A 60,948-nucleotide genomic window follows, 5' to 3' on the forward strand; every position below is an offset into this window, starting at 1 on the left:
GAGATCTCCAGTACACACACTCAAGAGTGTCTGTAAGAGAAAGCTGCCCCCACTCACAGACCATAGTTCTTATACTATTTTGCTACATGATTACATCATACTTCCATGACATGAGTTAAGCATGTTAGGTCTGACTGGTGGCCCACATGAGGTGAGGTGATGGGGTGAGGTATCAAACTACATGATTTGCTACATAATTACATCATACTTCCATGACACGAGTTAAGCATGTTAGGTCTCATTGGTGGCCCACGTGAGGTGAGGTGATGGGGTGAGGTATCACCCCCATCACTCCTTCCCTGCCACGGTACGTCAGATGCACCATTCAGATGCAGCTCATGCTTATCTACAAACCAGAGACCTTCAGGGCTGTCTGCCTTCATCTCACAAGGAGTGCCTTCACACAATTTACTACTTTATTACTAGAGAGTGCCTACAAGCATGTAAGGCATACAATGATCAACGTGTACTAGGCCTAACATATGTTCAATATATACCTTAATAACGTGATTTCCATTCTACTCACTACTAAGTACATATGTGTATATTGATGAATTTTACAGTAAGACAATATATCAAACACACGCACACACAAATGTTTTTAGATTTAGCTTTTTAGGCAATAAAAATGGAAAATTTTATATTTGTTTCTATTTACAGCAACAACACATTTTGTACAAATTTACTATTATTATTTATATGAACGGCTTAAAAATCTATGACATGGTACATCGTTCAACGTATTGCCATTATTGCATAATGCCCACATATGTGGACACTTGGTTTATGAGGTAAAAATCCTTAGATGTTAATGTGAAAACTAACAATACCTTGCAGCAAAACTTTTCTTTGTGTATGTTAAAATAAGTCTGACATTAGCATTGTATCCATAGTTAGTTAGCTAACTAGTCGGACTTATAAATATCTAGCTAGCTAGCTGGTTATTTGTTTTACCATAGTTCATGGAGCTTCCAACTGTCTAAATGCGTTGATATCGTGAAAAAATAAACATGAAACAGACCCTACTGACAGCCAATCACAATTCACATCCAGAAGCCAATCCTGTCTGGGTCCCTCCCACGACTGTCAAAAATCAAACAATCTGGTACGCGAGCAGGAGCTTAATCGCAAGCAGAAAGGGTGTGACAAATTTTCCTCGCGCAAGCAACACTCTCCTCGCGCGCGAGAGTAGTTTTGCTCGCGCGAAAGTCGTTTTGCTCGCGCGAGAGCAGGTTTGCTCGCGCGAGAGTAGTTTTGCTCGCGCGAGGAAGCTCTCTCCGCGCGCGCGAGAGCATTTTTGCTCGCGCGAATAAGCACTTTTCCTCGCGCGAAATGATTTTCCGCGCTCGCGATTATTGACTTGGATTTGACGCCATAGAGGTGCACGACCTCGCGCCGCGACAGCGCGCGAGGCCCTCGCGCACGGGCGGAGCCACCGCGATTACGTCATTTTCGCCGCGCGGACCCTCGCGCCGCTCGCGGCGCGTCGAGTATAAACCAGGCTTAACCGTTGCGCGCGACTCCGCACACGCAAACTTGGCGCTGCGCGCGCCGCAAAACATCGCGATCACGGCGGCGCTGGTGAGGACGCTCGCTTCTGTTCCACCATTCATAATACGTTTTGGGTACAAAACAAGTACAAGTAGCAAATAGAAGAGAAGCAAACTGCAGCGTGTGTGGCATAAAAATACAGGACGCTGGTTCCACCACATCTAATTTTATTCGCCACCTGAAAACCCAGCCGGAAAGGTTAGTCACTGCCTGAAAGGTTATTAGCAATATTGCAATATTAGTATTGACTTGCCACCAGTGCATCAGTAGAGAGGGTGTTCAGTCATGGAGGCCTCATAATGCGCCCTCACCGAGCCAGGCTAAGTGCAAGTACCCTGTCAATCCTGATCTTTTAAAAATGTAATGCGTTAGTTGCATAAACATTGTATAAACATTGTTTCCTTGTATTGGACACTGAAAGACACCTTGAAGTTCAAATAGATCGTGTTTGATCCAGTTAATAAGGAGAAAAATAGTTGTTGCTGCAGGGCTTTTTATGTCAGAATCATTATTATTGTAAAATTTGAATTCTGTTTTTAATTTTTATTTTATAATCACTAATTTGGTTGCTATTTTCTTTATATGCAGACCTTTCATATATATATATAGTTAAAAATTATTTTTTTAATTTCACAGCCCTCCTTTATCTTTTAGAACAAAATATAGCAGATGTTCTACTGAAAGAAGAGAATATTGTATCCAGAAAAATTTCAGTTTTGTAAGAAAAATACGGATACAAAATTTATCTGGAAAACATTTGTGTGTGCGTGCGCACTTTTAAAAATTGTATTTCTTCATTTACCAGTTTAAGCTATTATACATCAGAAGTGTCATAACATACCATTACAACTATACAGTGATTTGCGACTACAGTGTCACTCAAATATTTGGGACTTGACTTGGACTTGAGGTCAGAGACTTGAGACTTGACTTGGACTTGAGGTCAGAGACTTGAGACTTGACTTGGACTTGAGATCAAAGACTTGAGACTTGACTTGGACTTGCAAAAAATGACTTGTGAGCATCTCTGCCACATACAAAGGTACAAAAAAATATATCATCAAACACAGCCAGAGCAGTCTTATCCAGTCTTATTCAGCTCCTAGCTGTGGTTCCTTCTGGACTGTCAGTAAACAAACAAAGGCCATATGAACAACACGCTGAAACGCTGCAGTCGTGCATCCTGAGACGCACAAACACACAGACACATTCGCTGACGTGACTCCAGTTCACAAGAGTTACCATAAGAGGGCAGTGTTGTTCAATGTTTGGTGTTCAAAATACAGTACCAGCAATATAATATCGTAGTATTCTTAAAATCAAATAACTTCAAGATGTCTTATGGCTCATTCATTAACCTCTTTGTGCTGTTTGGTCATCTAGGTATAGTATTAAACCTGTACAGACCGAGAGACGATAACAGACGACACGCACACACTGGCTTCACTCTAGAACTGTCTTCCTTTATTAATTGCCCCCGCCCCAGGTCAACAGGTAATTCAACAATGGTTCCTACCTATATATTAACCTAATACTACATCCCTCTTTCTGAGATAGAAGAGTCCCATTCTTCCTTCCAGGATTATTCTACTAAACAGACTGTTCCACAATGTAAAGAATCTTTTCTTTTCTTTCACTATTAACAGTATTGATATTATTTCAAACCGAACAATTAAACAGAAAACCAATTAAACAGAAAACCACATTGTTCTTTCTTCTTTCTATTTTAAAGAAGGGTGGAGTAGACTGTCCATCCCTTCTGCCGAGTGTGGGGATTATTCTGCCCCGTGCCCACTCAGCCTTTTGTCTATCTTCCTCTAAGTACAAACAAAGTCCTTCAAGTAACCAGGGACCTTTTTCTCTCTGACTGGGTACCGCTCTGGTGTTTGGATCAGCTGTTGCTGGCCGTCTCTGCCATTCGGTGAGATAAGCGCTGGTGCTGTCTCTGATGGGGTGTGTTCATCAGATGATGTGTCAGGTAGGCTGGTTGTGTTTTCAGGCGCCACTGGTGTTGGAGATAGATGGAACCTGTTTCTGCGTAGAATGCCTTCTGGTGTCTCCACTAGGTAAGATCTGGGTGTGGCAGCAGTAGACAGCACTGTGCCTCGCTGTGCAGTGTCTTTTATCCACACATGTTTACCTGGGTAGAGATGTTTCATGTGATGTGTCTTATGTCTGCGATCGTAGTTATGTTTTTGCTTTTGTCTGTACCTGTTTTCTATTGTCTTCAGCTTTTCCATGTCGACACACCTTGGCTTGAGTTGAGATGGGATGACAGGAACAGGTGTTCTTATCTTCCTTCCCATGAGCAGCTCGGTGGGACTGTATCCATTGGCCAGCGGGGCAGCACGGTAGGCCATGAGAGCGAGATAAGGATCTGTTGACTTTTTCAGTAGATTTTTGATTGTTCTTACTGCTCTCTCTGCCTCTCCGTTGCTCTGTGGAAAGCGAGGACTAGATGTCACATGGTCAAAACCCCAGTCTTTTGCAAAGTGTCAAAAGCACTCAGATGAAAACTGTGGCCTGTTGTCTGAGCGAACCATCTCTGGGATTCCGTGACGTGCGAAGATTGATTTGAAGTGCTGAATTGTTGCTTCTGAAGTTGTTGATGACATCTTTGCGACTTCAAAGAATCTAGAAAAATAGTCCACGACAATTAAGTAGTGCTGGTTGTCATATTGGAACATATCTGCTCCTACTGTGGACCATGGTCTCGTTGGAAACACTTGTTCTTTCAAGTTTGTTCTCTCACGTGCACAAGTATCACAGTTCTCTATCAGCTGTTGCAATTCTTTACTAAGGCCCGGCCACCACACTGATTGCTTGGCTCTCTCTTTGCATTTTGTCAGGCCTAAATGTCCCTCGTGCAGCTTGTTCAGTATATCCACACGGAGCGATACTGGAATGACTATTCTTTCTCCTTTGAGCAGCACTCCATTTTGCACCGTGAATTCACCTGAGAAGGGAAGGTAGGGTTGAATCTCCCTTTTGACAGAGAATCTATCAGGCCATCCATCCACGCAGTGTTTCTTCAGCTGGCAAAGTGTAGGGTCACTGTGTGTTCTAATTTCCTGTAGCCTATGCTTTGTAGCTGGAAGGCTTGCCATGACTTTGTCAGCATACAGATCTATTTCTTCCTGCTGTAGATCATCTTCAGTGTAGCTTACAGGGGCTCTAGAAAGTACATCTGCAGTAGCAATATTCTTGCCAGCCACGTGTGATATTGTATATGAGAACCTCAGCAGTCTCATTCGGAGACGTTGTATTCGTGGTGGAAGAGCATCCAGCGTCTTTGATCCCAAAAGAGGGACCAGTGGTTTGTGGTCTGTCTCTATGTGGAAGTTTTTCCCTAGGAGAAATTCTGCAAACTTCTCACAGGCCCATGTGGACGCCAATGCCTCCTTCTCTATCTGGGCATACCTTTGCTCAGTGGTGGTGAGAGCCCGTGATGCATAAGCTACTGGTTTCCATGCTGTGTATGGTTGTTTCTGGAGAAGAACTGCGCCTAGCCCATATGATGATGCATCAGCAGAGACCATTGTTTCAGCATCGGTGTCATATAATGCCAGCCCAGGAGGCGTTGTTAGCTCCTCTTTGATCTTATCAAAAGCTTCCTGCTGTTGGAACCCCCATGCCCACCCGTTTGACTTTTTCAACAGGTCTCTGAGTGGACGGGTCTTCTCAGCTAGATGAGGTAGAAATTTCCCCAGATGATTTATCATCCCCAGCAGTCCTCTTACCTCACTAATATTTCTTGGTTCTCTCATGGCTTTCACTGCCTTCACCTTTTCCGGGTCTGCACTCACCCCAGATGCCTCAATAATTTGCCCCAGGAACGTGATTCGGCTCTTTGAGAACTCACATTTTTCATTGAGAGTAACTCCGGCCTCCTGAAGTCGTGACAGTGTTGCACGTAGTCTCTCATCATGCTGCTGTTGTGTAGCTCCCCAAATGAGCACATCATCCATCTGGCACAGAACACCCTCCAAACCCTCAAGCAGTTGTGTCATACGCTTCTGAAAGTGCTCAGGAGCAGAGGAAATTCCGAAGCATAAACGGTTATAGCAATATCGTCCGAATGGGGTTATGAACGTGGTTAATAGGGAAGACTTTTTGGAAAGTGGAATCTGCCAGAACCCTGAATTTGCATCCAGCTTTGAGAACACTCTGGCTCCAGCTAGCTGTCCTAGTGTGTGTTCTACTGAGGGAAGTGGATGTCTCTCCCTCAAGATGGATTTGTTCAGTTCTGTGAGATCTGTACAAATTCTCACCTTGCCAGTTTGCTTAGGTACAACCACCATAGGTGCACACCATTCAGTAGGCTGTTCCACTTTAGAGATGACTCCTTGTTGCTCCATGCGATTAAGTTCTTCTTTAACTCTAGGCATGAGAGGGAGTGAAATGCGTCTAGGGGTGGACAGAGAGAAGGGTTTAGCACCGGGCTTCAGTACGATTTTGTACTCTCCCTGCATCTTTCCTAGACCACTAAATAGCTTTGGGAATTCTAACTAACTAACTGCAGTGCTGTAACAGCTGGGCGGCCTAAAAGTGGTGCAGCGCGACTGTGTTAATGAGCTCAGCTGGTTTATTCCAACGTGGTCAGAACAGAGAGTAATGGAGCTGGCTTAATAACTAAAAATTAATGTGGTGTGTCTGAGAATGGGGAAGACTACAAGTTGTCCATTAATCAGATAAATAAAAGATGGTGGCATGCACAGCAAAGAGAGCTTTGTATATACAAATCTTGATGAAGATTATGAAAATAAAGTTATGTATTGAATGTATTAACAGAAAGCTTGGTTAACTTTACAGTTCAAATAACTTTGCCCTTTTATAAACTATGCCCAGCGTTAAGAGTCTCACGTGTTGAGGATTTGAGGTAGTGTCGTCGTCCTCCCTGAATTAGGAGGGAATTTCCACCGCAGGCTCCTCGTTGATAAAGCGATGTCGTCCAGGTGTGCTGGGAAACGTCCTTCTGGATATGAAGTCCAGGAATGAGAGTCTCGTTCACGGTTTAACTACAGGGAATTGATCGCCTTTGTTTCAGTCCGTGTGGCCGCGTTAACAAGCTTGATTGAAGTCGTTCGGTGAATCTGTTGTCGCGGTAACGTTGATCGGTTGCTGGTTAGATTACACCGTAACTTGGGCTCGTTAATTAAGTAATACGACTTTCAGCTGTTTGCTGTTAGTCGTTGCAAAGTTCGCGTGTTCTCAAAGAAAAACTGGAGAGAGAGGAGTGACGGAGCCTCTCTTTAATAGGTCTAACCTGTGTGTCGGTCAAACCAGAGAGAGAGGGAGATATTACGGAGCCTCTCTTTAATAGGTCTAACCTATGTGTCGGTCAAACCAGAGAGAGTTAGATGGATGGCTGTTCAGGGTATTTAAACACCTGGACTGTAGACACACCCTTACTTCCGTCAAAGCAAGCTTGTTCCATGTGTTGCCAGTGGTACTGCCACCTGCTGGTTTAGCATGGTACCTACATTCCCCCCTTGGTCTTCAGACTGGGGCTGATGTCACAGTCCTGAAGAGCACAAAAGGTTATCCATGCAGTCCATGTTCCCTGTAGCATCCACTGGAAGGTGATCAATTCCATGAGTCAAGTTGTCTATCCCGCTCATAGCATAATCCATGAGATGGCTGGGAGACGCTGTAGACACACATCTGGGCAACAAGTTCATTACTGGGCAGTTCTTGAACAGTAACTAAGGTTAACCAAATCAAGAAAAACAATGAAAGGATACTAATGCATGGCTTAGATTTCTCTTGGCTTTACAATAAGAAAACAAGGTCACATGCAGGGTTAAATGCCTTTGATGGAAAAGAGGAAATACATCAGGCATGGAGAAAGGTGTGGAGTTAGCACATGTTGGTGTTAGTCTGTTGGCTGAAACAAACCTAACAATGCTTTAAAGGAAAGATCTTGCTGGACTAAAACATTTGGGTTAATGTCCAGTTAGAATGTGGCTTCTTGTGAGATCTAGTAAAATGTAAATGGGGGTTTAACTGAGGTGTAATGCCTCATCCTATCCTGTGATAGACAAGTATTTAAGTATCTCACACTTGCTATACTGGTAGAGGAGAGAATAAGATCTGTGTGAGGGGTAAAATGTAGAAGTTAGGAGGTAACGCCGGGTACACCCCCCTTAGTAAAGAACCTATTGCATTGAGAATGCAGAACTGTGAGCGGAGATGATGCCAGGGACATCTCCCTTTAAAGGGCTAGAGATCTGGAAACATAGCTACATGTTTACAGGCTGAAGGTTTACATGTAACTTCGTATAAAGTCAGTTCTACCTCCTCCTGGCTCAGGCTGGAGGTCCACTAACTGATCCTTATCTAGGGCTGTCCCCCCCTTCCACTGGTTCTGCCTCTCTTTCCACCTCTTGGCTCTGTCCCTGTGACGAGAGTAGTGAGAGGGGCCTGCAGAAAGAACAGTGTCTGAATTTACAGGGAAATCATAGGGAGGATCTTGGAGCTCTTTGGAGTCTCCTTCAGGCAGACTGGGCTGTACAACAGTCTCCCAAACTGTCTGCGTGGTCTTTCTGATCTCACGCATCGACAGGTCACCCTGGCGTGCTAAAAGTGAGACATGGGTTCTCACACAAGGGTGGAGATTGTGCAAAAATAGGGATTTGAAGGTTCGGTCTTCTTTGAGACCGGGTCCGTTTCTTCCCTGGAAAAATGTTTGTTTCAAGCGATTAAAGTAATCTCTGGGATGCTCTGAACGCTTGTGCTTAATTTTAATGGCCGACATGAATGCTGACGCTTCGTCAAAGAAAGAGGAATACTCCTCAGCGAGGGCTTTACAAAGCTGAGTGTAACTGTCCCTAATGGAAAACGGCTGTGACTCTATGAACGTGTGAACTGATCTAGAGGTGGTTTTCCAAATTAGCTTCACTTTCTCTCGTTCTGTTGCATAGGGCAAGTCCGAGAGGCTACACTCAATTTCTTGGAGGTAGTCTTCAACATGGTAGTTTGACCTTGCTGGGTCGAATGGCTCCATGTCCTTGGCTAGTGAATCTAGTAACTTTAACCGAGGGAAATGTTCAAGGACATGTCTATTAGAATAGGAAGGTGGACCTTCACTATCCAAGTGGTGTAACTCTTGGTCAATAGGATGCCTACTGCCTCCTGTCTCTCTGTGCCTAGGTGGCAGTAATGAGCCTTTATGCATCTCAAGTTGGGAAATATTTGTATTTCTCCTTGAGGAAAAAGCTGTAGCATGTACGTCACTGTGCCAGCCTGTGCGTGGGTCAGTGGAATGATGCTCAGCGTTTAAGTAAGGCCTGTTATCTGCTCTACCTGGTGAGACGTCCCTTGTCTGTACGTTCTGCCAGTGGTGTACATCAGCATGCCTTCTGCCGTCCTGCTCTGTGTCTATAGGGGGCAACAGTGAGCCTTTGTGCATCTCAAGTTGGGAAATTTCTGCATTTCCTCTTGAGGAAATAGCTGGAGCATGTACGTCACTGTGCCAGCCTGTGCGTGGGTCAGTGGAATGATGCTCAGCATTCATACAAGGCTTCTTAACTGTGGTACCTAATGAGATGTCCCTGGTCTGAACATCATGCAGAGGATAATGGTCACCAGCATGCTTTCTACCTTCCTGGTCTCTGTCCATAGGGGGGCAACAGTGAGCCTTTGCGCATCTCAAGTTGAGAAATACCTGCATTTCTCCTTGAGGAAGAAGCTGGAACATGTACGTCACTGTGCCAGCCTGTGCGTGGGTCAGTGGAATGATGCTCAGCTTTTAAGTAAGGCTTCCTAGCTGTTGTACCTGATGGGATGTCCCTGGTCTGGACATCATGCAGAGAATAAGGAGGGTCAAAAAACATAGCAGGATTAGTTTTACTCTTTTTGTTACTCAAGAGTAAGGGGGCAGAAGCTAGGGACGAGTAAGAGGGCTCTGCTGACTCGTAGCAAGAGGATGCAGACAGGGCATCTGCTCTAGGAGGGTGATTCTCCACAGAGGCTTCACTTTGAGCTTCAGAAGCTGAACCGTCAGTAGTATCATATGGATACTCTGAGGAAGAACTAGTTGCATCTAATCGAAGACTCGTGGGGACTGGAGCTGGGGCCTTAGGATGTATGACAGGTGCATCATCACCTGTGGAGTGCTGACTATATGGGCTTTCTACTGTAACTAATAAAGAAGGTCTAGAGGTGCCGGATCTAGTTGCAAGGAAATCTTGCGCTCTCGCACGAGCAAGCTCACTCTCCCTTTGGAGGCGGGCAGTTTCTGTTAAGCCCGTGTGACGTTCACTTACGGTGAGCACGTCATTCAGCGCATGAGTGGTCAGTTGGAGGTTGTGGCGAAGGCTCTCAACCTCAGAACTGAGCTTAGCAGTGTCCTGTTTGAGGAGTCTATTTTCCTTGCGTAGTGCCTCTACTTCTAAGAGAGCCTGCTGCTGACATAGAAGGAACATTTTAAAAACTACATCTGGAACGGTAGGGGTCTCCTCAAAGTAGTCCTTTAGAGGTTTGTCAACATCCTTCCTACCTGGTTCAAGCATCTGAAGGAGCTGAAACAAAGATTGACAAGTATTCTGTTTTAGAAAAGTCATGGTTAGTCTAAATGTACTTATAGACTAGCTCAAAAAAAAGGGACAAAATCAAGTAAGCTTCAGTACAATCTGGCTTAGCTATTGTGCCAGGACCTTGTGTCTGGGCAGGTAAAAAGGGTAATTACCTAGGTGGACAAGCCAAATTGAAACTGGGGTAAAAAGAATTGTGCCAAAGGTGATTATGGTCTCTGAAACTAAACACTAGCACACTGGACCAAAGACTGCAACAGTGAAGTTATACAAAGACAGTGAAGTCTGATAACTGTGCTAAATAATTATCCTAATACTTCTGCAGTACTGGGGAAATCAGTGGGATGCCACACAAATTAAAACAACTGAATTACTATTGAAGTAATCAGAAATTAAATGAGTAAAATAAATATACTGATCTTCAGTTGATTGCTCAATGAATGTGAATAGTAACCAAATGGTAATCAAATTAGAACACTATCACCAAACTGTAGTTACCAAGTACTAGCTTTCCTCTATAGGAAGACTTGGGAAGCGCTCTGGCGCCCTCTTCTGGCGAATTTGGAGATGGTCCTATTCTAATGGCTTGAAAGCCTGTGATATGAAAAATATGGTTGATATCAAACAAATATGGTTGAGCCAGAAATCTCCCTCACGCAGGGGCACCAATTATGTAGGGGTTTCACCTACTAATCCTTTAAAGTAGATATAATTTGTCTTACCTTAATTATTAAATCAGTCTCATTAATTTAGAATCAGTCTCATATTCTAATTATACCAGAACCATAACATTTAGTTATCAACTATGGGTAATTAATGGTTTGGCATCTGAAGGATTTCACTATGAATTCTTTGGAGGTTTTGGCAACAACCACGTTTGAATGACATCAACACAGACAATTTGGTGAAAATAAATGATACATTTATTTAAAACCAACTATTCTAAAACAAACGGCATCAACTAGGATCAGTACATTTACAGTGAAGACTGGGTACTTAGTGTGTGTGTGTGTGTGTGTGTGTATAAAAAGGGGAGGAGTGTAATGTGTGCACGTGCTTGTGCGCGTGTGAGGAGGCGGAGCTGTAATCTCAGTTCTCCTATAGAGAACAAAGCAACTAAAATGGCGCCGACTTTAAACCGTAGAGCAGCGCGACTGTGTTAATGAGCTCAGCTGGTTTATTCCAACGTGGTCAGAACAGAGAGTAATGGAGCTGGCTTAATAACTAAAAATTAATGTGGTGTGTCTGAGAATGGGGAAGACTACAAGTTGTCCATTAATCAGATAAATAAAAGATGGTGGCATGCACAGTAAAGAGAGCTTTGTATATACAAATCTTGATGAAGATTATGAAAATAAAGTTAAACACATTAAGAATGTATTAACAGAAAGCTTGGTTAACTTTACAGTTCAAATAACTTTGCCCTTTTATAAACTATGCCCAGCGTTAAGAGTCTCACGTGTTGAGGATTTGAGGTAGTGTCGTCGTCCTCCCTGAATTAGGAGGGAATTTCCACCGCAGGCTCCTCGTTGATAAAGCGATGTCGTCCAGGTGTGCTGGGAAACGTCCTTCTGGATATGAAGTCCAGGAATGAGAGTCTTGTTCACGGTTTAACTACAGGGAATTGATCGCCTTTGTTTCAGTCCGTGTGGCCGCGTTAACAAGCTTGATTGAAGTCGTTCGGTGAATCTGTTGTCGCGGTAACGTTGATCGGTTGCTGGTTAGATTACACCGTAACTTGGGCTCGTTAATTAAGTAATACGACTTTCAGCTGTTTGCTGTTAGTCGTTGCAAAGTTCGCGTGTTCTCAAAGAAAAACTGGAGAGAGAGGAGTGACAGAGCCTCTCTTTAATAGGTCTAACCTGTGTGTCGGTCAAACCAGAGAGAGAGGGAGATATTACGGAGCCTCTCTTTAATAGGTCTAACCTATGTGTCGGTCAAACCAGAGAGAGAGGGAGATATTACGGAGCCTCTCTTTAATAGGTCTAACCTATGTGTCGGTCAAACCAGAGAGAGTTAGATGGATGGCTGTTCAGGGTATTTAAACACCTGGACTGTAGACACACCCTTACTTCCGTCAAAGCAAGCTTGTTCCATGTGTTGCCAGTGGTACTGCCACCTGCTGGTTTAGCATGGTACCTACAATGTTCACCTGACTGGACTTTCTGGAACGACAAGCTCTGGCATAATGTCCCTTCTTTTTGCAGTTGTTACACACTGCTTCTCTAGCTGGACATTGCTGCAGGCTGTGTCCTTTTGTATCACCACATCTTTTACATTGTGGAGGTTTGGTATACTTTTTCTGTGCCACCCTCATAGCCGACTGGGATGTCTGTAGCTTGACTGGTGTGTGTATACCCCCTCGCTGCTTGAAGTGCATGCTGTCGAGCTGTGTGTTCATTGCGTCACCTTTTTTTCTTAAAAAGCTTTTTCTTAAGCATTTCTTGTTGCTTTTTCACTTGCTCGCTCTGTCAAGCTCTGGTAACAGCTTTGACGAGTGTTAATTCAGGGTCCATTTGTAGTTGTTCTGACAGTTTTGTGTCTCTTAGTCCAACTACTAGCCTGTCTCTCACCATTTCATCATGTAGCTCTCCATATCCACAATGCTCGGCCAAACAGTGCAATGCAGTAATAAAACAATCGACTGACTCACCCAGCTCCTGTTGCCGCTGGTTAAACTTGGCCCTTTCAAAAATGACATTCCTTCGTGTTATAAAGTGAGCATCCAACCTGCTTTTGACCTCGTTGAAATCGCTCGCTTCGATGGGACTCAGGTGTAGAGAGATCAGTATATCCTCCGCCTCTTCTCCCATCGCGTAAATCAGCGCGTTCGCCTGGTTTTCGTCCGCTTGCGTTTCCAGACCTGACGCTATCCGAAACCTCTCGAAGCGTTTAGTGTTGTCACGATACTAAGAATTACAACTTCGATACGATACTTTAAAAAGTATTGAAATTCGATACGATTTTCGATACCAAAGTCAAATACTGTGCTCATTTCCGTTTTAAAGGCTTTTTATTTATTTTTTACAAACAAACAAATAAATATTGTATTTTGTTTCACAAATGTCAAATAAATAAAAGGTGTAGTCCCTACCACATTAAAACAGAAAAATAAATAATTGCACATTAATATAAATTAACACAAATAATAGTAGTGCACTCTGGAATTCACATTTAGAAGTTAAAAAAGGCTAGTGCAAAAAGTGTATTTTAAGTATACTTTAAACAACTTTAACTCTTTATGTAACTAAAACTTCAGTATTAGAGTTCAGTATTCATAGATGATTGATCCATTGTAGTACGATCACTCTTTTTTTCTCCCTGTATGCTGTCGCACTTACGGCTCTTAAACCAAGAATATGACATTTGCTAGGATACCATAATCGGACACATAATTTTGTATGCTATAATACTAGAATTGGGAATAATCACCAACCTCTTGAAATGTTTTGTACAAATATGCGTGCCTTCAGTTGTTTGGCCAGATTCGTTGTGTTAAGCTAGGTTTAAACTTTCGCGAGTGACCGTAGCGCGCGAGTCCGCACACCTTGTCCGCGTGCTTGAAAATGCTTGAAACAAATATCTGTCTGACTGAACCGTTCTCTTGTATTACGTTAACAAATACGAGCCTCTTGTAATTCCAGGACGAAACATGAGAGAACGTGAAGACGTTAAGATTGGGCGTTTTGAAAATAAACAACCATTAAATAATGTGATGAAAATGCGAATTATTTCGAGTATATGTATAAATATTTAACTAAAGTTTAACGTGCTGGGAAATATTGAAATGGACCTTGAAAGTGACGTACAAGTGTTTTAATTCCACCTTGTTGGTGTATGAACCCTACAAACATGACTGTTCATTGCGCTGCGGCGCGCGCTAAGTTACAAAATTCTAGAGGTGCACGACCTCGCGAATTGACAGCGCGCGAGGCTACCGCGATTACATAATTTTCACCGCGCGGACCCTCGCGCTGCTCGCGGCGCGTCAGGTATAAACCAGGCTTTAGCGCCCTTCGTTGAAATGTTCCGAAAGCACCAGCACCGCCTGCAAACTGACTTGTTCATGTCCTTCGGTTTTCCATCTGTATCTGCTTCGAAACCAAAGTATTTCCACACAGCACTTCTGCTGCTTTCCTTGTTTAATTAAGACGAGCTGCGAACACACTGCGTTTGTTTTAGCTGCCATTTCAGCATTACCAACTGTTCTGTGCATTACGGCACCTTGGGTGGGTCAAACGAAAGCGCATTTTATGTAAAAAGAATCGATTGGCTCCTTTGGTTGGTACAGCTTTAAAGCACCGTTTGCAGACCGGTTTTGATGTGTCCACGGGGTTGCCATGACTGTCTGAAATGTATGCAAATAATTCCATATTTCGCTTCGTGCGTGTAGTTTTTCAACAAGCTGAGGACGGTCCGCAATATTGCTTGTATTATCAGCCATCGTACACGGGTTCTTCTTATTCTGCAGAGAGGAGGCAAGCGCTGCACTGATGTATGCGCACACTGCCCCCGTGTGGCACTCTTTGGAAATACTGCTCTTAAAAAAAAAAAAAAAAAAAAAAAAAAATACGCACTTAGTCCTATAGCACCGATACTAAGCAAACTGGGTATAGTACCGTTTTTAATGACGAAGTATCGCGATACTACTCTAGTATCGGTATACCGTGCAACACTAGAAGCGTTTAATCCACTTGGGCCAGTCTTCAGCCTTGAATATGAATTTATCCGGCGGTGGAACTTGGAACAGACTCATACTGCTGCGCTGTGACGCTGAATCGTTTTACTCCACTCTCAAAAAAGACCGGTTACACCTCGCAGTTATAGGGGTCGAAGCACGTGCGGTAGCCCAGTTTTTTTTCCGTTTTTTTTTTTTACTTCGCCAGTGGTATATGGACAATAAACGTTGGTAAACTTACTCGAATCCAACTTCTGACACCATGTTTAGTCATCTAGGTATAGTATTAAACCTGTACAGACCGAGAGACGATAACAGACGACACGCACACACTGGCTTCACTCTAGAACTGTCTTCCTTTATTAGTTGCCCCCGCCCCAGGTCAACAGGTAATTCAACAATGGTTCCTACCTATATATTAACCTAATACTACATGTGCAGTAGCGCCCTCTAGCGATCCCGTCGCTAGATTTATTACTTTTCCTGTCATTACAACACCGTTAATGTTACTGGTCACTAAAAGCGGTGCATTACTACATATCGATATACTAACAGTAATCCGAGTAATCCTTGTAGGGAAGGGCCTCACTCCTCCTGCGATCCGCCTTCTGTTTAGACAGAAAAAAATTCCTAGTCCTGGAAGGGTTAAGGCTTTCACACCGAGTCTGGGTTGAACATATGAAAAACAGTCACGTCAGAATTTGAAAATGAATGCATGTAAATTGATGGCGTCTTTCACATCCAGTGAAAGCGAGTGACCGTAGCGCGCGACTCCGCCCGCACACCTCGCGTGAACCTCTGCGAATGGCGGAAGCGTTTATACGTCCGAAACGGTATGTGGTAGTATAAAGAAACACCCCTCAAAAACAGGGAAGGAACATTTACCTGACAAATTTTAAAACAGAAATCTCTATTGTGAGGATGTCTCTTTCTACAGTGGCTGGTTATATTCCAACTTGGCAGTAAGACGTTTACAAAAGTTGTTGATCAGACACTGACCCAGGCTCAGTTTATCAGATATTAAATAATTTAAACGTAATTAATTGTACATGATTTTGGTTTCTCTAATTTTGTAGTATTTATATAAACACGTGTACAGCTTATTTTTTTTAAAGGAGACATTTTGTATACAATAGTTCCAGGTTTCTACAATAAATAGTTCATTGAACAAAAAAAACTTTTGTTGTAATTTCTTTATGGGTCAGTGTATCTTTTAATAATATATGTAACAAAATGTGATACCGTGATAACCGTGATACCGCGGTATTTTCTGAGACGGTTATCATACCGTGAAAATCTCATACCGTTGCAACCCTACCTAACCGTTAGCTTGCGGGTGATGACCTGAGGTGAGTCTTAATGTAATGTTTAATTTCGACATGAACTTCCACCATTCCCGTGAGGTGAACTGCTAAAAACTTCAGCCAGATTTTTATAATGGCTAGGGATGGCCTGGGGTTGACTACATTGGGACTCTCTATATCAGGGGTAATCAATTAAATCTTTCCGCGGTCCATTTTTGGCAGATAGCTCAGACCTTAGGTCCGGGTCCGCGGTGGCGAACGAAAGGGGTGGTGAATGTAACACTCGTCTAAAAATAAATTCTCCGGTTTAAAATATAGTCTCCCGTTAAAAAATTTTTGGCATTTGGATCCGTATCCAGTTAATCAGGAATGTGATTGGGTCCGGACAGGACGGCGTTCGGGTCCGGATCCGGACCGCGGTCTGCCATTTGGTGATACCTGCTCTATATGGAGGTGGATTGGACAGTGAATTTGTGTCTGCCTCGAACGGGTGTGAGGGGCTTAGAACATCTAATAATCTGGGCTGTGGTCCACCTAATGACAGAGTTGTAAAGCTTAAGCCAGTGGAGTCCTAGTGTAATGGGGTTATGGAGGTGTGGGAGGATATAGAATGATATGTGCTCAACGTGACCCTGAACTGTGAGATGAAAGTAAGCAGTGCGGTATTGAATAATGCCACCACTCACAGGCCTGCCGTCCAGTGCTTGCACACGCCTCGGGTGTCCAAGGCCTTCAGGGGCACGCCCAGTCTCTCTGCCATGCTCTGCACCATCAGGTTTCCCAATGCTCCTGAGTCCACTAAGGCAAAGACCCCAACAGAGAAGCTCTTATATGTCACCATAGCCTTAATTGTCAGCAGATGACCCATCAAGGAGTTACTCACACAAGCTCTGCCATTGCTCCTTGGGGGCTGTCATCTCACCGATTTGCATGGGCTCGGCCTGGGTTGAATCCTTAGCGAGTGTGGGTGTGGGCTGTGGAGAATGAAGCCGAGCTTGACTGCCTCTCTCATGCAACAGTCTGTCATTCACTCACCCAGCACTTAAGCCCACAGTTTTTGCAGTCCAGTGCTGCACATTGATGAGCCTTCACCTGGCATCTCAAATGAGCCTGTTCATACAAGTCGCCACGCCACTGGACTGCCTGCCTGGACTGTGCTAAGTGTCACCTGCCTCTTTACAGTTACTGTTTGGCCTGAGTCTTTATGTTGTTTTCACCATGGACAATAAAGCTTTTAGTTTACAGCCTCTGCCTCAACTGGGGATGTCATTAGGTGGTGGAAGGAATATTCAAGGATCTTCTCAATCCACCATTGCGCCTTCCACAGAGGAAGCAGAGCTGGAGGACTCGGACGGGAATTTGCCCATCACTCGGGCTGAGGTGACCATGTCAGTTGTGAAACTCCTTGGCAGCAAGTCTCTGGGGGTGGACAAGATCCGCCCTGAGTTCCTGTACAAACAGAGCAGGAGCTTGGTGTGCATGGCCAGCAGTAATTCAGACTGGTTCCCAGTGGGAGCTGCACTCCACCAGGGCTGCCCTTTGTCACCTATTCTGTTCATAACTTTTTAATGGACAAAATTTCTGAGACATAGCCAAGTGGCGGAGGGGGTTTGAGTCTCTGGCAGAGTCTCTGGAAATGATTAATTGTGCTGGAATACAGACAATACATGATTCACTACAACATGAAAAAAGACAAAAATGAAAAAAAGAATAACACTGTAAATAAACACAGAATAAATGTCCTAAAGTCCTTATGATGAATGTTACAAATGCAACTTCATTACTGATGACTAACTTATATTTACATTTACATTTACATTTATGTCATTTAGCAGACGCTCTTATCCAGAGCGACTTACAAAAGTGCTACGTAGTTGCTTGGAATCTCCAAGGTAGAATAGATAGTCCTGAACACAAGGTACTCTAAGCTGGAAAAACCCACTAGACGAAAGTCAAATGATACCTAACAATGATACCTGAATATACACATCACCTGAGGAAAAAGACAGTAAACAATTCCTATAACCCAATTATGCACAATACCTGAGAAAAAGACAGTAAGCAATACCTGTAACAAACACCTGAGGAAAGAGACGATAAAGCACAATAGACGAAGCATAATTATGCAAAGTGCACTTGAAAGAGGTGGGTCTTCAGTCGGCGTCTGAAGACAGCAAGTGACTCCGATGTTCGGACACACAAAGGAAGTTCATTCCACCACCTTGGAGCCAGGACAGAGAAAAGTCTGGATGCTTGTCTCCCATGTGTCCTGGATGATGGAGGTTCAAGACGAGACATACTTGAGGCGCGGAGGGCTCTAGGTATGCATCTGGGTTTTACCATGGCCATCAAGTAAGGAGGAGCTGGATCATTCTTTGCTTTGTAGGCCAGCACCAGGGTTTTATATTTGATGCGGGCAGCTACCGGAAGCCAGTGGAGGGAGCACAGCAAGGGAGTGACATGGCTGAACTTGGGAAGGTTGAAGACCAGCCGAGTTGCAGCGTTCTGGATCAGTTGCAGGGGTTTGATGGCATGCATAGGAAGACCAGCCAGGAGGGAGTTGCAGTAGTCCAGTCTTGAGATGAAAAGGGACTGGACAAGGACCTGAGTGGCCTCCCTAGAGAGAAATGGCCGAATCCTCTGAATGTTGTGAAGGGTGAATCTGCATGATCGTGTTGTGTTAGCAACGTGGGCCGCGAAGGAGAGTTGATTGTCGACAACTACACCAAGGCTACGCGCTTCCATGGATGGAGTGATCACGGTGTTCTCGAATGAGATAGAAAGATCACGATGAGGACTGGCTCTTGCAGGGATGTACAGCATCTCTGTCTTGCTTGGGTTAAGCTTTAGGTGGTGAGTTGCCATCCAAGAGGCAATGTCTTTTAGACATGCAGAGATTCGAGCTGAAACCTGTGTGTCAGAAGAGCTGGGTGTCATCCGCATAACAGTGATAAGAGAAGCCATGTGCAGAGATAGACTCACTCAGTGAGTGGGTATAAAGGGAGAAAAGAAGAGGACCCAGCACTGAGCCTTGTGGAACACCGTTGGAGAGTTTGCATGGCGTGGATGTTGATCCTCCCCATGTTACTTGGTAGGAACAACCCTACAGGTAGGATGCAAACCACGTCCATGCATTGCCAGTGATACCAAGACCTGAGAGGATGGACAGGAGGATCTTGTGATTGACTGTGTCAAAGGCCGCCGAAAGGTCAAGCAGAATCAGAACTGATGATAGTCCAGTTGGTCTAGCCGCATGGAGTTTCTCAGTTACTGCAATGAGTGCAGTTACCGTAGAACAGACCTGGGCAAACCACGGCCCGAGGGCCACATCCGGCCCGTTGTGCATCCCTGTCCGGCCCGCGAGAGGCCAATCATAAATGAAACAAATATCTATGTCGTGCGTGCAATACAACTGTGATGCTTTTATTTTGAAATCGCTACGTTTTAATTCCGTATGGACGTACGTGCTCGTGTGTGAGCTGTGCGAGAAACAGTAGGGTTAGGTAGGTGATCAGCGACAAATTAAGGCTGAATTTATACTTTCGCGAATGAACATAGTGCGCGAACCTCCGCGAACGGCGGAACATTTACGTGACGAATTTTAATGTTGCATTGTGTTCCAGGTTTGAAATGTGCTGGAATTTAGGCTAAAGTACTTGAAAATGCTTGAAATTGTGACTGTATTTCGATTCACAACAAATAGCTGACTGAACAGGGGGGTAATTCCAGAAAGCGGACTTAGTGACGAAACCGGGTAAGTAAACTCAGAGTTAACAAAAACTCAGGGTTTTCCGTTTCAGAAACCGAGCTTAGAGAGAACCTGAGTCAGCTGGGAAATATTAAAATGGACATTGAAAGTGCCGTAGAAGTGATTTAAAGGTAGGTTTAAGCCTGGTTTATACTTGGCGCGGCGCGAGGGTCCGCGCGGCAAAAATGACGTAATCGCGGTGACTCCGCCCGTGTGCGAGGGCCTCGCGCGCTGTCAATGAACAAAGTAATGTTTGCAGGGTTTATACATCTTTACAAGGTGGAATTAAAGCACTTGTACGTCACTTTCAAGGTCCATTTCAATATTTCCCAGCACATTAAACTTAATTAAGTTAAATATTTATACATATACTCGAAATAATTCGCTTTAAATCACATTATTTAATGGTGGTTTATTTTCAAAACGCCCAATCTTAACGTCTTCGCTTTCTCTCATATTTCGTCCTGGAATTACAAGAGGCTCATATTTGTTAACGTAATACAAGAAAACTGTTCAGTCAGACAGATATTTGTTGTGAAACGAAGTAGTTACAATTTCAAGCATTTAGCCTAAATTCCAGCACTTTTCAAATCTGAAACAAAAAGCAACATTAAAATTGGTCAGGTAAATGTTCCTTCCCCTGTTTTTGAGGGGTGTTTCTTTACACTAACACATATCGTTTCAGACAACACTGCACAGAATGTGACTCGGCAAGTTTAAACGCCTCCGCCGTTCGCAGAAGTTCGCGCGAGGTGGGCGGAGCCACCGCAATGACGTCATTTTCGTTTGTGTGGCCCTCTGACACAATTCAGGTTTCTCATGTGGCCCCTTGTAAAAATTAATTGCCCACCCCTGCCGTAGAATGTGCTGGCTCGAAGCCAGATTGGTTGGGGTCCTGAAGCTGGTTCTGTGAGAGAAAAGAGGATAGCTGGTTGTGTACAGCCCGTTCAAGGATCTTAGAAAGGAATGAGAGGAGAGATACCGGTCTGTAGTTGCTGATGTTGGTGGCGTCAAGGTTGGGTTTCTTTAGGATTGGCACCACCCTAGCCGCCTTGAATGATGATGGCACAATTCCTGAAGATAAGGAGTTGTTGATGATGGTAGAGATGAAAGGGAGGAGTTTGTGGGAGATTGTCTGGAGGAGTGTGGATGGGATGGGGTCCAGAGGGCATGTGGTGGGACTGCTGGATGTCAGCAACTGAAGCACCATCTCAGCTGAGAGAGGAGAGAAGGAGGTTAGAGAAAAGGGAGGAGTAGGAGGGGACACAATGGGCACAGGGACTAGGGAATAGGTGCTGCGAATCGTATTGACCTTCTCTTCAAAGAAGGTGACAAAATCATCTGCAGTAAGAGAAGTGGGAGTTGGAGGGGGGAGGGTTTGAGGAGAGAAGAGAAGATTTTGAACATCTTGCGCGGATCTGATGTAGATGCCTCCAGCTTCTCTCTGTAAAATGATGTCTTGTCCTCCATCGCCTCTCAACCATCCTCAGTTCTCGTTTGTTGTTACGCAGGGTGTCCGAGAGCCAAGGAGCAGGTGGGGAGGATCTTGTGGGTTTGGAAGAGAGGGGACATAAGAGGTCAATAGTTGAAGAGAGGGAGGACAATAAAGTGTCAGTGGCGGTGTCTGTGGAGAGACAAGAGAAAGAGTCATGGGACAGGAGGGCTGTGGTGATAGTAGAGGCAAGTACTGATGGAGAGATGGAATGAAGGTTACGACGGATGGTGGTAGTGCCTGTAGCAGTAAGGGTGTGACGGTGGGGAGGAAGAGATAAGGTTAAAGATACAAGGTGATGATCTGAACAGTGGAGAGGAGTTACTGCAATGTCCATCACTGCAGGTGGTCTGGTGAAGACCAGGTGTAAGACATTGCCTGCTCTGTGTGTTGGAGAAGACTGGGTGAGGTTGAGGTTGAATGATGACAGCAAAGGAAGAACACCAGATGATTGTAGTTTATCTGTTGGGAGGTTGAAGTCACCAAGCAGAAGAAGAGGAGTTTCATCGTTAGGGAGGAGGCTCAGAAGTGTGTCCAATTCCTCAGTGAAGTTGCCTAGGGTGCAGGGTGGACGATAAACAACAATGATGTGAAGTGTGGTTGGGAAGCATACAGTGACAGCATGATACTCAAATGTTGAGATGGTAATTTGTGGGAAAGTGCAAGGAGTAAAGTGCCAGCAGCTGGACAGAAGCAATCCAGTGCCACCTCCCCTTCCAGTCTGTCTTGGAGAGTGCGAGAAGGAAAATGCAGATGACAGGGCAGCTGGAGTAGCAGAGTTCTCTGGGGTGATCCATGTCTCTGTTAGGGCCAAGAAGTCAAGGGAGTGATGAGCTGCAATGGCTGTGATGAAGTCTGCTTTCTGGACTGCAGACTGGCAGTTCCAGAGTCCCCCGGTCGCTATGATCGGGGTGTTTGTTGAGAGTGGAGGGTAGATGAGGTTACTAGTAGTGCGTTTTCTGCAGTGATGTTTGCATTGACGGCGACTATAGGGAGCGAGAACAGGGATGGAAAAACACATGATGAATGAATGATTTTTTTTTTACATAAAAAAAATTTAAATATATTTTTGTTACAAGAGTTAATGCTAGTGAAATGCCATTTAATATAAAGTACCAGTCAAAAGCTTGGACACACTGTGACGCCGGAGGCGTTGGGACAGAGGCAGCCGGAGACGGGGGTTGAACAGAAGGATGTTTATTGTCCATGGCAACCAAACCAGTAAAGCTCTTAGCGCACACACTGCAAGTGATGCAAGGTAAAGCTCGTAGCGCGCACGCAGGTAGGGAGGGAGGGAACGCAGTGACGGACACGCAGAGACCAGAGACGCTCATGTAGCGGCAATGTGCAGCACTGGACCAGACGACCTGCGGGCTTAAGAAGAGCAAAGTAAATAAGAAACAGGTGTTCAATATACTGGTGATTGTGACTGTGGGAGTGGTTGCGTGCGCGGGGGTGTGTGCTGGGATCGGCTGCTGGCCGGGATGCGCGCCCTCTGGTGGCGACCCGGCCCCCTCACCGTGACACACACCTACCGTTTTTAAATTTTCTACATTTTACAAAGCATGTAGGTGTGAGACCATTAAAATAAGACATATGTGATAATGCTGTTGGATAAATATTGAGTCATAGATTTTAGATTCTTCAAAATAACTGCCCTATACTTAGACAACAGCTTTCCAAACTCTTGGTGTTCTCTCAAACAGCTTCATGAGGCCCACATGTATGATGCTTATCCACTAGGTGGCAGTGGAAACCACACTGAGAGGAGCACTTGTTGAGATTATATGCTCCCCTAATCAGTGTGAACCTCCTCTGTCACTCCGGAAACACCTGCAGAATACTGGTACGTTTATCTGTATGTAAATGAAGAAACTTTTCTGTTAATAAGGTAGTGTACTGAAAATAGATTTAAAGATGAGTAACTAATATATGGCAAATCACTATACCAGAGCTATTCAACTGGCGGCCCACGGGCCAGAACCGGCCCTTTAATGAATTTGTACCGGCCCGCAGTCCATCTCCTAATAAATAACAATAAATATTTGATAAACCGCTGTAAAAATAAATAACATTTTATTTGCAACATTTGCAACCATTTATTTTCATGGTTTCCAAAACAGACTCACTTGAGAAGCATGGCGCTGTCAAAGAAGAGACATAAAATTGATACCGAAACCAGACAATATAATAATGACTGGACAGATAAATATGCACACATACCCCAAACTCAATCCTATGTGCCTGCTCTGTTACGAGTGTTGTGCGGTGATAAAGGAGTACAACGTGCGGAGGCACTTTACTACTACCCACTCTCATTTTGACAATGAATATCCACCGGGTTCTGGTGCTCGTCAAACAAAAATACAATCACTTATTACAAACTACATGCGCTGAGACTGTTACTTGTTACTGTGATGCATTGGAACTTGAAGTCGTTATTTATTAAAATTTTTCTTTTTGCACTTTAAGCCAAAAGTAGGCTTTTTTTTTCGCTAAAAACAGATGTTACTGTTGTGACTGTTGAAGATGATCTCCTAATTAATAAAATGGAGAAAAATTAAATGATGTATTTCTTCAATTTTACATCCACTATGACAGTATTGGTATAGGTCTGAAAATTGTCTGGCCCACAGGTCAGAGCTCTCTGCCAAATCTGGCCCACAGAAAAATATAGTTGAATAGCCCTGCACTATACGGTATGCTGTTAATATGTAATAAAATCATTCATATATAGTAAAACAAATAAACCAATGCAGAACCTCACATGAGGTGTGTGTTGTTGAGAGGCCCCTCCCCCTGCCCCTCCTACCTTTCTTATAGCCCCGCCCTGCAGTGTCTCCTTCATCTGCTCCTCCAGCCTCTGGTCTCTTCACTCAGAACAGAGTTCAACACACACAGCCAAGATGCTGCCAGCACTCTGCACTCTCTTCACTGCTCTCTCATGTAAGATCTCACCACACTGCAGCTCCTCAACATTTACACACTTCTAATGTAAGGATGAGCTAATGGAATGTGGATGCTGTGTTTACTGCAGGTGTCAGTGGTGTAACCGTGGTAACACAGAAGCCTCCTGTTCTCACGGTGACTAAAGGACAGAAGGCCACTATGGACTGTAATCTGGGTACAGTGACAGACAGTGAAGCACATTGGTATAAGCAGCTACCAGGAGGAGTTCCACAGTATGTGCTGAGCAATTATCACAGCTGGAGCTCTCCTAACTATGGGTCAGGTTTCTCCTCTCCCAAATTCACATCAACACACTCTTCTAAATCAGACTACAATTTGGTCATTGATAATGTGGAGGTTGGAGACTCTGCATCTTATTACTGTAAGACATATGACAGCTCTGTTAATGAATTTGTATCACAGTGATTCACACCATGACAAAAACCTCCTCACTGCTCACATACACTTCTGCTTTCAAACATCTTGAGGAACTGACACACGTAAAGACAAACAAAGCACTTCAGTCAAAAACTAGTTCACATTTACAGGATTTTATTGGCAGTTACATAAAATTGATAGAAGGTTTGATTCACATTTAACTAATTTATTTTACATAATACATCCACCACTTGCTGCTTTAATAATATCAGTGTGACCAGATACATACTAGATCAGTCATATGTTGCAGGTCACATGCAGTGTTACAGGACTTCACACTAATATGACACGTGTGTGATCCACTGTACAGAGTGATGGGTCTGTAATTCATGATGACCTCCATTCACACATTACATCACCATCCCAGAACACCTCCAACACACACACGTTAATCATGTAAAGGAAGTGCTGATGAAGACTATGTCTGAATACACTAGTCTGTTAATCCATTCTAAGTGAATATAGATTTTGTTTTTTTTTTTTTGTTTTTTTTTTAAATAGATGAATATAGATTTTGACTGTATTTTTAATTTTTGATCAGGAATTCTTCTACTTACTGAAATAAATGCACTCAGCATGATCAATTACATTGTCATTCAAAATGTGGAATAAAACGTCCTATCTGCTTATTATAAAATAAAACATGACATATGAAACATTGGAATGACCTGTTTTGATAATTTCTCTTTCCATACGAATTCCAATGATCTGGGTCAGATTTGTTTATCGCTTTGAACATAATTCAATTTGAACACACAAAACACATGTTTACAATGAACGCAGTACATCTAGACAACGATGAGCACAGGACACAGTGCGAACGCACATTAAATAGACAAACCACATAAACCCCATGTGATGACGAGATGAGCCACAGGTGAGACGGATGATCACAGGACATAACCGCACCCACGGAGATCCACAGACGCAGACGATGTAAACACACGCCCAAAGGGAGGGGTCGGGGACCATAACGTGACACAGATGAGTTTATTTTTCAACCCCACCAAGTCAAAAAGTGTTTAGAAATTAGTTTCTTACTTTAACCAGTAAAATCCATAAACTGTGCATATTATTAAAAGAACTCTGAATATGTCCATATTGTGTACAGACAGCACAACTTAAACAAGTTTCTGTTTCACTAATATGATTGATTTGTGTTATATTTCAACTTCTGGATTAATCACACAGCTACCTTTGCAAAACACAATACTGAAATATGAAATAAATGCAATAAATGAAATAAATACACAATAATCTCATGAACACTCATGATTCACCATTCAGTAGAATATTTAGAGGTTATATTAGGCTATGTCTTGTTTATACAGTTACATATTGCATCAAAGTGACCTCCTACAGACCTCCACGGGTCATAATCCCAAACAACTCAAAACACGTTTTAGAAACTCCAATATATTGTAAATTCAGAAATATAATGTTCACCACTGTTTGACTATGAATTTCATTTCATTTTGAGACCTGCTAAAGAACAAAATTTGTGTCAAACATTCTTGATCTGTGAGATACTGAACACATCATTACTTTTAGTGATGATACTGAACACATCATTGCTTTTATTGATGATACTGAACACATTGCTTTTAGTGATGATACTGAACACATCATTACTTTTAGTGATGATACTGAACACATCATTACTTTTAATGATGATACTGAACACATCATTGCTTTTAGTGATAATACTGAACACATCATTACTTTTAGTGATGATACTGAACACATCATTGCTTTTTTTTGTGGCCCACCTCCACCCCCCCATCTTTGGAGGACAACTTTGTGTTTATGTACAGATCAAATGATAACAATTCTGTATAATACAGTGCAATAGTGATAACAATAATTGGAGTTAGGTGGACCATAAGAAGACAGAAAAGAGGGGAGAAAAGAGGGGGAGAGAAAGTAAAAAGGGAAAATACAGAAGGGTAGGGAAAAAATAAAAATAAAAAAGTAAAAAAACCCAGCTCAAATGACCACTGCAATGGTTCACCAACTGCTCCTAAAAGAAGAGCAGAAAGTTAACCTAAGACATACAGCACAAATGACTGTAATGTATGTGTATATGTGAGTGTTTATGTAAGTGCAACATAGGATAAATGTACTGAATGTACTTACTAGCAAGGGTAGAAAGTTGCGACAACATTCCCCCAGAGGCCAGAGCCAGGCAGGGAAAGACTCCCACCGAGGAGCCCCTAGCTAGGGTTAGGGTTAGTTTTCCAAAACCCCAAGGCGCCCCCCCTCTGGAGGGGAGAAGTAACCACAGGGGAGCAGCCGGGAGAGGACCGGGCACAACAGGCCCCCGACTCAGAACCAACTGTCCTCATATATACATTCACCCCCATATATACACCCCTACATACATATGCACAGCCCCTTATATACACCCTCATTATATATACACCTACACACAACCATAAACACATACATACACACACACACACACACACACACCCACACTCACCCTCATATATAGACCCTCACACATATATACACCTACACGCACCTGTACATCCACACAAACATACACTCCCAGACACATTCACCCACACTCATATACACTCTTACGGACATATTTACACCCACAAATGTAAGTACACATTCACCTCAATATATATACACACACACACCCATATATACCCCCCACAACACGTACACATTCACCCACCTATACAAAAAGAGACAAGGACAAAGACACACATTCATCCAAATTAACACACCTTCCGAGGCAGACGCAAATCTAATCCTAATTATTTCTTTTTTAAAACCTTGCTAAATTAAATTTATTTATCATATCTACTCTGTGAAGAGTTAAAAGTCTTCTTAAGGACTGAGACAAGAAAAGAGACTGTGTGTGGAGTGGGGTGGATCTGAAGTTGAGTAGTTGGGGGTGTGGCTGAGGGCGTGGCATGTCTTACAGCCCCTCCCCCAGACTTATGAAAGCTTCTTGCTCTCTCTCATCCTCAACTATCACCCTTGTGATCTCCATGACAACATGCTGCCAAGCCTTTGTGTTCTCCTGCCTGCACTCTCATGTAAGATATCTCTCCCTCGCTCACTTTCAACAGATATATTTGCTTCTGATTCTGTTGAAAATTATGGTATTCTTATTTGTTGTGTTTTTGTTTCAGGGGTCAGTTCGCAGAAAGTAGTCACACAAACCCCTTCAGTACTAACAGACAAAGGACAAACTGTCACCCTGAACTGCAATGTTGCAAAGGATGACTATCAGTATGTCTCCTGGTATAAACAGATCCCACAAGCAGCTCCTCAGTTTATACTGAGGTTCTATCATTCACACAGCTCTCCTGATCTATATGGAGATTTTCCAGCTCAACGTTTCACATCTAAGGCGTCTTCAGACATAAACTACCAGTTAATAATCAGTGATGTGGAAGCAGGAGATTCTGCCATGTATTACTGTGGGACATGGGACCCCTCTGTCAGTCAAGCTGTATCCACAGTGATTCACACCATGACATAAACCTCCTCAATGATCATGTCTGCTCTTCACCAGACACCCGTGTTGTGTACAGAACTGATTCTCTTGAGCAGGACTCGTGAATAACCTCGACCAATCAGAGTTGTGGAATAAATCCAGACTGATGTGGGAGCGTAAGGGAATGTGTTAAAGACACACTTCACCATCACTGTGTTCACTCCTGAAACTGAGGAGGTTCTTGTACGAGGGAGGACGTGAAACGTAGCACTGTGGTATTCGGCCAAGGAACAACACTGAAGATCACTGGTGAGTTTTCCTCCTTTCTCTTGTTTCTGTAATATTCAGTGATTTAAGCTGTTGTTCTGGAGTGCATAAATGTTATTGAACATTTTGGGATAATGGCACATTTTTGTTTATTAATTTAAAGAGCTTTACAGTAGCCATAGACACAGCTGGAATGAACAGATGTATTGACTTTAGATAAACTCTTCACCTACTCCAGCAAACACTGATTTAGTAAAACTGCTAATGTGACTGAATTTTCACAGAAACAGACATTTCAGCAACGTTTGAATTATATTTCAGTCTTCATGATGATTATAGGTAGTAGTGATTATAGGTTGGGTGTTAACCTGAAATTTCTGGAACATTCCTCAAAGATTGTTATACTGTGAGTTAATTTTGAACAGTTAATACAAATTCATCTACTTATGGTTTTATATAACTGGATTCATATGATCTCTGTCTTATTAAGACACAGGTAAATAAAGGCAAAAGCTTATTTATCATGAATACATTCATTCATTTCTATCCTAGATGGTTGCCTGGGTTATTCAGATAAAGTGTGAACTTTCCTCCGTTGACAGTATTTTTTCTCCAAACTTCTCTCTGATCAGACACTGCTCTGCCACCTCCTGTTCTGACCCTCTTCCCTCCGTCCAGTGAAGAGCTGAAGTCTGATAGGGTCACTCTAGTGTGTGGGGTCAGTGACATGGCCACTGGCTTCTCTGATGTGCGCTGGCTCGTGGATGAGAACCCAGTCACCAGTGGAGTCCTCACTGGTTCTGCACAGCAGCAACCCAATAACAAATTCAAACTGAGCAGCTATTTGACCATCCAGAGCTCAGAGTGGAAAAACGACAAGACCATAACATGTGAAGTATCTGCTGGATCTCAACTTGCATCAAGGAAAATTCAGATGTCTAAATGCCTTGTGTGAACCAGATGAGAGTTGTTACATTTTTCAATACTTTTATGAAATGCGACAAAAACTAACAGAAGCAGTAGTTCGATCTGTAGTGAATGATTAGTGTTGACAGTATAAAGAGAAACTTAATCTTCTTCTTAATCATTTTAGCATTTGTGTTTAAGAACAAAATTGAACTTTAATAAAGTGCATAATAAAGCAGTCTTTGAAAATGTTTCATTGTGCTGAAATACAGAGAGTACATGATTCGCCACAGGATTATATTACATTAATGTCCTCTATATTGGATTAAAATCTAAAAAAAATAATGCACATTATAATCTGAACAACTGTAAATGTATCATGCTAGTGTACAAAATGTTCAGATTCTTTTTTTCTAATTCAGCATTTGCACTATGAATGGTAATATTGATCACCAATAGGGGGCAGTGCAGGACCACAGAGAGGAGCGCTCGTGGAGATTTCCCCTACAGATTACACACTCCATTAATCAATGTTAACCTCCTCTCTCTATGTAAATGAAGAGAGTTCTCTGTTTCTGAGTGGGAGAGACAAGCACATTTTATAGTTAGTCTATAGCCTAATATATATATATTAGTACTATATACTGTATATAGCTACATAAAGGTTTAGTGGTTTTACTGCCGAGCTAGAAGGATATGATTGTGAGAAGGGGGAACAGTAATAGTAGTGTGTATGTCTGAATAATTGTAATGTTTCTGAGTTTCAAATAAACTGTTGCAAACAGTGACTGTTCCTGCAGACATGCAGCAACAACCTTGTTCACAGTGGAATAAGTACATGTACGTATACAAATTACATATGCATGTCTGTCAGGTCCTTTCATATGTAACTATATACATGAGGGTTTCCACAGTCTGTTTATTATCATATTCAAGAACCTTTCCCCATATATCTATGAATCTATCTCAGTCCTACAAAGATGAGCAGGAATAGTTATTTCTTTCTAAACAACCTCTTTTGATGACCATGGAACATGTGCATGTGTCCGTCCTAAAGTCTGCAGGCTCAGAGACTCTGCAGCGCATCACCAGTAGATGGAGCGCTTACTCCAATATACCCAGCTGTCCCTGTCGGACCTGATCGTTCAACTATCACACACAGAAATGCTCCGTCAGGCAAATGATTCAACTGTCAACCTGGTGACAGAATGGGAGATGTGTGAGAAGGATTTATAGGATACGATGTATTTTATTGTATACCATATAGTATAATAAATATCTAATCTGTCAGCTTTTAACTCAGAGGCTCTCATTTTATCAGTCAGCTCTTAAAGCATATTTCCAAAATCAATGTACGTTACACCCACACACAGAGGTACAAAAAGCGTTAATGTCCTCAAACACAGCCAGAGCAGTTTTAACCAGTGTTGGGAACGTTACTTTAAAAAAGTAATTAGTTATAGTTACTCACTACTTGTTCAAAAAAGTAACTGAGTTAGTAACTGAATTACTCTATAATAAAAGAAACTCGTTACCAGGGAAAGTAACTATTTGCGTTACAGTTAAAAAAAAAAAGTTATATGCCAATGAATAAGGATTTTTTTTGAAAAAGCAGTTTTCAGTCAGTTAAAATGAGTAGATCAGAAAGGTGTTTAACTTTTGATAAATTAAATGTGCCATATTTTGTCAATTGTGATTTTTACACCCCAATCAGTTGGAGCAGTTGGGGTTAGGTGCCTTGCTCAAGGGCACCTCAGTCATGGCCTGTCTGGGAATCTAACCCACGACCCTCCGGTCACAAGACCAGTTTCCTAACCGCCAGGTCATGACTACCCCCAATATTTATTGCACATCAACAGACCAGTGCAGGATAAAATCCTTTAAAATCCCAAATCTCTGTATAAAAAACACTATATAAAGTGCATTTACATCTATGAAATTCTCTCAACCTGAGACAACTGAACAGAAATAAACTTAACAATAAAACCTCTATTCTTAATTAAATAAATAAAATACCCAGTCTGGTAGACATTCAGGAACTTCAAGTATTTTCTTAAATAATGTTTATATCGCCACCTTGAAAATGCTAATTTTTCTTCGGCTTGCTCCTGACTTGCCATTTCTGCTTCTTCTCCATTTGGTGTATTACTGGGTATGCTTCGGCACGCGTGTAAAAACACTGGCTCTGATTGGCTACCATAACGCTGCCTTAGCCAATCGCTTACTGACTTGTTAAGTTAAACAGGTGTTACACAGAGAACTGTGACCTATCGAGATCTGTTACTCCTCTCTAGTCTGGGCAGCGGTCCGCTCGGATTACTGTTAGTATATCAATATATAGTAACGCACCACTTTTAATGACCAGTAACGTCAACGGCGTTGTAATGACAGAAAAAGTAAATAATTATATTATCCCGTTACTGACAAAATGACGCCGTTACCTAACGCCGTTATTTTTAACGGCGTTATTCGCAACACTGGTTTTAACCAGTCTTATTCAGCTCCTAGCTGTGGTTCCTTCTGGACTCTCAACAAACAAACAAAGGCCATATAAACAACACGCTGAAACGATGCAGTCATGCATCCTGAGACGCATCAACACACACACATTCGCTGACGTGGCTCCAGTTCACAAGAGTTACCACAAGAGGGAAGTGTTGTTCAATGTTTGGTGTTCAAAATACAGTACTAGCAATATAATATCGTAATATTCTTAAAATCAAATAACTTCAGGATGTCTTATGGCTCATTCATTAACCTCTTTGTGCAGTAGCGCAGTAGCGCAATATAATAAGCAACCTTGCTCATTAGCCAGCCAAACTACCGCAGATCAGCACACAACAAAATACACATGATGTAGTGTCGTGGAAATTTTCTGAAAATGGATGAGGACTTGGACGTGGTTAAAATGATTAATTTATTAAAAGATACAAAAACATTAAAAAGGACAAAAGACAGACACAAACATAAGAGTCTCGTCTAGAACAAGAACTCTGAAAGCAAGGGGGCAGTCCCCCTGCTTATATACTACCAGACCCTCCAGAATTTCGCGATGTTGCGATTTGCAACTTCAAAGCAAATTCAAGCAAACCCTGTGAATTCAGGGCGGTGTTGCAACTTCTTCTGTTTTGAAAAACACACGCAACATCAAACATTTTAGCCCGCAACAATCACAAAAAAGGCCCGCGAAATCCTGGTGGGACTGCTCTATAGGTCACCCGGTTAATGCGTTCACCAATGACATAGGGGCCAGCAAAACAGTCGCTCAGGTTACCTCTAGGGCAGAGTCTAGTCGACACCCAGACAATGTCTCCTACCTTGTAGGGAGGTGCCTCACTCCTCCTGCGATCCGCCTTCTGTTTAAAGAGTCTCACAGCGGCCTCTAGCCGCTGTTGGGTGTCTGCCCAGACCGTCTCGCTCCGCTTACACCAGTTTTTTATCACAGGCAGGTTAGATTTGGCTGAGTTTCAAGAATACAGGGGAAGCTGACAACCCAGCACGCTCTCGAAGGGGGTTTTACCAGTGCTGGACTGAACCAGGGAGTTCTGAGCGTACTCAGCCCAGGTGAGGAGTGGGCATCAGGTATCCATGTGTTCACAACAGTAAGCCCTGAGGGATCTTCCAAGCTCCTGGTTGACCCGCTCCACCTGACCGTTAGCTTGCAGGTGATAACCTGAGGTCAGACTCACTGTAATGTTTAATTTCGACATGAACTCCCTCCATACCCGTGAAGTGAACTGCGGGCCCCGATCAGACACTATGTCCTCGGGTAGACCGAACTGCCGGAACACATGTCTAAACAGTCTCCCATACCATGGGAAGGTCGGCAAGAGGAAGGAACTGCACCATCTTGGAGAAGCGGTCCACAACTACGAGGATCTAGTCTAGTTACCTTCTGAGGGAAGCAAGTCGGTTATAAAGTCCAGCCCGATGTGTGTCTAAGGTTGTTTGGGAACAGATATTGGGGAGTAGCTTACCGGCTGCTGGTGTATGTGGTCTCTGTGCAGGATGGCACGAGCTAGAATATTGCAGCGCATGCCCGACCACCAATAGCGAACCACCAGCAGATGTGATGTGAGGGTTAAGCCTGGGTGCCCTGTTCCTAGGGATGAGTGGGTCCAACTGATCAAAGCTGTGCGCTGTTCGGGAGGCACGTACTTACAGTGAAGTGGACAACGCTGATGGGGATTAGCAACGGCGATGGATCAGTCTATGGATCAGTCTCCCAGTCCACAGTGCTCACTAAACACTCTGGCGATAGTACTGGCTCCTCAGTCATCGACTCAGCACTGCCGGGGAATGAGCGAGAGAGAGCGTCGGTGAGGGTGTAAGTCACCTGAAAATGAAAGCAAGAAAAAAAGAGTGACCACCGTGCCTGGCGCGCATTCAGCCATTTAGTGTTCTTCAAGTACTCCAGGTTTTTGTGATCCGTGATGTGTGAAGGGATACTGCGTTCCCTCCAACCAGTGTCTCCACTCCTCAAAGGCAAGACGCATAGACAGCAGTTCCCGGTCTCCAACCCCGCAGTTGCAGGGCTAATGCTGTGCTTCTTGAAACGCTACGAGAGTACCGCACCTACTCCCATGTTGGAAGTGTCTACCTCTACTATGAAAGGTTTACTCAGATCTGGTTGCTACAGCCTTCTCCTTCTAAACCAGTTTAGTAGAGCCCCCACATAGTAGGTCAGTAAGTGGCTTAGCTATTAGGCTAAATGAACGAATGGACTGCCTCTAGAAATTCACAAAGCCCTGAAAGCTCTGGAACTCGCGCTGTGTGTTAGGTTGGGTCCACCCTACCACAGCCTGCACCTTGCTAGGTTGCATGTGTATGGGGCCTGGCCTAATGGTGTAACCTAGGAAGTTCACCTCTCTGAGGTGGAAGTCACACTTCTCGAGCTGGCAATATAAATGTGTAACGCTGGCGGCTGGGTGAAGGACGAGGCACGAGTCCAACGTCTGCAACAAACGGCACTTTTAATTTTACAAATAAAGCGCAGACGGCGCACATAAAACACGATAACATTGAACGTGTACAACTCAAACAACGATGAGCACAGGACACTGCGCAAACGCACATTAAATAGACAAACCACATAAACCCCAAGTGATGACGAGACGAGCCACAGGTGAGACGGATTAACACAAGACGTAACCGCACACCATGGAGATCCACAGACGCAGACGAGTAGATGCAGACAACGTAAACACACGCCCAAAAGGGAGGGGTCGGGGACCGTAATGTGACAAAATGATTGAGCAGGAGTGTGTCCAAGACTGCATGTACATCACGAACAAGTTGGTCTAAGGTTTGTGAATAGATCAAAATGTCCTGGATATAAGTGACAATGCATCTCTTCAGGTATTCCCTCAGGACCTCGTTGATGAACCCCTGGAAAAACAACGAAGCAGAAGCCAAAACCCTGTACTCATAATGCCTGGTGGACGTGCTAAATGCCGTTTTCCACTCATTGCCCTGTCTAATGCGGATGAGATTGAAGGCGTTGCGTAGATCAAGCTTAGTGAAGAAATTCGCTGACCACAACTGCTGCAGTGCCAACGGCACTAGAGACAGAGGGTAGGAATAGCTCAGTAAGAGTGAATTGAGTCCTCTGTGATCTACGCATGGCCTCAGGCCACCGTCCTTCTTTTTAACAAAGAAAACTCTGGACGAGGCAGGCAAGGTGGTTGGAGTGATGTAGCCTTGAGCTAGAGCCCCCCTGACATATTGGCTCAACCCGTTCCTCCTCTTGGCATAGAATCAGAATCAGAAAAAGTTTTATTGCCATTGTCAATGAACAGGGTTCACAGACTAGGAATTTGCTTCAGCATGAAGGTGCAACTAAAAAACAAGTAATATAAATAGAATTAATAAAATGAATAAAAATACAGAGGGCAATGTACAACAACAATACTATATACAGCAGGATGAAGTGGAGGTCCAGGTTTATGGCATCATCTACGGACCTGTTGGCCCTGTAGGCAAACTGCAGGGGGTCCAGAAGGGGGTTGGTGATGGACTTGAGGTGGGATAAAACCAGGCGTTCAAAGGTCTTCATGACTACGGACATGAGGGCCACAGGCCTGTAGTCATTAACTCCTGTGGCGTGTGGTTTCTTGGGGACAGGGACGATGATGGAGGACTTGAAACAGGCTGGGACATGGCATGACTCTAGGGAAGAGTTGAAGATTCCCATGAAGACTGGGGCCAGCTCATCAGCACAGTGTCTCAAGGTGGCAGAGGACACGGAGTCAGGGCCCGAAGCCTTGTGTGGATTTAGCCTCTTAAACAGCCTGTTCACACCCATCTCCTGGACTGAGAGGGTGGCAGGGGCAGGTGGGCAATCCAAAGTGATGGAGTGTATTGTGGTGTGGGGGGTGGAGGATGGGGGGTGTGAATCCATGACTTCAAAATGTGAATAGAAGTCGTTAAGGTCATTAGCCAGTTTGAAATCTTCTGAACAATGAGGTGCTCTGGGCCTATAGTTGGTGATCTCTTTCAGCCCCCTCCATACGGTGGCAGAGTCGTTAGCATAGAACCGCTGCTTCAAACGAGCATTGTACTTGGATTTAGCCTTTAACGCCTCCCTGCTAAATTCATACTTTGCACCTCTGTAGCTGGATCTGTCTCCCTCTCTGAACGCAAACTCTTTCTGCTGGTGAAGTGGATAAACATGACCCCTAGGTGGTGTCGTTCCCTTCTTCAGGACAATGGTGCAGTCCCACAGATGATGCGGCGGGAGCTGGGTAGCCTTGGCGGAGCTAAAAACGTTAAAAAAATTTTCATACTGGCTCGGGATGGCCTGGGGTTGGTTACATTGGGACTCTATATGGAGTTGGATTGGACAGTGAATTTGTGTCTGCCTCGAATGCGTGTGAGGGGCTTAGACCATCTAATAATCTGTCCTGTGGTCCACCTAATGATGGAGTTGTGCAGCTTAAGCCAGTGGAGCCCAAGTGTCGGGGTGACCGAGGTGTGTGAAGATGTAGAAGGATATGTGCTCAACGTGACCCTGAACTGTGAGATGAAAGTAAGCAGTGCGGTATTGAATAATGCCACCACCCACAGGTCTGCCGTCCAGTGCTTGGACACACCTTGGGGTGTCCAAGGCCTTCAGGGGCATGCCCAGTCTCTCTGCCTTGCTCTGCTCCATCAGGTTTCCCGATGCTCCCGAGTTCACTAACGCAAAGACCCCAACAGAGAAGCTCTTAATCGTCAGCAGATGACCCATCAAGGAGTTTCTCACACAAGCTCTGCCATTGCTCCTTGGGGGCTGCCATCTCTCCGATTTGCATGAGCTCGGCCAGGGTTGAATCCTTAGTGAGCGTGGGCGAGGGCTGTGGAGAAGGAAGCCAAGCTCGACTGCCTCTCTCATGCATCAGTCTTCATTCACTCACCCAGCACTTGCAGTCCAGTGCTGCACATTGATGAGCCTTCACCTCTCATCTCATGTGAGCCTGCTTCATACAAGTCACCACACCACTGGACTCTGGACACTGGACTGCCTCCTGCTGCATCGACTGGAGATGTCATTAGGTGGTGGAGTATAGGGTACGGGGCCCAATGCTATGGGCTATCCAGTCTCTGTACAACCAGTAGTAGCTTGTAGGAGTAGGAGCTTGGTTCGCATGGCCGGCAGTAAGTCAGACTGGTTCCCGGTGGGAGCTGCACTCCACCAGGGCTGCCCTTTGTCACCGATTCTGTTCATAACTTTTATGGACAGAATTTCTGAGACGTAGCCAAGTGGCGGAGGGGGTTTCGGTTTGGTGGCCTCAGGATTCCGCGTCTCCTTTTTGCGGTTGATATGGTCCTGCTATTTGACCATCCAGAGCTCAAAGTGGAAAAATTACAAAACAATAACATGTGAAGTATCTGCTGGATCTCAGCTTGCATCAAGGAAAATTCAGATGTCTAAATGCCTTGTGTGAACAAGATGAGAATTGTTAAATTTTTTCAAGTTTTATGAAATGAGACAAAAACTACGAGAAGCAGTAATTTTATCTGTAGTGAATGATTGACAGTATAAAGAGAAACTTAATCTTCTTCTTAATGATTTTAGCATTTGTGTTTAAGAACAAAATTAAACTTTAATAAAGTGCATAACAAAGCAGAGTTTCTGAAAATGATTAATTGTGCTGGAATACAGACAATACATGATTCACCACAACATGAAAAAAGACAAAAATGAAAAAAAAGATAACACTGTAAATAAACACAGAATAAATGTCCTAAAGTCCTTATGATGAGTGTTACAACTGCAACTTCATTACTGATGACCAACTTATATTTTTGCTACAAGTGTTAATACCAGTAAAATGCCATTAAATATAAAGTACCAGTCAAAAGCTTGGACACACCTGCTTTTTTATTTTCAACATTTTACAAAGCATGTAGTGTGAGACCATTAAAATAAGACATATGTGATAATGCTGTTGGATAAATATTGAGTCATAGATTTTATATTCTTCAAAGTAACTCTACAATACTTAGACAACAGCTTTGCACACTCTTGGTGTTCTCTCAAACAGCTCCATGAGGTCGACATGTATGATGCTTATCCACTATGTGGAAGTGGAAAACCACACTGAGAGGAGCACTTGTGGAGATTTCCCCAAGAGATTTTATGCTCCCCTAATCAGTGTGAACCTCCTCTTTCATGCCGGAAACACCTGCAGAATACTGGTACGTTTAGCTGTATGTAAATGAAGAAGCTTTTCTGTAAATATGGTAGTGTACTGAAAATAGATGAAAAGATGAGTCATTAATATATGGCAAATCACTATACAATATGTTGTTATAATGCAAGAAAATCATTAATATATCATTAATAAAACACCAGCGCAGGACCTCACATAAGGTGTGTGTTGTTGAGAGGCCCCTCCCTCTGCCCCTCCTACCTCTCTTATAGCCCCGCCCCACAGTGTCTCCTTCATCTGCTCCTCCAGCCTCTGGTCTCTTCACTCAGCACAGAGTTCAACACACACGGCCAAGATGCTGCCAGCACTCTGCACTCTCTTCACTGCTCTCTCATGTAAGATCTCACCACACTGCAGCTCCTCAACATTTACACACTTCTAATGTAAGGATGAGCTAATGGAACGTGGATGCTGTGTTTACTGCAGGTGTCAGTGGTGTAACCGTGGTAACACAGAAGCCTCCTGTTCTCACGGTGACTAAAGGACAGAAGGCCACTATGGACTGTAATCTGGGTACAGTGACAAACGTTGTATATTGGTATAAGCAGCTACCAGGAGGAGTTCCACAGTATGTGCTGAGCAATTATCACAGCTGGAGCTCTCCTAACTATGGGTCAGGTTTCTCCTCTCCCAAATTCACATCAACACACTCTTCTAAATCAGACTACAATTTGGTCATTGATAATGTGGAGGTTGGAGACTCTGCATTTTATTACTGTAAGACATATGACAGCTCTGAATTTGTATCACAGTGATTCACACCATGACAAAAACCTCCTCACTGCTCACATACACTTCTGCTTTCAAACACCATGAGGAACTGACACATATAAAGACAAACAAAGCATTTCAGGCAATAATTCACATTTACAGGATTTTATTGGCAGGTACATAGAATTGATAGAAGGTTTGACTCACATTTAACGCATTTATTTTACATAATAATACATCCACCACTTGCTGGTTTAATAATGTCAGTGTGATCAGATACATACTAGATATGTCATATTGTCCCATGGCAGGTCACATGCAGTGTTACAGGACTTCACACTAATATGACACGTGTGATCCACTGAACAGAGTGATGGGTCTGGAATTCATGATGACCTCCATTCACACATTACATCACCATCCCAGAACATCTCCAACACACACACATTAATCATGTAAAGGAAATGCTGTTGAAAACTACGTCTGAATAGTGAATATAGATTTGTACTTTTTAAATATATGATCAGGAATTTTACTAACTACAAAAAATACAATCAGCAGCATTAATTACTTTGTCACTGAAAATGTGCAGTGACTTGTCTATTAATAGTTTTGATGATTTACAACCAAAAAAATGACATGATACACTGGAATTGCTTCTTTTTAGTCTAATTCATAATATCTGTTTGAGATTTCTTCACCACTTAGCAAATTTGAGGAATTCTGGGTATTATTTTATCATGCCTTTTTTCTCAGTGATATATACAGCTGTCTCATAACAATTTGCATTGGCGAGACACACAGTAACTGCAACATACATATTTCTCTAAAATAAAATTGTTCTTATATATTTGGGTAAAACAGAGTTGTGGAATAAATCCAGACTGATGTGGGAGCGTAAGGTAATCTGATAAAGACACACTTCACCAGGGCCGAAGTGGGACACTTTTTCAGCCCGGGAGTTTCATGTCCAAATGCGGCCCAAAATTATTTTTCCCTCCCAATCGGCCCAAACTAGAGACTGACATGAGCCGGCCCATCGGGAATCCTCCCGAATCTCCCGATTAGCCACTCCGGCTCTGCACTTCACCATCACTGTGTTCACTCTTGAATCTGAGGAGGTTCTTGTACGAGGGAGGACGTGAAACGTAGCACTGTGGTATTCGGCCAAGGAACAACACTGAAGATCACTGGTGAGTCTTCCTCCTTTCTCTTGTTTCTGTAGTAGTCAGTGGTTTAAACTTTTGTTCTTGAGTGCAGAAATGTTATTGTAAAGTTTAGGAAAATAGGGCATTTTTGTTTATTAATTTAAAGAGCTTTCCAGTAGCCATAGAAACAGCTGGTATGGACAGATGTATTGTCTTTAGGTAATAAACTCTTCAACTGCTCCAGCAAACATTGATTTAGTAAAACTGTTAATGCGATTGAATATTCACAGAAACAGACATTTCAGCAACGTTAGAAATACTTTTCAGTCTTCATGATGTAGTGATTACAGGTTGAGTGTTAACCTGTAATTTCTGGAACATTCCTCAAAGATTCTTATATTTTGAGTTAATTTTGAACAGTCAATACAAAACCATCTACTTATGTTTTTTTATAACTTGATTAATTTGCTCTCTGTCTTATTAAGACACAGGTAAATAAAGGTAAAACTTATTTATCATGAATACATTCATTCATTTCTATCCTAGATGGATGCCTGGGTTATTCAGATAAAGTGTGAACTTTCCTCTGTTGACAGTATTTTTTCTCCAAACTTCTCTCTGATCAGACGGTGCTCTGCCGCCTCCTGTTCTGACCCTCTTCCCTCCGTCCAGTGAAGAGCTGAAGTCTGATAGGGTCACTCTAGTGTGTGGGGTCAGTGACATGGCCACTGGCTTCTCTGATGTGCGCTGGCTCGTGGATGAGAACCCAGTCACCAGTGGAGTCCTCACTGGTTCTGCACAGCAGCAATCCAATAACCAATTCAAACTGAGCAGCTATTTGACCATCCAGAGCTCAGAGTGGAAAAACGACAAGACCATAACATGTGAAATATCTGCTGGATCTCAACTTGCATCAAGGAAAATTCAGCTGTCTAAATGCCTTGTGTGAACCAGATGAGAGTTGGTACATTTTTCAATACTTTTATGAAATAAGGCAACAACTAACAAAAGCAGTAGTTTGATCTGTAGTGAATAATTAGTGCTGACAGTATAAAGAGAAACTTCATCTTCTTATTAATCATTGTAGCGTTTGTGTTTAAGAACAAAATTGAACTTTAATAAAGTGCATAACAAAGCAGTGTCTCTGGAAATGATTAATTGTGCTGGAATACAGACAATACATGATTCACCACAGGATTACATTACATTATTGTCCTCTACATTAGATTAAAAACTTTGTATTTATTGTGATCTCCCCTCTAAAAAAATGCATGCATATTGTCAACTGAACAACGTATACTGTTAAAAAAAAAACTGTAAATGTATCATGCTAGTGTACAAAATGTTCAGATTCTTTTTTTCTACTTCAGCATTTGCACTATGAATGGTAATATTGATCACCAATAGGGGGCAGTGCAGGACCACAGAGAGGAGCGCTCGTGGAGATTTCCCCTACAGATTACACACTCCATTAATCAATGTTAACCTCCTCTCTCACTCCGGATACACCTGCAGAATACTTTTAGCTCTATGTAAATGAAGAGAGTTCTCTGTGTCTGAGTGGGAGAGACAAGCACATTTTATAGTTTAGTCCATATTTTAAAGTATTATATGCTGCATATACATAAAGTGGTAGTGGTTTTTACTGCTGAGCTAGAAGGATATGATAGTGAGAAGGGGAAACAGTAATATTAGTATGTATGTCTGAATAATTGTAATGTTTCTGAGCTTCAAATAAACTGTTACAAACAGTGACTGTTCCTGCAGACATGCAGCAACAAGCAGTGCAGTCAAAGGTTCTCCTTGTTCACAGTACAATAAGTATGAATGAATGAATGTTTATATAGCGCCTTTCTGAATACCCAAGGCGCTTTACAATTTAACACAGGTACAAGTCACAGACAACCAATCACACACACACCGGCGAGAAGCGGCAGCCAATTGCGCACAGCGTACCCTCTACCGGGATCCACAGCCCCCTGGGGGACTGAATGGGGTGCAGGAAGGGGAGAGAGGACAAATCAAATCAAAGTTTATTTGTATAGCGCTTTTCACAACCATGTTGTCACAAAGCGCTTTACAGGATTTAAAAGGTTAACAATACTATGGGTCCAAAACCCTAGTGAGCAAGCCAAAGGCGACAGTGGCGAGGAAAAACTCCCTATGATGGTGGGGAATAGGAAGAAACCTCGGGAGGACCAAGACTCAAAAGGGAACCCATCCTCCATTGGGCGGCCCGTTAACACACAAATTACACAAAATACAGACAAATACACAAGTCACACACAAATCAGGCCCTAGTGACAGAGCACCATCCTCCACTGGGCATAGAAGCACACACACATTCATGCATGCATAGACACTCAGACAACTGCTTTTTATTGAACAGAGAGACACAGATACACACTCAGGAAGAATTTGTCAGGGACTGCCAATTTATCTAACCTTCATTTCTTTGGACTGTGGGAGGAAACCCACGCAGACACAGGGAGAACATGAAAACTCCACTCAGATAGGGACCTGAACTCAAGACCCCAGTGCTGAGAAGCAAACGTGCTAACCACCAAGCCACCATGTTGCCCGACATGTACGTATGTACAAATTACATATGCATGTCTTTCAGGTCCTTTCATATGTAACTATATACATGAGGGTTTCCACAGTCTGTTTATTATCGTATTCAAGAACCTTTCCCCATATATCTATGAATCTATCTCAGTCCTACAAAGATGAGCAGGAATAGTTATTTCTTTCTAAACAATCTCTTTTGATGACCATGGAACATGTGCATGTGTCCGTCCTAAAGTCTGCAGGCTCAGAGACTCTGCAGCACATCACCAGTAGATGGAGCTCTTACTCCAATATACCCAGTTGTCCCTGTCGGACCTGATCGTTCAACTATCACACACAGAAATGCTCCGTCAGGCAAATGATTCAACTGTCAACCTGGTGACAGAATGGGAGATGTGTGAGTTAGGATACGATATACAATAAAATTCATCATATTGTAGTGTTGGCCAGGAAAGGAGTCTCACCCGAGAAGCTCATTATAACAGGAGAATGCTGTTTATTAAAGCTTCATTCATTTATTGCCTGCTCGGACTGCCCTCAATAGCAGTTACCCCACTCAGCTGCACCCACTTCACAGTGAGGGTGCTTCCAGCCTTCCCCCAGAACAAACACATATACATCCCCAAATGTTCCCCACAACTCGATAACTGAACCAAACCAAATAACTGTACATGAACTTATGCAATTAAATGAACTATTCGTACTTTTTAGTCTCTCTCACTCATCTCCCAGCATCCTCTGCTGCAGGGCCGGCGCTAGGGGGGGGCAGAGGGGGGCATTGCCCCCCCAAATTGTGTCTTTGCCCCCCCAAGCACAATGCAAGCAACGGCTTTTTTAATTATCTCTGAACCAATCACAAAAATGCATTTTGCTTTACAGCGTGAAGATATTTCCTTGCTTATTCCTGATTGGCTCTTTGAGTCATATAAAAATCGGCAGACCGCCCCAAACGGTTCAGTTCGGCAGTATATGTTCTGTTAGTGTGAGTGAAAGACAGGTATACTGGTAAACACTCTTCTGAGTTTAAACTGACTTCCACATGGTAATATTTGCTTAACTGTGGTTTTTCGTTGCTTTAATGTTACTCACCTCTTACATAGGTGTTGCTTAAATTATTTTATTAGCCGTTAGCGGTTAGGCTAATTTGGTTCTCCTAAACCTGCGCGAACGGCGGAAGCGTTTAAATACTTGCCGCGCAGTGTTGTCCGAAACGATATGTGGTAATAAAAAACAGGGGAATTAACATTTACCTGACGAATTTTAATGTTGCTTTTTCAGATTTGAAAAGTGCTGGAATTTAGGCTAAAGTACTTGAAAATGTTGAAATTGTAACTACTTCGTTTCACAACAAATATCTGTCTGAATGAACAGTTCTCTTGTCTTAGGTTAACAAATACGAGCCTCTTGTAATTCCAGGACGAAACATGAGAGAACGTGAAGACGTTAAGATTGGGCGTTTTGAAAGTGTGATTAAAAAAGCGAATTATTTTGAGTATATGTATAAATATTTAACTTAATTAAGTTTAACGTGCTGAGAAATATTGAACTGGACCTTTAAAGTGAGGTACAAGTGCTTTAATTCCACCTTGTATAGGTGTATGAACCCGGCAAACATGACATTGTTCATTGCGCTGAGGCGCGGCGCGCGCGAAGTTACAAAATTCGAGAGGTGCACGACACCGCGCGAGGCTGCTCTTTCCCCCGTGCAAGCCGTCGCGGCTCATGGTTTAAACCACATATGTCAAAGTCAAGGCCCGCGAGCAAGATCCGACCCGCGAATTGATTATCTATGGCCCCCTGGATGATATTGAATTAAGCCTGGTTTATACTCGACGCGCCGCGAGCGGCGCGAGGGTCCGCGCGGCGAAAATGACGTAATCGCGGTGGCTCCGCCCGTGCGCGAGGGCCTCGCGCGCTGTCGCGGCGCGAGGTCGTGCACCTCCCGAATTTTGTAACTTCGCGCGCGCGCCGCGCTTCAGCGCGATGGACAAAGTCATGTTTGCCGGGTTCATACACCTATACAAGGTGGAATTAATGCACTTGTACGTCACTTTAAAGGTCCATTTCAATATTTCCCAGCACGTTAAACTTAATTAAGTTAAATATTTATACATATACTCGAAATGAATCGAAATAATTCGCTTTTTTATCACATTAGTTTATGGTTGTTTATTTTCAAAACGCCCAATCTTAACGTCTTCACGTTCTCTCATGTGTCGCCCTGGAATTACAAGAGGCTCGTATTTGTTAACGTATCGTTTCGGACAACACTGCAAAGCCATATTTACGTTTGATGCCTGATGTGTATATATACGGTCTCTGGTCAGGTAAAAATGTTCTTTCCCCGTTTTTGCAGGGGTTTTTTATTCTCCACTGCCACCTATCGCCACCTATCGTTTCGGAGAACACTGCAGCGACGCTCGCGACGTTCGCCTACACCGCTCGCGCAGGGTCGCGCGAGGTGGGCGGAGCCGCGCGCTACGGTCGCTCGCGAAAGTATAAACCAGGCTTTACTATTAGAACCGGCCCGCAGGCCACAGCCGCCCGATGGTGTTTTGTACGCACAAACACTACATTCCCCACAATGCAACGGTAGCCCGCGAAGTCACTGCAGCGCGAAGCGTCGCGAGGGTCCGCGCGGCGAAAATGACGTAATCGCAGTGGCTCCGCCAGCGCAATGAACAAAGTCATGTTTGCAGGGTTCATACACCTTTATAAGGTGGAATTCAAGCACTTGTACGTCACTTTAAAGGTCCATTTCAATATTTTCCAGCACGTTAAACTTAAATATGTTAAATATTTATACATATACTCGAAATAATTCGCTTTTTATTCACATTATTTAATGGTTGTTTATTTTCCCCCAATCTTAACGTCTTCACGTTCTCTCATGTTTCGTCCTGGAATTACAACGTAATACAAGAGAACTGTTCAGTCAGACAGATATTTGTTGTGAAACGAAGTAGTTGCAGTTTAAAACATTTTCAAGTACTTTAGCCTAAATTGCAGCACTTTTCAAACCTGCAACACAAAGCAACATTAAAATTCGGAGTCGCGCACTATGGTCACTCGCGAAAGTATAAACCTAAATCAGCAGTCAGAGCAGACATCAACGTTCAGCTATCCCCCTTCTCAAAAATGACTAAACGTAAGGTGGACACTGAGAACGGGTTTCAAGCCAGGTGGGAGGCAGAGTACATGTTCACGGAGGTAAAAGGTAAACCTGTGTGTCTTCATGTGATTTTTCTTTGAAGGAAGTTTGCTTTTATCTGTTTGCCTGTTTGCTTTTAAAATGTTTTCACTTGAAATTACTGACAGATCCATAAGAAAATAGTGCTTTATTCATTTAAACATTAAATAATATACACTGTGTTAGGTCTTGGTTCAATAGGCTATGTGCAATCATTTCAATATGTTTTAATAAACATTGAACCAGTCCGGCCCTCGGCTTGTAGCAAATTTGTTTTTTTGGCCCTCTGTGTTTTTGACTTTGACATCCCTGGTTTAAACGATTCCTCGCCATCACAGCCAGTATTGTTATACTGTGCATAAATACCGCATTGTACCAGTGTAACCAGGTTGATCTGTCACTTGTATAATTACACAAAATGTACTGTATTTGTTTATCTGTTTATCTAGTTGTGAATGGGGTTGTTAAGCTGTGACGCATCATCTTTGCGAAACGTCACGTCCGGGTCCAAACACTCGCTGCATTGAGTCCCTTAATATGCCGCAGTGCTGTGTGCCCTGCTGTTTTAACAGATCCGAGTCTAAAACAACGACCCTTTTGTCTTTCTACCGCTTTCCTTGCAATGAGAAAGAGAGAAGAAAATGGGTGCAGTTGATAAGGTAAGTTCTATTTCTAAAAAATATCTTGACAGTGCCTCCGTGGGCGCTAATGCTAGCTAGCTAACCCCACAGAGAAAAAAAAGCCAACTTGCCCCTTTTTGGATTGCTTGATATTCTAGCTATGGGTTTAATACAATGTTTCTTGCCACATACAGATATTTTAGTTCTTGTTTTGTTTTATTTGTTGTCCAGCTAAAGTAAAGCTAAAGTAAAGATAGCTCTGGTTAACTTAGCTAGTGGCGCTAACACTAGCTAGATTAGCTAGCTCGTAAAAGGCAACACCAGGATATCTTTTTGGATATCCTTGATATATTGTATGGATACACACACAACGGTTAGCTGATCAGGAGTGTCCGTAAAAATACCAAGCAAAAATACAGCTGATGCTACTGTTGCATCCTATATTTACCTTTTTCAGTATGCATATACATTACTGCTTAGCCCGTTTCCATTAGTTTATTACTGCCGTACACTTACCATACATAATTCTCACATTTTATTGCAATATATATATATATATATATATATATATATATATATATATATATATATATATATATATATATATTAGGGGTGGGACGCGATCAAAAAAATTAATCGAATTAATTACAAGCGTTGTAATTAATTAATCGCATTTTAATCGCATTTCAATATTTAACGTGAGAAATATTAATTTAAGTTTGAATGATGAATGAATCAATGAACATAAGCATAAACTTCAACATCTTGTTTATTTTTCCACCAGTCTACTACACAGACCAATAGATGAGTGCAGAAAACAGAGCAAACAGTTTTCAGAACACTGGAAATTCTGACCAAAAATATTTAATTTTGGGAGCTTTGCTCATGATATTGGAAGAATAAGAAGAATTGAAGTAAATCAGATGTTTTTTAATACCATTTTAGATGGTAGACTTTTTCTTTAATTTCCCAGGCCTCTTACACAGGTATCTCCATAGTGCCTAGTGATCTTCTGCATGCTCAAAGCAAATGACTGGATCTTTCATTCATCATCTATAATATGAGCTGTCACACCAAGATAATTCTTGTTGCTAACAGAGGTCCAGTGATCCCCAGTCAGAGCCACATTTAGGGCACTCTTCACAATAACCAAATAATGTGATGCGTAAAGTATTGTAATGATCCTTAAGGGATTATTGGGTTACTGTTTCTTTAAGTTAAGTTGTGTGTGCGAGTGGAAAAGTGCGCGAGGAGCGAGAGTGAGAGAGAGAGAGGATTCGGTTATTTTTCTTGAGTGAGTTCGCTTGTATTAATGTTTAAATAAAAGAGACGAGTTGTCAACAGTAAACTGTCCTGGTATTTAACCAACGTTACAGTATAAACGCCTCCGCCGCTCGTGCGAGGTGTGCGGATTCGCGCGCGTCACTAGCGAAAGTTTAATCCAGTCTTGATTGGGTTTAAGCAGTTTTAATGGTCCAATGAAGGTAATTTAAAAACCAGGACATTTCCTCACTTTAAAAAACCCCGGGACAGGATGTGAAATACGGACGTTTGTTCACCCTATCGTACTAGGAATACATTTATCAGCTAAGTGATCATTACTGACCTGCGCATTAGTACCAACATGTTTTGCGTTGAGGCGGTAACGAAGGGTGGAAGTGCTCGTGTGATAAGCGAACTCCTTCCTACATAAAATGCAAATAACACTATATTTATTTTTACTTCCATCTGGACGTTTCTTATATTTATATTTCCCATCCACCAGCGTAGCGTCTTCACTCATCTCCATCATGCTCATCTTATTGTGCGTCCATATAATCTGTATGTCTGGAACTCGTGCACTGAGAAACATTCACGGTGCAAAAGTGTCTCATGCGTTAAATGCGTTAATTTTTTTAGTGCGTTAATTTTCCTGTAATTAATTAATCGAAATTAACGCGTTAAAGTCCCACCACTAATATATATATACACACACACACACACACAATTTTATAAGGTCCTTATTTCTTTAGCACTTTCTTAGAGGAACCCAAGTAAGCTGTGACTAATGATTAATGATAATTTTTTCTTCTTTTACAGATGTGAAAACTTCACCCCAAACTGCAACTCCAGGGTGTGTAGTTGGCACTTTCCCAATGGCAAAGCTGCTGGACCTTCGCGATTCACTTGGAACCAGGGAAAGGCTTTTCATTTTCCTGACCACCCCAGCAATCCCCCTAAGCAGAAGAAGCAGATTGTCCCTTCCAGTGATGATGCAACAGACACAGGACACACAGCTGACATGGCAACCCCACAAACCCCTACTACATCCCAACCAAGTCTTGTCATGCTTGAGGTTGAGAATGACATGCTTAGAGAAGAGAACAAAAAATTGAAAGAACAGTTGGAGAAACAAAAGCAAACAGACCCTCCAGAAAGTTGCGATGTTGCGATTTGCAACTTCAACGCAACTTCAAGCAAACCCCGCGAATTCAGGGCGGTGTTGCAACTTCAGCCAATCACCGCAACTTTCCCGCAAATTTGACCAATCACTGATGTCGTCTTGATGTGACGTCGACAAACTCCCGCCTTACCTCCGTATATACGTTCAAGAGGAGCAGACTGAAAGCAGCATGAGCGACGAAAATAACGGGAAAAAGATCGGGAAAAGCAGTATCCGGGTACACTACATGAAAACGGGGATAAACTGTCCAGATCCGACCCACGAATTGATTATCTATGGCCCCCTGGATGATATTTAATTACTATTAGAACCGGCCCGCAGGCCACAGCCGCCCGATATTGTTTTGCACCCACAAACACTACATTCCCCACAATGCAACGGTAGCCCGCGAAGTCACTGCAGCGCACAAGCGGCGAGGGTCTGCGATAAAGTTTATAAGTTTAAACTTTGAACTGAGATAAAGTTTAAAGTCAGAGATAAAATTTATCTCTGATCCATATCTATGAGTTACTAGTTCGCTCTGGCGCCAACCACTGGCGATCGATGTCGATATAATACTTAATTTGTGTCCATTTTACAGGCCGCCCGGTAACAACTTACGTTCGCTAACCCCGCCCCCCCTCCCCGTCAACAATTAATGTTCGCCACCCCCCAACCTTTTCTTTCAGTCAGATTTCCTCCCATCTCAACAAAGTCCAATACTACACTGGATTACCTGATGCTGCCACAGTATTTTTTTTGGAAGCACTTCTTTCTAGATTTGAGCTACAGTATCATTCTGATTGGACTGTCCAAATTATGCCCCTTATTGATCAGTTACTCCTTACTTTGATGAAGCTTAAATTGAATTGTGGCCATGTAGACCTTGCAACAAGGTTTAATTGTAGCACAGCAACTGTAACTAACATCTTTACCACCATCATCTGTGCTCTGTATGATATTTTGTATGTCGGTCTACTTGAAAACATCCCCTCCACGGCCAAGAATCAGACTTCGCTGCCAGACTGCTTCCGACCTTTTCCTAACTGTAGAATAGTCCTTGACTGCACAGAGGTTGCTGTCTCCAACACAGAGAGGCTTGACACACAGTGTCATTTGTACAGCCACTACAAAGGACGGACCACGCTAAAGGCACTAATTGGTGTGGCTCCCAATGGTGTGATTACTTTTGCCAGTAACCTGTACGGTGGGAGCGCCTCAGACAAGTCAATAACAGCTGACAGTGGACTTCTCCAACATCTACAAGCAGGTGATCTGGTTATTGCAGACAAGGGCTTCACAATTCGGGACATTTTGCCAGAGGGAGTTCTTCTTAACACCCCGTCTTTCTTGCTCAACGGACAGTTTACACAGGAGGAAGTGAACAATAACAGACTTCTCCTGTGCAAGTGTGACCCTTGTTAAGGTGAGCTGTAAGCTCGACTACGCCACCTGGGGAGTTTCACCCCAGGAAATATAACCCAAAAGCACACAGGTTCATTTAAAGAAAAGGGCAGAGACGTGAAATTTGGTTCAGTGTACAACTTTTTACTTAAAGGTAAAATTGGAAATAACATTAAAATGCACAGCTTTATTAATAACTTGGTTTTAAGAAAATCACAATTTAGAATAAAGTAAAAATTGTTAAAATACCAACACAGGGGTACTGGCAGTGCTAGGTCTCATTGTAGTATTATCATACATATACTTAAAACTGGCTTCAGACCTTCAATGATTATCCTGGTAACGACTGTACCACACACACACATACACACAGCTTTCAAAAACCTCAAAAGGTGATGACTCCAACCACAGCAGACCAAAGTGTAAAGGTGAAAGATTATCCCCGAAGGGTAACCAGCCATCCAGGAAACACCCGTGCACAGAAGTATTCTGACGAACAGATAAAAGACATGAATGATTAATACACTATTATAACCTTAAAACTCACTGCAGCCAGTATCCCTAATGTTAATTTAAAAAAGAGAGATCAAGTTCACATAGAACGAAGAAAAGAAATCTAATACCGCTCAGGGGTTAATTCAAAAGAAACAAAATCAAGAGAACTAAACTAAATAAACGGAAGAATCACAAAAAGTTTAATTATAATCAAATAAACAAAATAACTGAAACATTATAACGCTGATTTAACCCCCACAAAAACAACCAAGGCAAAACAGCAGAAGACTAGGGGAGGCTCTGCTCAGCGCCACCTAGGCCCTTCCCGTGGCGACACTCCAGAACTCCTAATTAAAAACAACATTTTAAGTAAATTAAAAATAAGCTATATTTAAACAAGTGATATGAAAAACCACATCTACTGAGCCCACATACCTTCAAGCTTGATTTACCATTACATAGGACCCCTTGCTCCAATTGCAATGCTTCCAGTGTCTGAGATAATAAAACCAGGATTCCCGTGCCTTACGACGCGGTTTTCTAAGCACACCCGTTTTCAAGCACGCCAAGGGATATACCTAAACATGACGTAACTCGCTGTAAGTTGTACATCCTATAATGGTTAAACCCCAAACAAATAGGTGGAAAGTAACTCCAAATGCCTACCTTTCAGCCAGTAGCACTCACATCAATGTAACCGGTCACTTTATACGCGACGTTCCACGTTTAGGCTGCAGCTAACGGCTAGCAGCGTGGTGCGACAACAGAGGGAGGACGCCTGCTTTCCGGCAGAATCCCCTATACATTAATGGGTTCGCGTCACTTTAAAAGCACATTAAACATATACAAGGCACGGAAACGACAGACATACCTTAGCACACCGTCTCAGCAGCAAGTCCCGCAGTAACACGGCCCAAATAATAAGGGAAGCACGAGCTTAGCCCAAAGCGTGCTCACTGTGTATATATACTGGTGCTAAATGACCAAACAACCCGCGCAACACAGAGGGGAGGGGGGAAGCCACTCCCTAACTACGGTGGCTGCCCAAGCCCAGAAACCACTAGGCAGCCCTGTGACAGCTCTGCCTGTTACACAAGGATACATGTGGAGCGGTCTATTCAGAGGCTGAAACTGTTTTGCATTTTGGACCACATCCCTTACCAGTACAGGAAAAATATTAACAAGATACTGAAAGTATGTGTGTGTCTTACAAATTTGCAAACCCCAATTCTCCGTGAAATTCAATGAAATATCTGATGTATGTAAATCAGTTAGCAGGACAGTGGCAAATTAAAACATGTTTACAATTATTGTGACTGAAGAATGATTTATACAACTTTGCAGAAAACCTTTATTAAAAAAGTAAAACCAGATTAAAATGTTTGTCTTTTTTACATTCAGGAACATGTTAGTGTTGTGATGTGCTACAACCTAATTCACCATAACTCAATCTGCACTTGTAATGCATTGAACAATATGTAATCGCTTTATCCCAGTCAAAATACTCAATGTAGTGCAATTGTGCTGTTTCTGGTAATGTGAAGGGCATATTAGAGTACAAAATACAGAAGTCATACCTGAGGCGGTTCAGAACTCAAAATCCACCCCATTCCAGTAAAACGCCCAAGCTGTGACAAAGATGCCAGGGCCCATTCCTTGTCATGTTGTGTGACAGGTCTTTTGATTCCAGCTTAAATAAAATGGAGTAACATTAGTAATTATGACTTATTTTATTACACACCTTTAATTGTAGATTTGTAAAACATGCAATATACACTATAGTCTCTCTCTAGTCTGCTCTAAAATAGATTAACAAATTGTGAGAGTTTATCAGAACTATTCAATTAATAAAAGTTAATCTCACAAAATTCAATGGCTTTGAAATTACATGGTTCAGGTGTGTTGCCAGCAGGCTGAATGTGAGGGGCTGAATGTCCTCCAGGACCAGGTTTGGAAACCGCAACTTAAAACTGCATAGCGTTAAGCTAATAAACTATGCAACATTGACATCAATTGCAAATTATTTACTAACCTCGTGATGTGGATGGGGCCATCTCAGATACTCTCTTGGCTGCAATTTCGTCCGTTTTCGGTGTCTTCGCCCTTTTCCACACGCATTCCACATCGGTGCGGGACACGTTTTTCTCCACCCAAATCAACAAGGCTGCCATATGATGGCACTTGTCTTTACCGATTGGGCAAACGCAGCTGCTGTACCTCACTGCCTGACCCTCAACGTGTACCTGTATTAAACGTTATTTGACCCATACTCACTTCAGTCACCACACCTCAACCTCAATTCACCTCAACTCACCTCAACCTCGTAAATCGTCTTTTTCATGGACGCCTGGACTCTACCCCTAAATATACCACCTGGGAGAACAGATACACTTAGTACTCTATTGGAGTTGAAAGAGTTTAGACCTTTTTTAACCCACAATGGTGCCTCACTAAAGAACGAAGTTATCGTAAACAGGTTTACAGGCTCCGCCATCCTTGTTTGTTTGGACCCGGAAGCGGCTGAAACGTCACGCGTGTCGTCACACTTAACAAGCGGATATGTGGGATCCAGACTCCTCCCCTTTCTGTTTTCTTCTTTTGTGGTGTTTCCCCCCAAGTATAAATAGCGACCACCCATCTTAACTCCCCCCTTTTCATTTTAATATCGTGGGAGAGGTATGTCACTATTTGTTATCCACCCATTTTATTTCAGTTATGGTGGTGATGGGGAAATGTTTTACAAATCTGTTATTTGTGCTTCACTCACTTTTCTTCTATTATGTTTTTAGAGTGCTGGAGTGAGTTTGTCAGCACTGTTCAATGCACTTGTTATGTATCAACAGGTATGTGCAGCAAGGCATGCGCGTTGCGCGCGCGTGCCCCTTTTCATTTTAATATCGTGGGAGAGAGTGCTGGAGTGAGTTTGTCAGCACTGTTCAATGCACTTGTTATGTATCAACAGGAGTGGCTGATCGAATAAAAAGAAGATCGCCCTACAAAGATTGCATGTGGCACATAATTTTTACACAACGCAGAAACACACCGGTCACACTTGGTGCCGTTCGACCCTCCACTTCGCAGACCTGCGTTCATCAGTTGGCGCGGACTGCTGCACCCCACCTGTCATCGCGGGCCGCACTTCTGGATCTTCCCTGCTGCTCTAGCTGCTGCTAGCCGTGCCTTTGGACAGTGTTGCATTCATCAGGTTTTATTTTTCTTTCTCTTTTCTTTTCTCAAAGTTAGCGATCGCGCGGTTTGTTGCTGATATCGCAAGCGAGTGATTATCCGTTATTTTTGAATGTATATGTCCCGGTATATGTTATATTGATGGTCGTTGGTCCGACGAAAGTTTTATGTTTGATTTGGATTTTTATAATTTTTTTTCCTTCGTGTGTCGCATGCTATATTTGAGCGGGAAGTTTGTTTTTTTTCTCTTTCTCCTTCTCTCCCTCGCGACTGTACAGTACTCTAGCTTCACTCCTTTTAGCGCCATTTTGAGTTAGCCCGTTTCGCTTGCTGTTAAAAAAAAAAAAACGACTGCCGTTACTATGGCTGAACAGAATTTTAAGGAGCCTTCGGATGCACTTGGTTTGGGAAGGGGTAGGAAATTATTTTCTTTTGGTAGGGGCAGACCAGTAGCCGATAGCGAATATGAACACGATATTCACCATCCGGATATACCGACGTCGGACCCAGTGGCTAGTTCCACCCCTATTGTTAATACACGGACTCGGCCCACCCAGGTTATTTCGACTGAGGCGTTTAGCAGTATGATCGCAGATCTAGCTAAGGACATTGGCGAGAATGTGGCTGCGAGTCTTGCCGCCATTGGCCTCCCTAGCCCTCCCACACAGAGGACTGCGAGCAGCCAATCAGGCCCTTCTGATCCATCCCAGTTGAAGATTGTGGTCCAATCAGAAACTAAAGCACCGCCATACTTTAGGGGAGATGGTACAGATGCATTCTGTATCCAAGAATGGGAGGATATGATGAAGTGCTACTTATCTAGGTCCAATTGTGAGACACATGCAGAGAGGTTTGATCTGACTATGTCCAGATTGTCAGGCAAGGCTAGAGACGTAGTGAAAGTATCTCTTCGTTGCCGACCGGAGCTAGGTGATGCTGACCTACCGGCTGCAGTGTTTGATATCCTCAGGCGCAACTTTAGCAAACTGGCCTACTCTAGTCTACCCATGAAGGATTTTTATAACACTTTGCCACAGCCCGGTGAATGTGCTATGGATTACTGGATCTGCTTGAACAAATCTATTGATGCAGCTAACGAGTGTCTCCGCAGGAGGGGTAAACTAGTTGAGGATGCTGGTGCTGAGGTTGCCATGATGTTCGTCACTCACTGTCCTGATCCCAACCTCTTTCTAACATTTCAACTAAAGCCACCAGAGGAATGGACTGCGGCCGAGGTACAGAGACGTCTGGACAACCATGTTGGACAGACTAGAGGTTTGATGGTTCAGTCCCAGCAAACTATGAGCATGGTCTGCTCTGCCCAGACTCAAATTAACCCCACTTGCCAATACACACGTGACTCCCCTGTAGCGGTTGGTGGGCCAGTGAATCATTTCAATTCCCCATCCGGTCCTGTTAGTGATCAGGATCAGGTTCAGCCTGTAGTAGGTCAGCAGAGCCATCTTTCGCCCGGCACTCCCGTTATGCAAACGTCATGTGCTACTCCAGCACCGTCTGCGGCCGAGCATGCTACTCAGCAATTGGTGGGTGTATCAGGTTCAACCTGACAGAGTTTTGTCTTTGTGCACTTCATCTGTTGGCAGCAACCCGCATGCTCGTGAGCGGTTTGACCGATCTCAGGGCCGGCGAGACTGGCAGCAAGCTGCATGTAGAGTCTGTAAATCAGCAGAGCACACAACACACGCACACTGCAAGTTGTTTAGGTTGTGTCTTACCTGTTTCAAATCTGGCCACATGAAGCGCGATTGCCCGTTAGTGGCTCAGCAGTCACCCAGACCCGTGCCTCTTCCAATTCAGCAGTCACCCAGACCCGTGCCTCTCCCATCTGATGCTGATTTAAACTAGCTAGCCCATGTGATGAGAGGGTAAACATGGACGGCATTAGGGACACCCTCACTGAAGTGCTGGACCCATTTTCTATATATATGAACTGTTGTGAAAGCTTTCCTAATGATAAAGTCATTTTTGAGGGCTCGCAGAAGCTTGGGGGAGCTAGTGAATTGTTCTATACTCCGGTTTTAGTAAATGGTCAGGTAAATCTGAGAGGGATGCTTGATTCTGGGAGCATGTCATGCACTATGAGTACTGAAGCGCTGAACAAAATAAGGGCCGCTGGTATAGTGTTGAATCCTCAGCCTGTCCCAGAGAGAGTAGTGTTTGTTGGCTGTGGTGGCCTCCTTACGCAACCGGATTGTATCTATGAGTTGGATATTGAAGTCTGTGGTGGTAAATTTACAGTGCCAACATTTCTAGTATCAGGGCAGCGGGATGAGTTGATTGTGGGCAGTAATGTACTCCGCCCTATTATCCAAATGATGAAATCTGATCCGAAATACTGGCAGTTAGTGTCCTCTAAGAGTACGGACCCAGAGTGTGAACAGTTCCTCCAGCTCCTGAGCTGTGTTTCCCAATGGCAGGGTTCAGATGACCCAGACAAGATTGGCACAGTGAAATTGAGGCAAGCAGTCACCCTGCTGCCTCGTCATGAACACATAGTGTGGGGCAAGCTGCCACCCTCGTCCCCTATGTCCCCGGGCAGCACAGTTATCGTTGAACCCTCGTCCACCCATTCCTCTCCGAGGAACATATTGGTTGGGCGGGTTGTGACACCTATGTGGGGAGACCGGTGGATACCAGTGAAAATCTTAAATCCCACGCATGTGCCTGTGTTGTTGAAACGCAATACAAAAATTGCTGACGTCTTTGCATGTACTGCATTGGAGGACTTGCCTCTTTTTCAGGGCCTATGTGAAACTCGTTGTGTTCAGTCAGAGACGCCACTTGAACCATCGCGCTCTTTGTCTGATTATGTGCGACAACTTGAGGACTGTGGGCTATCTGATATTGACATCAGGGGTTGTGAGGTATCAGATGAGTGGCGGAAGAGACTAGCTGACCTAGTACTGTCTTATCAGGACATATTCTCCAGAGGCAAGCTGGACTGTGGTGAAGCGAAGGACTTTGTGCACCGCATTCATCTCACTGATGAACAACCCTTCCGGCTACCGTACCGCCGTGTGCCCCCGGCACATTATGAACACTTGAGGGAAGTGTTGAGTGACATGGAGATGAAGGGCATTATCAGTAAGTCCATCAGCGAATATGCTTCGCCTCTAGTCATGGTGTGGAAGAAGTCTGGTGACATGAGGATATGCACAGACTTCCGCCGGCTTAATGCAAAAACAGTTAAGGATGCCCACCCTCTGCCACATCAAGCTGACTGCTTGGCATCACTTGGTGGTAATGCATTCTTTTGTTCTATGGATTTAACGTCGGAGTTTTACAACATCCCCCTTCATAGATCTGACAGGCATTACACAGCTTTCACCACGCCTTTGGGTCTGTACGAATATAACCGTCTCCCACAAGGTTTGTGTAACAGCCCGGCGTCGTTTACGAGAATGATGCTCAGCATCTTTGGTGATCTAAATTTTTCCAGTCTGCTATGCTACCTTGATGACTTGTTGGTGTTTGCACCCTCCGAAGGGGAGGCCCTGGAAAGGCTGGAAATAGTTTTCCGCCGTTTGAGAGCCAATAATTTAAAATTGGCGCAGAAAAAATGTCACTTCCTCAGACGGTCGGTGCAGTTTTTGGGTCATGTGGTGGATGCGAGTGGAGTCTCTGTTGATCAAGGGAAAATTGAGGTCATTTCCAACTTCCGAAAGGAAGACCTCATGGATTCAGATGGCTGCACCCCGTCACAGCGGAAAGTGCGCTCCTTCCTTGGCATGGTGTTATTTTACCAGCACTTCATCCCGGGGTGTTCTCAGATTGCCAAACCACTGTATGCACTGACAGCGGGTCAGAAGAAGAGAATTAAAGGATATGGAGGCGGTAAGGCTGGTACATATCGGGTGTTGTGTCCTCATGACTGGACTCCAGAGTGCGAAAGAGCATTTGAGGAGCTTAAGTCTGCGCTTTTGAACTGCGTGGTCCTGGCTCACCCTGATTTTGGGAGGCCTTTTATTCTTTCAACTGATGCTTCACTGCAGGGGTTGGGTGCAGTTTTGTCACAGGTTCCACCTGGTGGAGACAAGGCTAGGCCTGTTGCCTTCGCCAGCAAGTCTCTCAGTCGCAGCCAAACAAAATACCCAGCACATAGGCTCGAATTTTTGGCCTTGAAATGGGCTGTGTGCGAAAAATTCAGCCACTGGCTTAAGGGCCACAAATTTACTGTGTGGACCGATAATAACCCCTTAACTTATATTTTGACCAAGCCAAAACTGGACGCCTGTGAGCAACGGTGGGTTTCCAAACTCGCCCCGTACTGTTTTGACATCAAATACGTCCCTGGCAGACACAATGTGGTTGTGGACGCACTGAGTAGAGTTCCTTTTGTGAAACCTCTGTCCCAACGCCTCCTGTCAGAACCGTATTCTGCGTTGCTTGATCAGGTCTGTGATGTGGGAGATGAGAATGTGCAGAGTGCGTTTAATTTAACCTGTCAGCCTCAATCCCTGGAAAATCCACCTGACTCGAATGCTGATGAAGTCACCATGTCAGAAGGTGAAACCTCTGCCTTAATGTCTTCTGTTAGAGACTGGGATGCAGGTCCCTCACAGCATGCTGCGTCTCTGGTTGATCACCTGTCATCAGTGGCTCCACCTAGTCAGGACGTTTTCTCTGAGTTGCCTTTGACTGATCTCCTTTCCCATCAGGAGTCAGATCCTGTTGTTTCCAGGGTAGCCTTCTATGTTGGGAGGCGACGCCGACCTTCAAGGCGTGAGCGTTGTGGTGAATGTGTGCAGACCCTTAGGATTCTGAAACAGTGGGATAAACTCACATTTTTGAATGGCATACTCTACCAAGTCACAAGAAACCCTATGACTAAACACAAGAGGTTCCAGTTTGTTGTACCTAACTCCCTGAAATCGCTGGTCCTGTCTGGTGTTCATGACAACGCGGGTCACCAAGGTCAACCACGCACTCTTTCTTTAGCTCGCCAGCGCTTCTTCTGGTATGATATGGAGAGGGATATTCGTGACCATGTAAGAAACTGTCACAGATGTGTTCTCAGTAAAACTTTAGAGCCTGCAGCAAGAGCCCCTTTGGAGAGTATTAAGACCTGCGCTCCATTGGAACTTGTATGCATTGATTTTTGGTCAGCTGAGGACAGCAACAACAAATCTGTAGATATTTTGGTGATCTCTGATCATTTCACTAAATTGGCACATGCGTTTCGATGTCAAGACCAAACTGCACGGACCGTTGCAAAGAAGCTTTGGGATGAATTTTTTTGTGTTTACGGTTTCCCTCAGCGCATTCACTCCGACCAGGGAGCAAACTTCGAGAGCGAGCTAATTGCGGAGCTCCTTAATTTGTGTGGTGTTCAGAAATCTCACACGACTCCTTACCACCCTATGGGCAATGGACAAACGGAGAGGTTTAACCGTTCTCTCGGTAACATGTTGCGGTCTTTACCTCCAGGATCTAAACAGAAATGGCCGCAGATGATTCAGTCGATGACGTTTGCATACAACTGCACTGCCCATGAGACCACCGGATTTGCACCATTCTATTTGATGTTCGGTAGGGTTCCCAGGTTACCGGTTGACCTCCTGTTTAAAAATGTCCTTCATGATAGTGACGTCTGTGATTATAACGCCTATGTTACATCTCTGGTGGATAATTTGCGTTCTGCCATGCTTTTAGCGCAGCGTAACAGCATGAAAGAACAGAAACAGCAGTCTGACCAGTATAACAAAAAGACCAAGGGTCTTCCACTCTCTTGGGGATCAAGTACTGGTAGCTAACAAAGGGGTTAAGGGGAAACGGAAGCTTTCTGATAAGTGGGAGCCAGTTCTTTACACGGTGGTAGCCTCAAAGCCTAATCTGCACGTTTACAAGATCAGGGACCGAGAGGGAAATGAGCGTGTGGTGCACCGCAACCTACTTCTTGATGTGAGCTTCTTGCCTGTCACTACAGACACAGACGGTTGTGACTTTCACCCTGCTGGTGATTTTGCTAGTGATGTAACTGGCTCTGATGCACGTGAGACTGAAGTGACCGTTGTGGACACTGGAGCAGCCACTGCTGCATCTTCTCTAGCCGCTTCTCCCTCTTGGTGCGGTAATGATGACCGCACAGCATCATGGGTTCAACAGCAACCTTCTGCTGTGTCGAGCTATACTGTGGAATCAGATTCCTGTCCTGAGTCCTGGTCCTCTGTCCCTGAAGGGCCAGTTGATTCAGATGCTACTGTAGATCACCTGCCTGTTCTCCACTTCATTTGTCCTTCTGACGAGCACAGCACCGACTTGAGTAGTATGTTCACCTCACGTTTTGGTAGGGTGCTCAGACCTGTTTGCCGTTTGATAGAGTCTATGACTCAAAGAGAGTCGCTAATTGACACTGAGAATGTTCGCTCACCTTTAATGAATGTGTGAATTTTTATATATATTATTATTTTTATTTTTATTATTATTATTATTATTATTATATATACTCTTTTCTCCACCTGCTGTTTGATGGATAGTTGTTTGCTTGTTTTTTTTTTTCCTCATGTGTTTTTATTTCCACTTTATTGGAGGACAGCTCCTCCTAGGATTTCCCAGTAATTGTATGTGACATGCATTTTGAGGTGTAAATGGCACCTCTTTGTGTCTATGGGGTATCCTGGGGCCTTGCCGGGCGCCAGGCGGTCCTCAGGTCTCCTAGCCCTTCATTTGGGTAGCGTTTTGCTGACATATGTCACCGTTTTCTTACTGGTTCATGTAATATTGCTGTGTGTTTTTGTGCGTCTTGTGATTTTGTGTAATTCTGGGGGGTGAATGTAACCAGGTTGATCTGTCACTTGTGTATAATTACACAAAATGTACTGTATTTGTTTATCTGTTTATCTAGTTGTGAATATGTGGAATCCAGACTCCTCCCCTTTCTGTTTTCTTCTTTTGTGGTGTTTCCCCCCAAGTATAAATAGCGACCACCCATCTTAACTCCCCCCTTTTCATTTTAATATCGTGGGAGAGGTATGTCACTATTTGTTATCCACCCATTTTATTTCAGTTATGGTGGTGATGGGGAAATGTTTTACAAATCTGTTATTTGTGCTTCACTCACTTTTCTTCTATTATGTTTTTAGAGTGCTGGAGTGAGTTTGTCAGCATTGTTCAATGCACTTGTTATGTATCAACAGGTATGTGCAGCAAGGCATGCGCGTTGC

The 60,948-nt window shown here is 43.4% G+C and overlaps 4 protein-coding genes and 1 long non-coding RNA gene across 8 annotated transcripts; 3 read left to right on the plus strand and 2 right to left on the minus strand.

The window, feature by feature from the left end:
- Positions 1 to 19,030: 19,030 nt before the first annotated feature.
- LOC143508344 (uncharacterized) lies at positions 19,031 to 23,017 on the minus strand. 2 transcript variants are annotated; one of them, XR_013129326.1, is made up of 3 exons: positions 22,424 to 23,017; positions 20,798 to 22,293; positions 19,031 to 19,220 (listed from the first exon to the last, which is right to left on the minus strand). XR_013129326.1 is itself a non-coding variant. In XM_076996785.1 (2 exons), exons 1-2 carry the CDS (start codon positions 22,639 to 22,641, stop codon positions 21,153 to 21,155), a joined length of 1,359 nt encoding a protein of 452 aa, XP_076852900.1. In that variant the 5' UTR covers positions 22,642 to 23,017; the 3' UTR covers positions 20,708 to 21,152. The 2 variants fall into 2 exon arrangements, 1 of the variants encoding a protein (XP_076852900.1); XM_076996785.1 differs by lacking the exon at positions 19,031 to 19,220 and having other exon boundaries at positions 20,708 to 22,293.
- A 1,181-nt stretch (positions 23,018 to 24,198) lies between these two features.
- On the plus strand, positions 24,199 to 29,580 carry LOC143508355 (immunoglobulin lambda-1 light chain-like). Of its 3 annotated transcripts, XM_076996807.1 has the most exons (4): positions 24,199 to 24,253; positions 24,345 to 24,666; positions 28,423 to 28,460; positions 29,051 to 29,580. In XM_076996807.1, exons 1-4 carry the CDS (start codon positions 24,214 to 24,216, stop codon positions 29,371 to 29,373), a joined length of 723 nt encoding a protein of 240 aa, XP_076852922.1. In that variant the 5' UTR covers positions 24,199 to 24,213; the 3' UTR covers positions 29,374 to 29,580. The 3 variants fall into 3 exon arrangements, 1 of the variants encoding a protein (XP_076852922.1); XR_013129330.1 differs by lacking the exon at positions 24,199 to 24,253 and having other exon boundaries at positions 24,475 to 24,489; positions 28,295 to 28,460; positions 29,051 to 29,191; XR_013129329.1 differs by lacking the exon at positions 24,199 to 24,253 and having other exon boundaries at positions 24,520 to 24,534; positions 28,295 to 28,460; positions 29,051 to 29,191.
- Positions 29,037 to 53,106, minus strand: LOC143508359 (uncharacterized). Its single transcript, XR_013129333.1, has 3 exons — positions 52,611 to 53,106; positions 52,156 to 52,268; positions 29,037 to 33,660 (listed from the first exon to the last, which is right to left on the minus strand). It is a non-coding gene; the product is annotated as an uncharacterized LOC143508359 (long non-coding RNA).
- Positions 38,298 to 41,015, plus strand: LOC143508353 (immunoglobulin lambda-1 light chain-like). The gene is made up of 4 exons (XM_076996805.1): positions 38,298 to 38,352; positions 38,444 to 38,760; positions 39,867 to 39,921; positions 40,503 to 41,015. Exons 1-4 carry the CDS (start codon positions 38,313 to 38,315, stop codon positions 40,823 to 40,825), a joined length of 735 nt encoding a protein of 244 aa, XP_076852920.1. The 5' UTR covers positions 38,298 to 38,312; the 3' UTR covers positions 40,826 to 41,015.
- LOC143508965 (uncharacterized) lies at positions 42,450 to 50,119 on the plus strand. The gene is made up of 2 exons (XM_076997543.1): positions 42,450 to 42,463; positions 49,369 to 50,119. Exons 1-2 carry the CDS (start codon positions 42,450 to 42,452, stop codon positions 50,102 to 50,104), a joined length of 750 nt encoding a protein of 249 aa, XP_076853658.1. The 3' UTR covers positions 50,105 to 50,119.
- Positions 53,107 to 60,948: the final 7,842 nt, after the last annotated feature.

The sequence above is a fragment of the Brachyhypopomus gauderio genome, chromosome 2 (genome assembly GCF_052324685.1).
Source record: "Brachyhypopomus gauderio isolate BG-103 chromosome 2, BGAUD_0.2, whole genome shotgun sequence".
NCBI lineage: Eukaryota > Metazoa > Chordata > Actinopteri > Gymnotiformes > Hypopomidae > Brachyhypopomus > Brachyhypopomus gauderio.

Bases quoted from the DNA above. Each gene is read 5' to 3' on its own strand.
- LOC143508344 (XM_076996785.1), bottom strand. From the start codon at position 22,641: ATGAGCGTCTCTGGTCTCTGCGTGTCCGTCACTGCGTTCCCTCCCTCC. The intron at 22,294-22,423 runs GTACTTTATATT...CGCTCCCTATAG, and splicing joins TGTGTCCAAGCTTTTGACTG to TCGCCGTCAATGCAAACATC.
- LOC143508355 (XM_076996807.1), top strand. From the start codon at position 24,214: ATGCTGCCAGCACTCTGCACTCTCTTCACTGCTCTCTCAT. The intron at 24,254-24,344 runs GTAAGATCTCAC...TGTTTACTGCAG, and splicing joins TCTCTTCACTGCTCTCTCAT to GTGTCAGTGGTGTAACCGTG. The intron at 24,667-28,422 runs ATTTGTATCACA...GAAACGTAGCAC, and splicing joins TATGACAGCTCTGTTAATGA to TGTGGTATTCGGCCAAGGAA.
- LOC143508353 (XM_076996805.1), top strand. From the start codon at position 38,313: ATGCTGCCAGCACTCTGCACTCTCTTCACTGCTCTCTCAT. The intron at 38,761-39,866 runs GTATCACAGTGA...TGTACGAGGGAG, and splicing joins CATATGACAGCTCTGAATTT to GACGTGAAACGTAGCACTGT. The intron at 39,922-40,502 runs GTGAGTCTTCCT...CTCTCTGATCAG, and splicing joins AACAACACTGAAGATCACTG to ACGGTGCTCTGCCGCCTCCT.